The sequence below is a fragment of the Coffea eugenioides genome, chromosome 5, assembly GCF_003713205.1.
Source record: "Coffea eugenioides isolate CCC68of chromosome 5, Ceug_1.0, whole genome shotgun sequence".
In the NCBI taxonomy this organism is placed as follows: Eukaryota; Viridiplantae; Streptophyta; class Magnoliopsida; order Gentianales; family Rubiaceae; genus Coffea; species Coffea eugenioides.
The window spans coordinates 50215154-50283464 of NC_040039.1; the positions used below are offsets into that span (position 1 = coordinate 50215154).

At 36.8% G+C, this 68311-nt stretch overlaps 11 protein-coding genes and 2 non-coding genes across 16 annotated transcripts in view; 9 read left to right on the plus strand and 4 right to left on the minus strand.

Annotated features, from left to right (window-relative positions):
• Window positions 1-303: 303 nt before the first annotated feature.
• LOC113770375 (ethylene-responsive transcription factor 3-like) lies at window positions 304-1921 on the plus strand. The gene has a single exon (XM_027314809.1). It carries the CDS (start codon window positions 637-639, stop codon window positions 1360-1362), a length of 726 nt encoding a protein of 241 aa, XP_027170610.1. The 5' UTR covers window positions 304-636; the 3' UTR covers window positions 1363-1921.
• A 6175-nt stretch (window positions 1922-8096) lies between these two features.
• On the plus strand, window positions 8097-11867 carry LOC113769861. 2 transcript variants are annotated; one of them, XM_027314166.1, is made up of 5 exons: window positions 8097-8732; window positions 8829-8972; window positions 10051-10500; window positions 10593-10902; window positions 11332-11867. In XM_027314166.1, the coding sequence occupies exons 1-5, from the start codon at window positions 8562-8564 to the stop codon at window positions 11466-11468; spliced, it is 1212 nt and encodes a 403-aa protein (XP_027169967.1). In that variant the 5' UTR covers window positions 8097-8561; the 3' UTR covers window positions 11469-11867. The 2 variants fall into 2 exon arrangements, with proteins under 2 accessions (XP_027169967.1, XP_027169966.1); XM_027314165.1 differs by having other exon boundaries at window positions 8097-8972.
• Window positions 11868-13322: 1455 nt separating this feature from the next.
• Window positions 13323-18301, plus strand: LOC113770576 (EH domain-containing protein 1). Its single transcript, XM_027315082.1, is given in 17 exon segments — window positions 13323-13526; window positions 13655-13735; window positions 14090-14116; window positions 14119-14147; window positions 14236-14293; window positions 14456-14511; window positions 14601-14640; window positions 14742-14806; window positions 15309-15422; window positions 15534-15636; window positions 15730-15779; window positions 16022-16150; window positions 16255-16506; window positions 16608-16687; window positions 17366-17492; window positions 17612-17755; window positions 17833-18301. Coding segments are annotated over 17 exon segments (1626 nt in total). The 5' UTR covers window positions 13323-13441; the 3' UTR covers window positions 18019-18301.
• A 3538-nt stretch (window positions 18302-21839) lies between these two features.
• On the minus strand, window positions 21840-21910 carry TRNAG-GCC. Its single transcript has one exon. It is a non-coding gene; the product is annotated as a tRNA-Gly (tRNA).
• Window positions 21911-22863: 953 nt separating this feature from the next.
• On the minus strand, window positions 22864-22934 carry TRNAG-GCC. The gene has a single exon. It is a non-coding gene; the product is annotated as a tRNA-Gly (tRNA).
• Window positions 22935-23500: 566 nt separating this feature from the next.
• On the plus strand, window positions 23501-25032 carry LOC113770578 (upstream activation factor subunit UAF30). Its single transcript, XM_027315084.1, has 3 exons — window positions 23501-23707; window positions 24189-24379; window positions 24599-25032. Exons 2-3 carry the CDS (start codon window positions 24206-24208, stop codon window positions 24725-24727), a joined length of 303 nt encoding a protein of 100 aa, XP_027170885.1. The 5' UTR covers window positions 23501-23707; window positions 24189-24205; the 3' UTR covers window positions 24728-25032.
• A 1030-nt stretch (window positions 25033-26062) lies between these two features.
• On the plus strand, window positions 26063-27413 carry LOC113770577 (EH domain-containing protein 1-like). The gene is made up of 6 exons (XM_027315083.1): window positions 26063-26117; window positions 26207-26246; window positions 26348-26412; window positions 26935-27048; window positions 27157-27260; window positions 27354-27413. The coding sequence occupies exons 1-5, from the start codon at window positions 26091-26093 to the stop codon at window positions 27232-27234; spliced, it is 324 nt and encodes a 107-aa protein (XP_027170884.1). The 5' UTR covers window positions 26063-26090; the 3' UTR covers window positions 27235-27260; window positions 27354-27413.
• Window positions 27414-31421: 4008 nt separating this feature from the next.
• LOC113770366 (grpE protein homolog 2, mitochondrial-like) lies at window positions 31422-34513 on the plus strand. Of its 3 annotated transcripts, none has more exons than XM_027314797.1 (6): window positions 31422-31705; window positions 32356-32596; window positions 32678-32877; window positions 33236-33403; window positions 33568-33696; window positions 34078-34513. In XM_027314797.1, exons 1-6 carry the CDS (start codon window positions 31559-31561, stop codon window positions 34171-34173), a joined length of 981 nt encoding a protein of 326 aa, XP_027170598.1. In that variant the 5' UTR covers window positions 31422-31558; the 3' UTR covers window positions 34174-34513. The 3 variants fall into 3 exon arrangements, with proteins under 3 accessions (XP_027170598.1, XP_027170599.1, XP_027170597.1); XM_027314798.1 differs by having other exon boundaries at window positions 32684-32877; XM_027314796.1 differs by having other exon boundaries at window positions 32356-32877.
• A 401-nt stretch (window positions 34514-34914) lies between these two features.
• LOC113771070 lies at window positions 34915-36853 on the minus strand. The gene is made up of 3 exons (XM_027315694.1): window positions 36408-36853; window positions 35719-35877; window positions 34915-35228 (listed from the first exon to the last, which is right to left on the minus strand). The coding sequence occupies exons 1-3, from the start codon at window positions 36675-36677 to the stop codon at window positions 35178-35180; spliced, it is 480 nt and encodes a 159-aa protein (XP_027171495.1). The 5' UTR covers window positions 36678-36853; the 3' UTR covers window positions 34915-35177.
• Window positions 36854-37935: 1082 nt separating this feature from the next.
• LOC113770218 (trigger factor-like protein TIG, Chloroplastic) lies at window positions 37936-42920 on the plus strand. Its single transcript, XM_027314622.1, has 13 exons — window positions 37936-38263; window positions 38445-38528; window positions 38759-38887; window positions 39036-39124; window positions 39343-39526; window positions 39636-39726; window positions 40184-40338; window positions 40819-40911; window positions 41006-41098; window positions 41568-41648; window positions 41768-41917; window positions 42055-42150; window positions 42487-42920. Exons 1-13 carry the CDS (start codon window positions 37973-37975, stop codon window positions 42562-42564), a joined length of 1614 nt encoding a protein of 537 aa, XP_027170423.1. The 5' UTR covers window positions 37936-37972; the 3' UTR covers window positions 42565-42920.
• Window positions 42921-46903, minus strand: LOC113770219 (phosphatidate cytidylyltransferase 1). Its single transcript, XM_027314623.1, has 11 exons — window positions 46832-46903; window positions 46129-46382; window positions 45879-46030; window positions 45591-45732; window positions 44696-44852; window positions 44489-44536; window positions 44322-44408; window positions 44077-44205; window positions 43931-43987; window positions 43673-43756; window positions 42921-43412 (listed from the first exon to the last, which is right to left on the minus strand). Exons 1-11 carry the CDS (start codon window positions 46901-46903, stop codon window positions 43314-43316), a joined length of 1281 nt encoding a protein of 426 aa, XP_027170424.1. The 3' UTR covers window positions 42921-43313.
• Window positions 46904-51939: 5036 nt separating this feature from the next.
• On the plus strand, window positions 51940-56994 carry LOC113770396 (65-kDa microtubule-associated protein 1-like). Its single transcript, XM_027314835.1, is given in 11 exon segments — window positions 51940-52096; window positions 53028-53110; window positions 53442-53645; window positions 53786-53944; window positions 53947-54033; window positions 54126-54341; window positions 54777-54932; window positions 55022-55333; window positions 55697-55784; window positions 56254-56402; window positions 56517-56994. Coding segments are annotated over 10 exon segments (1746 nt in total). The 5' UTR covers window positions 51940-52096; window positions 53028-53038; the 3' UTR covers window positions 56820-56994.
• A 10192-nt stretch (window positions 56995-67186) lies between these two features.
• The window catches only part of LOC113771956 (indole-3-acetate O-methyltransferase 1), a 2794-nt gene continuing 1669 nt past the window's right edge, over window positions 67187-68311 (plus strand). The window contains exons 1-2 of the mRNA XM_027316500.1: window positions 67187-67297; window positions 67701-68111. Coding sequence (XP_027172301.1) covers window positions 67187-67297; window positions 67701-68111 — 522 coding nt within the window. The remainder of the gene's footprint in view (window positions 67298-67700; window positions 68112-68311) is intronic.

The window sequence follows — 68311 nt, forward strand, 5'->3', positions numbered from 1 at the left end:
TTTTTATTTTTATTTTTATTTTTATTTTTTTGAGGGAATGAAATGGATGAATTAAAGCCAAAGGATGGGAAACGGAAGAGAAGAGAAAACAACTTGGGTTTGTGGGGTTAGGAATGGTAGAGAAAATCGAGAAAGTTATACAGTAGACCCTAAGGCCATAGAAAGAAAAATGTTTAAATTTAACCAAAAAAAAAAAGAATTTAAATAGAGAGAAAAAGGAGGAACATAAAATAAAGGAAATAGTAGAATAAAACCAAGAAAGGTACAGTACATGAACTAATGAAATGGAAACTTCCCAAAAATAAATAAAGGAAAATGAAAAAAAGACCCTCCTCCCTTTCCTTTCTCTCTCTCCCTCAATTCCTCCTCAACCAAACACACCACATACAGTAGAGAGAGAAAGTTGTGTGGAGAGAGAGAGAAGGAGAGAAAAGAGAAAGGAAAGAGAAAATACTGCCAAAGAAACAAAAAAAAAAAAAAGAGATATCTCATCTCCTCTCCTCTCTTCTCCTCTCTTTTCCTGGATCTTCATTTCTCTGTTCTTCTTCTCTTTGTAGATAAAAGAAATTTTCGATCTCTTCTCCTTTTCTTTTCTTTCTTTTGTTTGTAATTTTGTTGTAAATTTGACTTTCGGCCATGCGGAGAGGCAGAGCAGCCGCAGCGGCCAAGCAAGCGGCGGCGGCTGCAGCAGCCGGAGAAACCAATGGATCTGGAGGATCTAAAGAGATCAGATTCCGTGGTGTAAGAAAAAGACCTTGGGGAAGATTTGCCGCCGAGATCAGAGACCCCTGGAAAAAAACTCGAGTTTGGCTCGGTACCTTTGACTCAGCCGAAGATGCGGCTCGAGCCTACGACGCCGCTGCTCGGACTCTCCGGGGTCCGAAAGCTAAAACCAATTTCCCTTTGCCATCAACCTCTTCTTATCATCATCCCCACCAGTTTAGTAATTATCAAAACCCTAATAACCCTAATTTTAATAATAATGACCCTGCCATGTTTATAGATCACCCTCAAAACCGGTTGTATCACCCGGAGCCGCACCAGATTTTGCACCCTCAGCGGCCCACTTCTAGCAGCTTGAGTAGTACTGTGGAATCTTTCAGTGGTCCCAGACCTCAGACGACCGCCGCGGCGGCGACTTCCATGATTCCGTCCAGTTCCAGAAGACATCCTCGGTCGCCGCCGGTGGTGCCTGATGATTGTCATAGCGACTGCGATTCATCCTCCTCCGTTATTGATGACGGCGATTGCGACATCGCTTCGTCTTCCATCCGGAAGCCGCCATTGCCATTTGACCTCAACTTGCCAGCGCCGGTGGATGTTGACGCTGATGACCTTCACTGCACAGCTCTATGCCTTTAATGGATGTTCTGATCTGTCTGATGATAATATGATTTCCGAACAATTCGATATGGATGTTCGGATTTTCCTTTTTCTCTATTTTTTCGTTTTAAGCCGGAAAAATTCCCCAAAAAAAAATTGAAAAAAAGGGTCATAGGCAGGGTAAGACTAAGGTGATGCTGTAAGAGAGATGAGATTGGCGGGTCATATGTTGGTCTGTCTGCTATGAGTCTGTTGTCTGAAGAGAAATTACCTCTTTTTTCCTAAAAATATTCTTAAGATTATGATTTTAATGTTATTATGGTTAGAGGAATGACTGAGATGGATGCTTTGAAACATGGGCTAGAGTGTGATATGATATCATAAATGTATGATGAACTGATTACTCTTATTTTTGTATCTTAACTGTATGGGAGCTTTGGGATGTAGAGCAGTCTCTACTGTTGTTGTTGCTCTTGAAGTGATACGATATTTACTTTAGTATTTACTTGTAAAACTAGACTGGGTCATACAGTTCTGAGGTGCAGCTCATGTTGATTTACGAGGATATGAACATTGCCACCCTTTGTTTTATGTAAAATGAGAGCTTTATCTAATTTGATTGACGGTCAAAAGGAAGTTCTTCTTTAAATGAATCTGTAGATTTGTGTGCTATTTCGTAAATCTTGGTTGTTGATGAGTTTTTGTTTGCTAGGCTTGTGTATTAATGGTGTAGAGGTTCATATGCAAGCCCTGTCATTAGTTTAGTATTTAAGCATGAGTATGTGGTCAGTGTTGAAGTAAAAAGTGCATTGAATGATTGATCAAGTCGGTAGACTTGAAGCCATGCATGAGATTTTCCTGTTGGAAGTTATGAATTGCAAGTTATCGTGTGTGGTATGGAGTATTGTTTGTTTTTTGATTTGTGGATGGCTCTTGTTATGTTTCTTTCTTCGGCATTTGGATGCTTGAAATGAGGAAGCATTGAACCTAGAAATATTCAACTGATTGGATCTAAGTTGAGGATTGAATTTGTTGGCTAATTTGTTTGGTGTACTAGTAATAACAAAGCTATTAGCCTATCGATCTGTTTCTTACCGTCTTAAATACTTACTTTTTTTAGAGCTTGACATCATCTATTGCTTGCAGAAGTTTGTTGAATTCATGTAGTATACCTTTGTAGTGCTCTGACTTGCATCATAATGCCCTTCCTTTTTTCACTGTGGTTGTGCTTTGCTCTGCATAAGCATCTTAGTTGTGTCACAATGGATGAACTTGTGCTTTGAATCTTGTACCAGAATGATATGTAAATACAATTAGCTTGAGATAATTCGGTCTGGCAGTTTTTTTGCCTCTCATATGTTTAGAACTGCGAAGCTTGTTCTTGTTAACCATTCACTTGTGTTTTTTCTTTTCATTTGTTTTGCATCTGGCAAATTACCTCTAGGAGCAAGTTACATGCTAGCACTTTTGCAAGGTAAGAAGTTGATTGGGTGGGAATAGCCAAACACTATGCTCTACTTGGTTGCTAGGACCATGGGATTGTGGCTAGTTATATATTAGTGAATGAGAGGTTTTGTGATCAAATGGTGATGCATTGAATACTCTAGTGAGTGGATGGATAGGTTTATGGAGGCTTCTTTGATTTTTGTTGAGGGTAGTTTATACCTCTCTTGCTTGATGGTCACATTAGATGTGCATACTGTGTTGTAGATGCTAGGTACTTTGACTTTGTACACGTTGGCTCACTGAAAGATGATAGGATCTGTACCTTCCTTCCTCCCTTCCCCATATATTTGGTGTTTCATTCTGTCGAAAACTCCTTTTTTTGCCTGGCAAGGCCGATGCCTACTTTTTGAACATTTTCTGAAAAACTTAAATAAACACCCTGTTCTTATTCTGAGTTGCTTCCTTTAATCCTGCTATTCGGCATCAAATAGAATCTCCTGCTGAGATTAATGCGCTTTGGTACCATGGGGACATAGTTGCAAAGGTCTTCCTTTTGAGTCTTGTTATCAAGTGTTCTGTTGGATTTCAATGCGAATGAACTTATCATAACCATCAGCTATTTTGGCGGGTAATGCACAATTTAAATGATGTATACAGCAGTGCATTTTATGATCTCATGGAAGAACAAACTCGTGTGAGGCGGGCACTTTTGGTCTGGGGGAATGACTAACAGTAGTATTTATTTGTCATGATTTGACCGGTTCTTGCGCCTGTGTAAGTGACCAGAATTGGAATTAGCTCATGTACTGGTGACTGATTTGGCGTAGTTATGTTGAAGTGGCTGAATGTCAAGTACTGTAATTGCCTAAAATAAATAAAAAAGGGTACTGTAATTCTTTGCTTCCTCCAATAAACATGGAAGTGGGAGTGAGACTAGGGAGTAAGGGAGATCTAATTGCAATTCTCGTCGTATCCTACTTTTATTCATTCTTTCCAGTTGAGATGCAGTCAATTTCCCTGAAAACAATTGGTCAAAAGTTAAAGAATTGCCCGCAAGATATTCTGCAATCTTAATCCATTTCTACAGTTTAGTGTGTAGTGGAAAAACCTTTTTTAAAAAAAAAAAAAAAACTTGTCCTGGAGAAATGAACTAGGCTTTTTAATATATTTGGATTTGGAATTGTAGGTGAGTGGGTTCCCCAGCATTCCAGTCCTCAAAGCTACTTATGTACTAATAATAATACGTTGAGCAAGTATATTTCCCTACGTCAAAGTCCACCTTCCTCTCGTAGTTTGCGGCCGTTGAGATTGAAACTCTACATTTAGTCCATGTCCCAGAATCTATCAACCCCTCGGACCATGGAGAGGTGTTAGGGGAAAGTACTTGAGCTCCTTAGACATCAAAATCTTTGGTGGGAACCGGCATTGCAGGTTCTGTTTAGATGGTGGACGATTATATAAGGAGCGGGGCAGGGACGGTCAACCATCCTGAACAATAATATTTGACCCTGAACATATTTACTGTGTTTGGATAGAGAGTATTATTTGAAATATTATTTAGAATAATTACTGTAGTATTTTTTGTGATGTGATATATATGAGATAAAAGGTGATTGAAAATATAAAAAGGTGAATTGAAAAATGTGTTTATGATGCAAGCGAAATATTATTTGAGATAATTTCACTATCCAAACAATATATTTTTTTGAATGTTTTTATAATTCTATGTAAATTTTCTGTACATCCTTTTTACAATAGAAGTGAGATATTTGTTATTGTTTAAGTGGATTCCATATATAATAATTAGTTTTTATTGTTAAGTTTTATAAATAGTTCACGCAAATTATATCTAATTCAAAAAGATTATCATGGATAATCGTTCGTGTCCGTGGTCGAATTATGTATATCAACCCATTTGTCAGAATACAACCAATTGGAATCCTAGCGGCATGCATATTAGATTGGAGCAAGTTTTTGGGATCGAAATAAGTAACGTCCCCATTTTGGCCGCTAACCTGCACAGACATGTTGGAAGAGAAAAACCAAAGGGAAAAGAAACAAAACCTTTTTAGAGCTCCGTTTGAATTGAGAAATTTGATGAAAAATTTGGAATTGATCTAAATCCCTCTAGTTGTTTGGATTACTTGAGATATATTTGGATTTATAATTTATTAATTATTTAAATATATTTTAAACACTAAATTAATTGATGATTTACAAAAATAAATATATATTGAGTGATCAAAACAATTAAAGAGATTTGAAAGGATTTCAAATCTTTCAACAAATCTCTCAATCCAAATGCAATATATGAGAATTGAATTTTGGCTCATCTTGTGCCCCTTTTGGGGTTGTGGTGCTTTCGGTAAAAAAGCACGTTTAGTTGTTAAAAGTATTTTCAAGGCTTTTAGTGAATATTATCCCATAAAATTATGAATAAATTTTTTTGTGTTAAAAGCACTTTTTGCAAAAAAATAAAAAATAAAAAATGGTGCTTTTAGAGTAACTTTTGTTATTTAAAAAATAAAACATTAAATTTAATTATTTTATTCTATATTATAAACTAAATAAAGAGATAAATATATTTAAAAATTTTCGAATCACATATTATCCAATACAATAAGTACTTATTGAAATATGTCTCCAAATAGTATACTTAAAAGCACTTAATAAGTACTTCTATCAGGAGCTCTATTAAAAAAGTATTTTTCCATAAATTACCGTAACCCCGAACGAACCCTTAATCATATTAAACCAAGTCTTCTTAGTTAAATTGGTCATTCGGCAAAGTATAGGTTCCTAGTAGGTGTAGGAGTAGGAATTGACCCAATTCCAAAGGTCTCCTCGTAGTAGAAGTACATCTGATACTGAATATATGTCAAGCGTTTTATTTATAAATATATAATGTAATTTGTATACTAATTAATACAAGAAGTATAATAACCGGACCGAATTGCACGGAATCCCAACCGCATTGAGTTCTTTCCCCAAAAAACAGATGAGCCAATGAACGTTTGACGTCAATTTCCATCCCAACTTTTTTGCTACCTGTAAAAACCAAAAAACCAAAGGCAGGACTCATGAACTGCATCCAATCAACCACTGGGCCAATGGCTCAGTGGCCACCAGGAGGGATTAAGTCCCTCATTAGATTGTTGGTGAGGGTTCAAATCTCATCAGCAGCGAAAAAAATTTAAGGGTTGTATCATAGCATTCCCTTGATCTAGTTGGGTCTGTATACCCACTAACCCTTACAACAGTCTCTTTAGGCTCCTTCTCCCTCCTAGATTAGGATAGAGTAGGTTATACACATGTATCGTTACATCTCGATTAGTTTCTGCAAAGCTATCTTCAGCCGAAGAACTGATAATGTTGTATTATACCACCACTCCATTAAAATACAAGCAATCGAGATGTAATCCCGAAGATTCAATGCCTATTTTTTTTTAAATTTGGAAATAAATATTTTAGCAGCACAAAATTTATGATATGATTTTCTATAAGCGACTGGTTTGACATTATCATGTGGAGAGCTGGCCTTTTTGTGCTTAATTAGAATCTCCAACTTTACACGTTGCAAACCAACGCTCATATGTGCAGTGTCGTTTTTCAGTTAACTACAGCTGTGACTGGATGCACTAATGTAAGAGGCATCTTTTCACCACAAATCCCTTAATATTTTAAGAACTCATCCTGCCTGAACAACCCTACCCAGACGTACAAGTTTCGTTCGAGGATTCAAGTCTTGCTAGCAATTTTTAACATTTCCAGATCAGATCGCATCTGATGTTAAGGGGGAAAAAAAAAAGGAGTAAAAGAGTTGTTACCACACGACTATTGCAGTTGGAGATGCTCATCTCGACTGGTTCTGTTCAAAATGAATTTGGATAAATTCGGTTCCAATCATCATCACTATCTATAAGCAATCAATGGTAGTACCCCCTGACAGGAAGTTTTACACCAATCAATACACTACTTACATCGACATCCATCCGGGGGCACACACGCATCTACTAGTTCTATGGCGTTTACAGGAAGAAGATGAATCGTTATACTCTCATCAGTCAAAAGTGGTGGCACGGGCTGGTCTTTATTAGAAGGAAAACTACCCAAAGCACAAAGGCAAGAAGGAAACAACTATGAGCATGAGATGGATGCCAGCTCTCGCTGTCTCACATGCTGCTTGAGATTTTAGGTGCACCCGACTTCGGCCTCCGTGACATCGACTCGGATCAGATTATTGCTTTTTAACACCGCGCGTTTTACGGACATGGTGGAAACTTGCTAGTATCTATTAGACTCAATCTAAAATCAAATAAGAGTACTTTATTTCTGTTTGGATTGTGAATTATTAGAGATATTTTTACTGTAGCACTTTTTGTGATGTGATGTATGTGAGATAAAAAGGTAATTGGGAAGGTAAAAAGGTGTATTGAAAATTGTAATGATGATGTAAGCAAATAAATTTGAGGAAATAAAAACCAATCCAAACAATCGGTAATTTGTCAGTTTTCTTGACTGTGTATTAGACAATAATGACTCTTAAAAAAATTCAGAAAATACAGTCCATTTAGGTAAACTCTTGATTTTTGCAATGTGGTGAATTTTCGAAAATCCCTTTCTAACTATGCATTCTCTACTTTTCAATCAGAAAAGAAAAAAAAAGAGAGAAAATATGCTTCGTCTGGATTAGTTGTTTTTGAAGGTATTTTTGAAAATTTTTATTGTAGCAGAGTTTTTAGAATATATTTTGAGATATTTTTAGAAAATATTTTGAAATATTTAAGAATATTAGAGTTTTTAAAATATATTTCGAAATATTTTTTAAACATTAAAAAAAATTTAGACTCCTTTTTAGAATATCTTTTAGAGTATATTTTAAAATTTTTTATAATATTTAAAAAATTAATATTAAAAAAAATTGTAGAATCCAAACAGAGTTGCACCTTTCCCAATTGTGCATGTACTCTTGTTTAATTCACAAATTTATTTTCATCATTAACTTTTTTTTTTTTATCAAAATATTTTGATCATTAACTTGGTGCTGCGAAATGTTGATCAAACTCGAAACAAGCTGTCCAATCGAAAGGGAAAATCATTCTTATAGCTCAGTAATCAGTCAATCACTCCCCGTTCAGTTGCATTTGATTTTTTTTGTTTTCTTTATTTGGTGGTTCGATAAACAACAAAATTTGTGGACCAAATAGGACGAGAGTCGTGACAAAATGATCGCAAAAGAGGACGAAAATGATTCGAAAGATTCACCATCTGCCCCTATTGTAGAACATAGCAATGCTCCCTCTCGTTAACTGCAAGTAAATTAACCAACAATTTAAGGTGTCGGGGGAGAATCCTAAAATACTTGCTCCCGCAGCCGGAATCCCCTCCCATTTCTTTTCTTCATCCCCACCCTGGTGGCCAAGCCAACTCTTTTTATTCCACCACCACCATAGCCAATAATTTACCTGCCACATTTCTCCGCCCCATTCGTCCGTCCTTCCTACGCGCCCCATATTTCCCGTTTGACTCACAATCCCAGCCAAGCATCCAAGAATCAAGATTCAAAGCCAACTCATAATCTCAACCAAGCCAAATAGTACTATATTTATTTTCCTAGTATAATAAAAACCTTAAATCAGACCCCATTTCAAACCAAAATCAAGGAGCCTTCCGAATTTCGCACCCTCCTCCCAACTCCTATTTCTCTCTGCCTCTTCAATTCATAATAGTTTAACCCTCGTTCATACGATGAACTGATTGTTTTTCCCTTTCGGGTAAATACTAAATGATCAATGGAAGCCGACAGGGAAGCGTCGTTGAACGAAAACAGCAAGAAGGCATTGTTAGCTAGAAGTGCATCACATGCACAAGATGAATTGAAGAGTTTCAGGACATGGCTGAAATGGATGTGCGTGGATCAATCTGATTGGTGGACTGCGTTTCTTTCGTGGTCTGTTTTTGTGGTATTGGCTATCGTCGTCCCTTGTCTCTCCCATTTCTTTTTGGCTTGTAGTGATTGTGATAGCAGACACAGCAGGCCTTATGATACCATTGTGCAGCTTTCTCTTAGCACCTTGGCGGCCCTATCTTTCATTTGCCTTTCCCAGTTTGTGAGGAAATATGGGCTCCGGAGATTCTTGTTCTTCGATAGGCTTTGTGATGACAGCGAGACCGTCAGAAAAGGATACACCGTTCAGTTCAATGTAAGTTTCTTTCTTTCTTCCTTTGTTACTTTTTGTATTATTTAAAGTTACTGGCTTTGATGTTTAAGCATCCGACTTGTTTTCATGTATGGTTGATGATCAATCACGCGTTAGGGGTCAAGACAATAGAGGTTTCGACTTTGAAATTTCTGTCTTTTCGGCTAAATCAACCTGGTATTCTGATCGTCCACGTTTATGGTAAAGGATCTCATTCTTTGGTTTTTGGAAATAGTCAAATGGGGATCCTAGTATGTGATTAGGATAGGAATAGTGTATATACACCTGCGAGTTCGGAGAACTATGAATTCGTAAACATGTATGATTGTGTAGGGTGGTAAATTTAGTGTGGATCTTCTTGGAACATGCCATTTTGCTTAATTGTTTTGATGAGTGGCCTAAAAGTAGTATTTGTTTCCTGGAAACGAAAGGTCAGTCCTCTAGTAGTCTGGTGAACTGTAACCTGTCAAGTGTCAACTTAGAACAGGTTCTTCTTCTCAAACCATCAACTTTTCTAGATTGAAGAATTCTGAGGGCAGGAAGTAGTGGTGAGGGGGGGGGGGGGGGGGCGCAAAATAGCTGTATATAGGGGGAGGAGAGCTATATACAGCTCAAGACTTAAATTGTTGTTTATCACCCTGTTGTTGAGAACCACATTTATCACCCAATTAAACCTTTCTGTCAGCATTGTGAAGGAAAAAGGTGGTATATTGTGGTTGGATTGTTAAGTGCTTAAATTTCATAGGCAATCCTGGAAATAAAATTCTTGGTTAGTTCCTTTTCAATAACGAAAATAATCAGGTCAGGAGATAATACTAAAGCACTAGTCATAATCTGTGCATTAAGTTTGCTAACGGCGTAAGATTTGATGCCTAGCAAGTGATCATAGCTCTGGCAGTGAAATTGCAGTGATGTTTAAATCAATCAAGTAATTTGCTTTTCTGACAACCAGTCGCTATCTAATAGCCATTATTCTGTTTTGACCAATCAAGTAATTTGCTTTTTTCGACAACCAGACCCTTTCTAATGGCCATTATTCTGCTTTGATCAACATGATTGGCAATATTGTCTTTATATGCAGAGATCCCTGAAGATCGTATTCATCTTTGTGATACCTTGTTTCACAGTGGAGTGCGCTTACAAGATTTGGTGGTATAGCTCGGGTGGCACCCGAATTCCCTTCTTGGGCAACATAATAGTGAGTGACACTGTTGCATGTATTTTAGAGCTTTGCTCATGGCTCTACAGGACTGTGGTCTTCTTCCTGGTGTGCACTCTCTTTCGCCTCATCTGTTATCTTCAGATCCTCCGATTACAAGACTTTGCACAAGTCTTCCAGGTAGAGTCTGACGTCGAATCAGTGTTGAGGGAACACCTCAGGATCAGAAGGCATTTAAGAATTATAAGCCACAGATACCGCTTATTCATTTTATGGGCATTGATCATCATAACAGTTAGCCAGTTTGCATCCCTACTCATGACTACGCGCTCAACTGCTGATCTTAATATATACAAAACCGGTGAACTTGCTGTACGTTTCCTAATTCCATATTCTTTTCCAATATTTCCATGATCTGTTTATGAGAGAAATTTGAAGCTGAATGCCTCATCTTTGGTATGCAGCTATGCTCCGTCAGCCTTCTTGCAGGGCTGATGATCCTGTTAAGAAGTGCAACCAGAATTACACACAAAGCACAAGCTGTTACATGTCTTGCGGCCAAATGGCATGTCTGTGCAACAATAGATTCGTTCGATACAACTGAAGCTGAGACGCCTATTTCTAGGGTGCCTGTCAACCACGTTTTTCCGGTGAGTTCTGATGGATCTGACGCTGATGATGATGTTGGCGATGAAGAGGATGATATAGACCACACCAAGCTCGTTCCATCATACAACTACAACACAATTTCATTCCAAAAGAGACAAGCCTTAGGTGAGTTGGTATAAAACCTCATACAGTCCAAGAAAAAAGCCTTTTACTACCACTACATCAGGAATGTGGATGATAGTGCATCAAATTCGTACTTGTGTTATTGATTTTTTGTCACATGATCATGATGCCGGGCTGTTCTCAACTGTATCTTCTTTCAACTTTTGGCTTTCTTAAAGCTAGGAAAAGCCGAATTCAATCAGAAACTACACAATACATGTTTCTGGAATTCTGATTTCGGCTTTTGAAAAATGCAGCTTTTACGAAAGTCAGAATCAATTGAGAACAACCTGGCTATCTCATCGTATTATCTTTGTCGCCTAAATAACCAATCCTCAGAAACAATTTTTTGTTTTTTGAGTTTGTAAATTAGAGACTTGATGGTGTATGCGAGGCAGCTGATTGTTTTGGATGTTGCTATGCATGTCGCAGTGACATACTTTGAAAACAATAGAGCGGGAGTGACAGTCTATGGATTCATGCTGGATAGGACCTCGCTTCACACGATATTTGGCATAGAGTTGTCCCTTGTGCTTTGGTTGCTTGGAAAGACCATCGGTATTTCATAGAAAAGAAACAAGAGGGTTGCGAAATTTTGTGTGGGATTAGCATTTAGGCCATGTTGGGCAATTGACCCCTGAGAAGAGATTTGAGGCGGTTTGCTTTGTCGCCGCCCATTACCATCCATGAACGATCAGCGACGAGTGACAGCGACGGAGGAAGGTCTGTCTAGCTCTAGCTCTAGCTCTAGCTGGCGACATCTATTCAACATTTTTTTGTCAAAATATCCTTCGTGCGTTCTTCTTCATCTTCTTCTTTTGTGTATTTTTTTTTTTTCAAATAGCTCTTGATTTCTATTTTTTCTTGTGAAGTATCAATGTCGATTAATGTTTCTTTGTTTGTACTTGTGCTGCAGATGATATGTAACGTATTTATATCTGTTGAGCTACTGTCATCATTTTATTTTATTTTTTTTTAAGAAAAGAAATTTGGATAAGTACGGCTCCCGTCACCACTTTTCTTGGTAATGTCCAGCTGGGATTATTTTTATGATGGTAAAGTAATATGAGTCTATTTTTTGGTATTTACACCAAAGAAAAATATCTTCCCCAGTGGGGACATGGGATGGAGGCATTAAGAAATTTGAGACGCTCCTTTGATGAGCACTAATGATGATCTAGGAGTAAACGATTGTACTCTCAAAGAAAAAAAAAACTTCAGTCAACGTCTCCACGGTCGAAATGTGACCTTCAGTCTGACGTGTCCATGCTGGAAATGGAAATGCGTGTGTGCGTGTTCCTTTTTGTGCAGTTTGCCTCGCAAATCTCGGGAGCTTGAAAGCTAAACAAAATTTTTTTTTTCTACAATATTTTTATTTATATTTCTACTCTAATATATTTTAAGGGATAATACAGTTGGATCAACGGAATCGACGAAGAGCTGAACTATCGTTGAATCATACGGAGTGTGCGATACACTCATATGAATTTAAAAAAATCACAATAATAACAAAGTGATCGGAGGCAAAACCACAATATGGATATACACAAATGTTTATTCACAAGTTCTAAAAACCCAAGTCAAGATCGCTGCCTACTTCCATGGCTTTGCTTACAATAAAGAAACAAAGCACTCTTAACGCGAGAATAATATATTAAAATTGGATGTGTACCAAGGGGAAAAAAAAAAAAACTAATGACAGGATAAAGTTAAGAGACGCAAAAAAGATTAATAGTCGAGTGTATTTGGGTAGAAAATTATTTAAATTTTATTTAGTAATCATATTAGCACTTTCTTTCTTTGATGTAATTTGTACTGGATAAAAGTATAATAAAAAAAATTATAAAAAATGTATTTATGATACAACAAAAAATTCTTTCCAAATAATCAAATATGCAAGACACACTCAAAATGAACAATACATTCAATGAGTAACAATTCTCAATGGGATAGTTTAGCGATAATAATTATTTGAGTGAATATTAATAGTTCGATATTAATAGAATTTGTTCTACCACATGCAAAGACTAAATTTAAATACTTATGTCATGGTTGTGAAAACTTATTACTGTGCTTTTCTAATTTGTTATTGCCTTTCATAATGTGGCCTCTGTTAGCATAAACTCTTTGGAAAACATATGCAACTATGCCAATTTTTGTTATTATTATTATTATTTTTAATGTACAAGGAGTTTATAGCTTTTTGTTGTTTCCATATTAAAAGCACAACTTAGTCATTAAGGAGACAAATCATAGGGACATGGAGAAGGGTATTTAATTTCCACAATAGTTTCAATAATAATAAATCAGATGCTAAAAAAAAAAAAATAAAGTAATTAAACACCTAAAACGACGACGTCGAAAGTTAAATTGCCTCGCGTCGGCAAAATGGCTCTCTCCTTTCCGCCTAACGGAAGCGATGGCACTAATCTTTCTTCAAATCCTGTTGCTTAAAAACCAACGAACTCCTAAATTAAAGCCGCGGGGGGCTGGTGCATTCGCTTCAGAGAACGTTTAATCATTTGGAAAGCGGAATCGAGTCATGGAAATTGATTCCGCTCCAATCAGCCGATGCTCCAAAGAAAACCAGAAGATCTATCAGGACTGGTTCGCTTTTGCTGATTCAGGTCTCTTTTTCTTCCCCAAATCTCCCCCCTCTCTTACACATTATCCTTTTTGTTTCAAAATTATTCAATTTTTGAACTCTTTCTATTTGATAAATTTTGATTTTTTGTAAATTTTCTTCAAATTTCAGATGGAGATGGGCGACTTACAGGAGCTGATGCCACCAAATTCTTTGCCCTCTCAAATTTACCTCGCCATGATCTTAAACAGGTTTTGTTCCTAGCTACGTATTCAGCATTGTCTCCTCTCTTGTTTTCCTTTTTGTTCAAGTTTAATCTCACTTATTTGTTTATTTAATTCTTTTGGTTTAATAAAAGATTTTTATGGTAATATGATAGTATTCCGTAATAAATGTCTCTCATCGACACTGCTTCGGCTTTATATGACTGCATATTGTGGTTGCTTGTGTTGTTGAAACCATATTACCAGCATGGATGCTCGTACGTGTATATTTCTCAGCTTACTAGCATTTCTAATTAAGTCATGTAAATATTAGCCTCCTACAAATTATGCCGTTTATGTATCTTTTGGTGATTTTTTTTATTTATTATTTTCCTTGTCTTCCTTTGGGCTATTGCAGATTCTAAACGACAAGGTTTAAAGAGTTTATTACGGCAGTTCAGGTTCTGATATCTTCTCTCCCTCATTTATATTTGGCTTAGCTCCAGTATCGGAAAAGATGCTAATTTTCTCTTGTATCTTAATTTCTAGCTAGTTTCTTTGGCACAAGCGGGGCATGCATTAACTAGTGATATCATATACGCTGAAGGTAAGTAGCAGTATGGTTTCACCTTCGTTCTCTTTGTTTGGGAATAATGTGGTCCAGAGGAGTGGTAAGCATATTGATGCTTTCTGGTCTGTCTGTCTTGGAATCTACTGTATCCTTTTCATATGTTAGCCTTACTATTTTAGCAAATTATAATTGTTACAGTTGACTTTGAAAGTCTGAAACCTCCAGCAATGGATGGGTTGGAGGCGCTACTAGCTGTGAGTATACCAATGTCCTACCTAATTCTTTTTGCAAATTTCTTGGATCGTTCACTGATAATTCTCACTTTGTTATTGCATTTATGCAGAAGAAAAAACATACACCGAAAAGTGAGCTAGAACAAAATGGTGAGACTGTTATTGATCTAGCTACATATTTTGTGTTTCTTTCCTCTTTTCCTTGTTTAGAGACCTGAGTTTGTAAAGTTCATATTTGTTCTGCAATTCAGGCATTCCTCAGTTGCAGTCTTCACCATCTGCTAATTGGTTTTCTTCGTCAAAGTCTGCAAAGAAGGTGCATTGTAACAACTACTTTGTCTCTAAAGGATGAAATATCGCACTTTTTCCTATACTTTTTGCATTGATACATTTTACACAATCCATGTTATTTAATTCTTTGCATTTTCTGTTCCCTTTATAGACTCTTATTTCTAGTGTTGGGTAAACTGTTTTACAATACTCTCTATTATGTATCAAAGTAATGTGATGCAGCAAGATGATAAACAGAACGGATTTGGGGCTGTAGAGAGGTCAGACTGGAAGATTTGATATATCTTCTGTGGACATTATCGAAGCTGCCATAGGACTCTAGTACATGACAAGATGACAAAAAAGTTTGATATGGACCGTAGTACATCAACTAGTATGCTAGTAGGACTTGAACACTATTCCACAAAGAGCACTTCTTAATGTGCAAGAACTTGTCTATTGATGATTAAATTTGCATCATGTAAACACACTTTACTTATTGTTTTGGGTCCTATAATGAGCTTTGCTTTTGCTTTGTGTCCTGTCAGGTGTCTCTAAGCTCTGTTACATCAATTGTTGATGGATTGAAGAAGTTGTACGTCCAAAAACTGAAGCCAATGGAAGCAACATATCGTTTCAATGATTTTGTTTCCCCTTTGTTGGTGAGTCATGTGCATCTGCTTTGTTCTTCACTTGAGGGATTTGGATATGGTTGTGATTCCATTGTCTTAATTAACTGAAATCATAGTTGACTGGATTGTTCCTTTCCCTAGACAAATAGCGATTTTGATGCTAAGCCCATGGTGATGTTGTTGGGTCAATACTCAACTGGGAAAACAACATTCATTAAACATCTGCTCAAAACGAGTTATCCAGGTATTTAGATCTTCATGCGGAGTCTGCGTATCTACTCTAATATCTCCTTAGAAGATAGGACCTTTCTGATCATTTTATGCGTTATTTTCACAGGTGCTCACATTGGACCAGAGCCTACAACAGACAGATTTGTTGTTGTTATGGTATTTTTGCCACTCAATTATTTTTCAATTTTCTTTAATAGTTCATCTGTATCCAAATCATTATTCAGTGGATGAAAAAAAAGTAAATATTTGCCTTACCAGTATAACCCCACAAAGTTTCAAATATTAGATTTCAAGATTTCTTATTCCAGAATTCCAACTCCACATTAGGCATAAGGAAAGTAATTGGAAATTTGTTTACTTTTATTCTTGGGCTTATTGCTTTATTGTGTTTTCTACAGAATGGACCTGATGAAAGAAGTATTCCAGGGAACACCATTGCTGTACAAGCAGATATGCCATTCAGTGGTCTGACTACTTTCGGAACTTCCTTTTTGTCAAAATTTGAGTGCTCTCAAATGCCACACCCAGTAAGTGGCTACTTATTCCCCCTTCCCCCCCCCCTTCCCTGCAAAAAACTAGCAGAATCTCCTGAAATGGTTTTCAAACTCACTGTTCATTTGAACTTTATAAGCTGTTGGAGCATATTACATTTGTGGACACTCCCGGAGTTTTATCAGGAGAAAAGCAACGAACACAGAGAAGTTATGACTTTACTGGCGTCATATCGTGGTTCGCTGCAAAATGTGACCTCATTTTGCTTTTGTTTGATCCTCACAAACTTGATATAAGTGATGAATTCAAACGTGTAATTGCATCTCTACGAGGTCATGATGATAAGATTCGGGTAGTCTTGAATAAGGCTGATCAAGTTGATACTCAACAAGTAAGTAGGTAGAATCAATTTCATCATCCAACACTGTGCCAAATATCAAAATATAGTTCTAGTCTTCTGATATACTTGCCTCCCTTCTCCCTGAATTGTAGCTTATGCGAGTTTACGGAGCTCTAATGTGGTCTCTTGGCAAAGTTCTGAACACTCCTGAGGTTACTCGGGTCTATATTGGGTATGGTCTATACTTGCGTCTTTGTTCATTGTATGTGCTTAGCACGCATCGCATGTTGTGAGACTAGGAAAGATTTTATTCTTCACGGAATATTAGAGTGAGTATGTATTTATATCTTGAGCCCTTCAAATCTGAGTCATGTTCAATATAGGGATTGCTAATAGGATATGATATTCAGCTTTGACCATTTAGTCATTTAAGTGACTATATCTTGTAACTGCTGCTCATCATTAACTCATTTAAGCGACTAATCTAATAACTGCTGCTCATTTTGATGATAAGCACAGTCACCCTATGGCAGTACAAGAACGTTTTGAAGCCCACAAGAATGTCTACCATTTGGCTTCAATAAAGTTTTATTGTCCTTCTCACTCTTCTGTTTGTACATAAGGCCCAAGGCAGATAAATAAATAATTTGGAATAACTTTAGTGCCAAAGCACGTTACTGCATCATCTCCACTTTGTGTTTATGTTAATTAGTAGACATGGAATTCTCTTAGCCTCACCATGCTCGTCATATCTTCAACTATTTTTTGATGAGATTAGTGTTTCCGACCGACATGAGGACTTGGGAATGATTTCTGTGTGTACTGCTGTACGATTATCATAGATTTTCCTTTTCATCCCATCAGTTCTCCATGTTGCACGCAATTTTATGACTGCCTTGCTTTGGCACAGTTCTTTCAATGACAAGCCTATCAATGAGGTCGCCACTGGTCCTATTGGAAAAGAGCTTTTTGAGAAAGAACAAGATGACCTCCTTGCAGATCTGAAGAATATACCCAAAAAGGCTTGTGATCGTAGAGTAAGTTGACCAGTTCTGCTTACGTGAATGCTTTGCTTGCTTTCAGATGAACTAATTTGGCTTGTCGTGGAGTTTAACTTCTTGGGTTGATAAGTTTCCCTGAATTTTTTTTTGTGCAGATAAATGAATTTGTAAAGCGTGCTAGGGCTGCCAAGATTCATGCTTATATCATCAGTCATCTAAAAAAGGAGATGCCTGCCATGATGGGCAAGGCAAAAACGCAGCAGAGACTCGTTGATAACCTGGAAGTGGAATTCGGAAAGGTTGTTCTCTTTCTAAAGTGCATTTAGATGTCTGCAGAGAAATATCACAATTATGTTTATTTCTCGTTTGCTAACAGGTTCAGAGGGAGTTCCATCTGCCAGCGGGGGATTTTCCGAATGTTGAACACTTTCGGGAGGTCCTGAGTGGATATAGCATTGATAAGTTCGAGAAATTGAAGCCTAAAATGATACAATCTGTTGATGATATGCTTGGATACGATATCCCAGAACTTCTCAAGAATTTCCGGAATCCATATGATTGATATGCATACATCTGCTATCAAATTACAGCAGTTTTTTTGGGTAAGAGAAATCAGAAGAATATTGCTGATGATTTGCTAGATTGGCCGCCCATACGTTCAACTTCTTCTGACGCATAAACATGATTTATGCGGAAAACTACGACGCTGTACACTTCGATTAGGCGAGCTAGTGTGAAATTAGCAGTGACATGAATAATTATTCAGATTGTATTGTCTTTTGATTTTCTTGGCATTCTTACAAAAATAATATATAATTCCATTTACAAAACTAATATAGTTCCTACCCAGAGACTGTTACTAAACTCAGCGTTTTCAAGTACATTTCCTTTTTCTCAGATACATGGCGTAAAAGGAAACAAGAGAAATCTTAACAAAGATACAAAATTTACCAAGATTTGCCTTCTCATAATTGATGGTATTCCACTCTTCCACTGCGCGAGCGTAAGAACATACCAAAAAATATTGCTTCTCAATATTTTGTATTGAGAACATACCAAAAGATGGCTGGAGTCCGAATATGTTGTATATGTAAACGATATCATACCAAATTTACGTTATTACCGTTTCCGCCCCATTCAATAGATATTCACCTTCTCTGTGGTCACCAAATATGTCGTTTCTTAGATCGACAAAAACCCTTTTGCATCCAAAGAAGGCCTTGAAGGATCTGATGGCCAACGTTGGAGCCAAAATATACCAATTTATGATGGCTTGCAACTTAGGTAAAATTTTCAAAATCGACAGAACCTCTAATCCTCATCTTTGTGGCGAGCCCACCCCTCGTGTTTCCGTCTCTTCTCCTAGCGAAAGTGATCATGCTGATCATACACCGGCTGCAATTCATTCACCAAAGAGTGTACCACCAGTTTTCTGTCCACTTCCCATTCAATACTCAACAGATTCTAGTGGTGCCGGCGACACCGAAGACGAGGAGCAGGAGGAGGAGGAGGAGAAAGAGAGTCATGTGTTGGACTATATTGTAACGTTTCCTGACTCCGACTCCGACTCTGGTGCTGATGAATTATCGAAGGTGCCTGAAGGGTGCTTGTGTCCTGATCAAGAATATACCGTAACATATCCTGACAGTACCGACTCTGAGTCTGAATCTGATGCGGAGGAAGAGCAAGTGTTTGTCCATAAAGATCATTGCTTGAATTCTGATGATGGTGATGACCAATTTCACTTTGTGACGCCTCATCAAGAGGAGGACATGTATGCTCATCAACACTGTGGGTTCCAATGTCATCATCACGATTATCATGGGGACCGTCATCATCACGATGAAGGTTATTATGGCTGGACAGGCTTTTACTATGTTAGACAACCTCCATTCTGATATACTACAATCTTCTTCCATTACTTACCCCCGATTTGATAACATTTTATATTTTTGTTTCGGGTTTTGCCCTCTGGTTTTTATTGCGTTCTTGTCATCAGGTTCAGGATTGCTTGTTTGATTGAGCTACTTCATTGATTTGAAGCGTGTACTTGTGGTTTATGTCTACACATAAAGTGCTAGAATATTTTTCTCTATTGCTTGCTTCATATGCTCTGCTCTGATCTGTTAATTTGATGTTACTAAGTGATTGTATGGGGTTTGCATGAATGCGATGACAATTTGCGGTCAGCTCAAAAGGTGACAAGTTAATGCTGCGTGTCTCCCCTCCACGGTGTCAAAGCCCAAAAGACGCATTCAATTAATGTCAAATCACTAGTGCTTAATACCCAATTTAATTGGTACGGTTACGCAATCGTAAGAATTTTTAATTTTTTCCTTTTTTCTCTTATTCCTTCTAAGATTTGGAATCTCCCCTTAATCAAAATAAAGAATCACTAGTATTATTTTGTTTGATAACTTCATACTGCAATCACTAGTTTTGTTTGGTACAAAATCTTTGTAATCAGATCTTGTAGTGCAAGAATGCCACCTATAAAATGCAAATTATCTATTTACACATTATCATTTTGCAAATATTAGATGAATATAGGTTCATTGTAGATCATTTTTTTATGATTTAAACTGTTGCGGAAGCTTTACTCCGACAAGGCAAGTTTTTTTTATCTTCAAAAGGATTCGTGTTGTTCCAACAAGGTCCAATTTGAAATAAAGTAATTTCGTAAACGCCTTTCAATACAGGGATAATTTCACAAACCTCCTTTGAGGTTTGTACCAATTTTATTGAGCTCTTATTTGGTTTTACAAAATACACTGACCTCTCTTGTTATAATAAAATGATTATAATGACCTTCACTTAATAGATAGTATAATGAAATGAGATTAAAAAAATGAAAAAGAAATCATACCTCTTCGACTAATCCTATTTACAAGTTACAACCAACAACTATTTCCTTTCACTAATTATCACTCCGTTCTCATTCTATAACTCGCTCTCAAAATCCTACCAACCATTGCTTATAACTTCCTCCAATCATATCACAAGTGATCCCTCTAAACTCTACTATATATCCCCATTCTTCTTGTCTTCCTTTGGATTAGCTAAATTACAAGTTCAGTTGAAGGATCAAATTTAATGGTTAAAGTAAAATTTAATTTTATGGTCAAAATAAAAGGAGATAAAGAGGCTCACAATAATAATGGAACAAATAATGCAGGCGTTGGGCAAAAGAGGGAGGGGAACCAAAGTTGGTAAATTTGGTAATTTGTTTATCATCCGTCCATAATACTTTTTTTTCGATGTTAATAACTGCATTTGGATTTCATTTTATGCTTTGCAATTGTTGGTTATAGTTTTACGATAGAGGTAGAGCTTCTTCTCTATATTTAAGATGTTAACATGTTTAGGGATTTGATGGTAGGTTAGGTAATTTTGTTTTGAGATGGTGTGGGCATTGGATTTGAAGTTTGGGGTATGATTAGTTGTGAATAGTATTTTGATTTTTGGGAAAATGAATTTCTTGAAAATCTCCATAGTCATAATCATGCCTTTCCTTTTCTTAAACTTAATTAATCCCATCCACGCCTAAATCTTCTCTATGGATTTTCTTCAAAACCATAATGTGACTCACGTAGTTGGAGTTGAGCCACTTGTATGGAACCAAGTCATGGCATTCTATGTTGAAAATCATGCAAACATAAGAGTAATTGATTGTGAGTTTGACTATTCCATGATACCATATGGTAAGAATATTTTTGAAAGATGGAACGAACCTTCAAGGTTGGATGCATGCTTATGCTTTGGGAGAAGCAATTTTATGATTGTGACGATGGAATTACTTGGGTTTAGATTTGAAATTAGCTTGTTTGCTAGTACAGTGGATTTGGTGGAAATATAGAAAAAGGCATTTGGCAAAACTCTTTTTGTTTCATTTTTTTAACAAAAAAAGGTAGTTTAGGATTTTTGTGAAAAGCAATAGTCTTTTGGATCTATATTGTTACATGAATAATAAAAGCAAGGGAGGTAAATGCAATTTAATAAACTTGAGAGGAGCTCTCTGCCATTGTTAGAAATTTCAGTGGAGGTTTTCGAAATTATCCCTTCAACAAATCAGAGGTTTCAATAAATTTGAAGGTATGTAGAAATACACACAAAATTTTCTACCAAGCTTTTGGAAGAGTAAATTATAATTGCCTGCCATGTAGGAATTAGGAAAAGAGGGCAAGTACAAAGAAAGAAAAAGCGTGGTAGTTAGTTCAGCAAAAAGGCAAAGAGGAAAAAGTAGGGCAACTGCAAAGAATGAAAAAGCGTGGTTGTCAGCAGCAAAAGGGAGAGCTCAGATGTGCGCTAGTTTCGTCAGAGTGGTCAGACGATCGTGGCGACCCACCACAGAAGGCACTGCTTTCGTCATGGCAACCCCAGGAATGCACCAGCCGGGAATCGAACCCGGGTCTGTACCGTGGCAGGGTACTATTCTACCACTAGACCACTGGTGCCTTGTGGTGTACATCGCCTTTTTAATAGATGTCAAGATGACGGTGGATATCATTTTATTTTAGGGATAATTTTAGAAACCTCCCTTGAGATTTTTAATAATTTCATTTAGCTCTATCAAGGTTTTAAAAATTACACATGCCTCCCATATCATTCAAAATGACAACACTACTCTTAACTATTTTAATGAAATTTTCTTGTTTATATGCTTATACTTAGAATGACTTTTAAAATTATTTTTTTCATTCTTTATCCTTCTTATTCCTTTTTTTAATATTTTGCCAATAAAACTGTATAACTACCAATATTACCTTTAATTTTTATTGTATCCAAATGTCAAATTAGTGATTTTTTTGATGAGTTAATTTATCTGTAATCCAATGTTTTTGTTGATCTTTATTTTCTATTTTTATATTAAAATTAACAATAAATCAAAAGAAAACGACCTAAAATCACTATTAAATTATGATAATCTCACTACTTGAAAATTTCATAAATTCTGAATGAATTATTTTAACATTTTCTTTTTTATCTTATAAATCTAAATCTAGAATAAAATACCATAAAAATGTCCTATCATAATGATAAATTATTATTATATTTGTTTATCAAATAGTAGGTATGGACATGAAAAATTTGGTATCTTTTTCTTATAATTGTATTAGATAATCTTATAATTATAAAGAAAAATAAATTAAAACTCATTACACTATGAATATTCGCTTAAAAATTTAACCATGTCAATATTATTTTAAGGTTTTATTACCAAAACTATCAAATAAAGAGAGGTATTGTAATTTTTTAAATTTTGAGGGAGCTCAGTGAAATTTTTAGAAACCTCAGTGGTCAGCAAAAAGGAGAGCTCAGATGTGCGCTAGCTTCGTCCGAGTGGGCAGACGATCGTGGCGACCCAACACCACAGAAGGCACTGATTTCGTCACGGCAACCCCTGGAATGCACCAGCCGGGAATCGAACCCGGGTCTGTACCGTGGCAGGGTACTATTCTACCACTAGACCACTGGTGCCTTGTGATGTGCTTCGTCAGTTTTTATAAAATTTCAAGTTTAATGGTGGATATCATTTTATCTTATCACGCCATCATGGATGATAGCTAAATAATGAACATTATACACCCAAGTCCGAGCACTTGTTGAGTGTGGACTTAGGTCGTGAGGTGTCTTCTACTACTTTTTTTTTTTTTTTCTTAAGGCAATTAGGTATCTTTTAAAAAAGGTATAAATTATCATAATATATGATAAATGACAATTTGTATTAATGAAAGAGATATAGACTACACTAAAAATTTTGTTGCATTTGAAGGGATTTTGATGCTCTTTTATTGGTACTGGTGTAAGGGCACATTTAATGTGTGTGCAATTTAAAATATTTAAAATGAATTAATTTTGTATGATTTTGCTTTTTTTTTTTTTTACATAAATTATATTCATATTATTTTTCTAAAGAACTTTGATTTATAAGGTTACAATAATTTAATTGTTATGATACTTAAAGCGACTGTGGATAATTATTACAATACTTTAAGTAGGTATGAGTAGTTATGTTGGGAGAATTGGATTAGGTGAATAAGGTAAAAATTAGTACTCTTATCAGTATAAGAGTTTAATTAGGACCCTCGAGAACTAATTAATTATTGATTCGAAACCAAGGCCCGCAGCGGAAACCCCTATTTGGCAGCAGAAGACGCTCAAGCTCAAGCTCAAGCTCAATCTCAGTGGCATTCCTCACGCAACTTCTCGCTGACGACGTCGTACAAAAAAGTTGTACCTCAAATCAGCAGGTAAAAATGCACAGGTCAAGCATCATAAGAATAATTTACATGAATCAGTGATCATTAATCTATTTGGGGTCAAAATTCATAAACAAGACTAATTTGTTTAGCTATTCATGGAGGCGTTGTTACTGGCACTATGCTTGTTATGTTTATGAAGTGCTTGTTGAAATTCCCCTGAGAATGTTGAACCCTGTGTAACTACTGTAAACACCTTGCTTATCAAACACTTGTACCAAAATTCGTACCTGTATTAGCACCTTGTTGGATTTTACGTACAAAGGTTCAAGAAATGGTCAGTGGCTTACCTTTTCTTGAAGTTGTTGAAATGGAGCTTTCTGGTTGGGATATGTAAACGTAATTGCCAGTTTTTTGGTTCAACGTGCCATCAAAGTCGTGGGATTTTGCTGTAATGTACCATGATAATGAAACGGCACGTATTATTATATGATTAAATCAAGAACCTTGACATTATTACCGCATTTTGTAGGTTGCAGTGGAAGGAAAATGCTGCCTCAGAGGATGAAAAAGGTCATTACCGACAACCCAAAACAACTTGCTGACTTGATCGACCTTGTAAACCTGCCCTCAACGCTCAGAGAATTCACGGGTCAGTCGCAGACCTCGCGTTTGGGGTGCTTTACGCGTGTTTGGTCGTACATCAAGGAGAACAAACTCCAGGTTTGAGATTTATTGCTCAATGCCATTCCTTCGGTATTCACATTTATGTCTGGAAAATTTTTGAAACAGCATGGTTAAACAGTTATGATGCAAGGTTGAATTACGAATGGTCAGGAGAAATACTCGAGTGCCAGTAGTTTTGATATTTTGGGTGTATCTTTTCTTTTTCTTTTTTTTTAAATATTAGTTAACCTTTGCTTTTCTGTTGGTTTTCTTTAGGATCCAAATAACAAGAATCTGGTCAATTGTGATGCTAAATTGAAGCAAATTCTGTTGGGTAAAGGCCAAGTCGATCTTGCTGAACTTCCTATGCTGATTAAGCTGCATTTCCCGAAGCAGCAGAAATGATCTTCACGTTTGCAAGTCAAAGATGGCTGACACCAACTCTTGCTTTCGCATTCCTTTCTATAGATCGGATGAAAACACAAAGTTTATGTAATAGTCAGATGGTCAAGGAATTATTTCTGTTAGTGGCGAGTTGGCAGGTTATCCTTTCCATCGCTGCCTTTAGAATTTTTCTCAAATGTTGTAGTTAGTAATATGACATACATGGATATCAGCTCTACATATATTATTGGTTATTGCTGCCGTCATGAGAAAAATCCCATTACAATGATAATGAACTCTCTTTTACTCTGGTTTTTAGTTTTTAACTTTTCATTGTATGGCTATACAGAGAAAGCATTGCGTTCAGGTGTTATTTGTTTTTTCTCTCTCTAGATTCTTTGCATCAGGTGTATCATTAACTGCTTAGAGGGAAAATTTTTCCTTTTTTTTTTCTTGAAAGAAACCTCACGAGAAAAGGTCAGAAAATTTAACTGATTCAATAGTTTGACAAATTAGTCAAATTTTTCAATAATTGAACACATTAAAACATTTTCTGTAGCAAACAGTGCAAGAGAATTCTTTATGGCATGATGTGCTATTATGCCATTCGTTTTCTCTGTGGCATGAAAAGAATCCCAGAATGCATATTTGGTTGCATCTCTGCATCTGAAAGGGTTATACCTGTCACATGAGTAATGCATCTCAAAAGTTCCAGTCCCGCAACATGCTGTTGCTGTGTCTTCAAATCCTGTATTAGGGCAACAAATTCAGAAGGCATTTTGAGATAGCGTTAACAGAAACCTGAATTACATGTCCTACAAATTTCAGGCAATTAGCTGTAATGTAGACGGTCTTCTATATTTGAAACAAATAGAGTAAGGATGATGAAGAGAAGAAACAATATGGAAAACTATAAACTGCAAAATCAAGTGGGGGAGGGGGAGGTGAGTATGCTCCTGCTTAAACTTTGTACATCATTTTATTGAGTGTCTTTTCTAGCTCAAAGATTCATCCAGTGTGAAAGAAGGATTGACCAGGTAAACTTTGGATTATGATTTATGTGATGGTGTAGAAGTCTTTATTTTCTTAATGGCAGACGTTTCTTTGGATAAGCAACATATTTTAAAATGAGAGATATTTTGTTTACATTGTTGTCTTTTGAACATTAAAGATCTCATACTATCTTGGCAAAATCTACACAGGATGAACATCCTAGAGTGAGCATTATACTAATGCTTGATTTGTAATTAATTTCTGAATTTATGCCTGATGCTTTCTGGTCCTGTCTATCTTGGAGTCTACTGTATCTTTTCATATGTTAGCCTTACTATTTTAGCAAATTATAATTGTTGCAGTTGACTTTGAAAGTCTGAAACCTCCAGCAATGGAAGGGTTGGATGCGCTACTAGCTGTGAGTATACCAATGTCCTACCTAATTCTTTTTGCAAATTTCTTGGATCATTCACTGATAATTCTCCCTTTGTTATTGCATTTATGCAGAAGAAAAAGCATACACCGAAAAGTGAACTAGAACAAAATGGTGAGACTGTTATTGATCTAGCTACATATTTTGTGTTTCTTCCCTCTTTTCCTTGTTTAGAGACCTGAGTTCGTAAAGTTCATATCTGTTCTGCAATCCAGGTATTCCTCAGTTGCAGTCTTCACCATCTGCTAATTGGTTTTCTTCGTCAAAGTCTGCAAAGAAGGTGCATTGTAACAATTACTTTGTCTCTAAAGGATGAAATATTGCACTTTTTCCTATACTTTTTGCATCGATACAGTTTACACAATCCATGTTATTTAATTCTTTGCATTTTCTGTTCTCTTTATAGACTTTTATTTCTAGTGTTGGGTAAACTGTTTTACAATACTCTCTATTATGTTTCAAAGTAATGTGATGCAACGAGATGATAAACAGAATGGATTTGGGGCTGTAGAGAGGTCAGACTGGAAGATTTGATATATCTTCTGAGGACATTATCGAAGCTGCCATAGGACTCTAGTGCATGACAAGATGACGAAAAAGTTTGATATGTACCGTAGTACATCAACTAGTATGCTAGTAGGACTTGAACACTATTCCACAAAGAGCACTTCTTAATGTGCAAGAACTTGTCTCTTGATGATTAAATTTGCATCATTAACAAATGACCATTTGTTTGTAAACACACTTTACTTACTGTTTTGGGTCCTATAATGAGCTTTGCTTTTGCTTTGTGTCCTGTCAGGTGTCTCTAAGCTCTGTTACATCAATTATTGATGGATTGAAGAAGTTGTACGTCCAAAAACTGAAGCCATTGGAAGCAACATATCGTTTCAATGATTTTGTTTCCCCTTTGTTGGTGAGTCATGCATCTGCTTTGTTCTTCACTTGAGGGATTGGATATGGTTGTGATTCCATTGTCTTAATTAACTGAAATCATAGTTGACTGGATTGTTCCTTTCCCTAGACAAATAGCGATTTTGATGCTAAGCCCATGGTGATGGTTTTTGGGTCAATACTTAACTGGGAAAACAACATTCATTAAACATCTGCTCAAAACGAGTTATCCAGGTATTTAGACCTTCATGCGGAGTCTGCGTATCTACTCTAACATCTCCTCAGAAGATAGGACCTTTCTGATCATTTTATGCGTTATTTTCACAGGTGCTCTCATTGGACCAGAGAAATATCACAATTGTACAGAGAAATATCACAATTATGTTTATTTCTTGTTTGCTAACAGGTTCAGAGGGAGTTCCATCTGCCAGCGGGGGATTTTCCGAAGGTTGAACACTTTCGGGAGGCCCGAGTGGATATAGCATTGATAAGTTCGAGAAATTGAAGCCTAAAATGATACTCCCTCCGTCCCACTTTGATAGTCCTGATTTTTTTTTCACATAGTTTAAGAAAAAGTAGTTAACTTTGTTGGAACAATCAATTTAGGTAGCTATTTTTCTAAAATACCCTCATATTAATTAGAGTACAACTTTATGGGAACTTGAATTGATGATAAAAAAAGAATCAACTCTCATTAAATGGGGTAGGTTTATAGTAACAACAACCTACATTGAATAAAGATATTTTAGGAAAATTAAAATACAATTACATTCTTCAATTGGAAAGTGGACTACAATTTGGGACATATGAAAAAGAAAAACAGGACTATCAAAGTGGGACGGAGGGAGTACAATCTGTTGATGATATGCTTGGATACGATATCCCAGAACTTCTTAAGAATTTCCGGAATCCATATGATTGATATGCATATATCTGCTATCAAATAACAGCAGCTTTTTTTGGGTAAGAGAAATCAGAAGAATATTGCTGATGATTGGCCGCCCATACGTTCAACTTCTTCTGACGGCATGATTTATGCGGAAAACTAGGACGCTGTACACTTCGAATAGGCGAGCTAGTGTGAAATTTGCAGTGACATGAATAATTATTCAGATCGTATTGTCTTTTGATTTTCTTGGCATTCTTACAAAAATAATATATAATTCCATTTACAAAACTAATATAGTTCCTACCCAGATACTGTTACTAAACTCAGCGTTTTCAAGTACATTTCCTTTTTCTCAGATACATGGCGTAAAAGGAAACAAGAGAAATCTTAACAAAGACACAAAATTTACCAAGATTTGCCTTCTCATAATTGATGGTATTCCACTCTTCCACTGCGTAAGCGTAAGAACATACCAAAAAATATTGCTTCTCAATATTTTGTATTGAGAACATACCAAAAGATGGCTGGAGTCCGAATATGTTGTATATGTAAACGATATCATACCAAATTTACGTTATTACCGTTTCCGCCCCATTCAATAGATATTCACCTTCTCTGTGGTCACCAAATATGTCGTTTCTTAGATCGACAAAAACCCTTTTGCATCCAAAGAAGGCCTTGAAGGATCTGATGGCCAACGTTGGAGCCAAAATATACCAATTTATGATGGCTTGCAACTTAGGTAAAATTTTCAAAATCGACAGAACCTCTAATCCTCATCTTTGTGGCGAGCCCACCCCTCGTGTTTCCGTCTCTTCTCCTAGCGAAAGTGATCATGCTGATCATACACCGGCTGCAATTCATTCACCAAAGAGTGTACCACCAGTTTTCTGTCCACTTCCCATTCAATACTCAACAGATTCTAGTGGTGCCGGCGACACCGAAGACGAGGAGCAGGAGGAGGAGGAGGAGAAAGAGAGTCATGTGTTGGACTATATTGTAACGTTTCCTGACTCCGACTCCGACTCTGGTGCTGATGAATTATCGAAGGTGCCTGAAGGGTGCTTGTGTCCTGATCAAGAATATACCGTAACATATCCTGACAGTACCGACTCTGAGTCTGAGTCTGAGTCTGAATCTGATGCGGAGGAAGAGCAAGTGTTTGTCCATAAAGATCACTGCTTGAATTCTGACGATGGTGATGACCAATTTCACGTTGTGACGCCTCATCAAGAGGAGGACATGTATGCTCATCAACACTGTGGGTTCCAATGTCATCATCACGATGAAGGTTATGGGTACCAATATTATGGCTGGACAGGCTTTTACTATGTTAGACAACCTCCATTCTGATATACTACAATCTTCTTCCATTACTGACCCCCGATTTGATAACATTTTATATTTTTGTTTCGGGATTTTATTGCGTTCTTGTCATCAGGTTCAGGATTGCTTGTTTGATTGAGCTACTTCATTGATTTGAAGCGTGTACTTGTGGTTTATGTCTACACATAAAGTGCTAGAATATTTTTCTCTATTGCTTGCTTCATATGCTCTGCTCTGATCTGTTAATTTGATGTTACTAAGTGATTGTATGGGGTTTGCATGAATGCGATGACAATTTGCGGTCAGCTCTCTTCCTTCCACAGTGTCAAAACCCAAAAGATACATTCAATTTAATGTCAAATCACTTCTAAACATTATACACAGTCAAAGGCCTCACTATAGATGCTGAAGACTCTTGCTGCACCTGAAAATATGGCGAATTTGAACGTGAAAATCTAAAATAACTTGGGTTTTGATAGTGAATGAGCATGTACTGAAACTGCATATACTATAACGTATCACGAAAATCAGAGAACAAAACAAGCCATTGAACTCCTACCAAATTCTTTTGGATTTTGAATGATTTCTGAAAAAATTCCATATGGGTTGGAAAACACCGTATCAATTTGACCCTTTTTTCTTCTAATCTTTTTTTTTTTTCATTAAATAATGAAGAGATCCTAAACCTTACACAGGGAAAGAGGAAGGTGGAGGATTTGTGACTGAAGCCTCATGATTTACCTAATTACTAATATCCTTGGTGATCCTTTAGACCTTGACATCTATTTGTTAACAATGTAGTAACAACAGAAATTTTAAAAATTCACCGAATAATATGTGTTAGCTTTAAAAAGATGGTGTACCAATTTACCTATATCTAAGAGACTGGAGCAAAACTACTACGCAAAATTTTCTCCTGTGCTAAACTACTCCAGAACTTAACTGAGTAAATTTACCATTTTCCTATAAATAGTCGAAAACTAGGCATTTTTGCTCGAGCGTGCCGGCAAATCATCCATCTCTTTTCTAATAATTTCAAGAAGACCTTTGAGATTTGAGATTCTTTGGATTGCATTTTTTAGAATGTTTTTGGTACACTTTAAAATGTGATATTGTGTTATAGTATTTTTTAAAATGTGATGTATGTAAAATAAAAAAATAATTTAAAAAAAAAAAAAGATTTAACAAAAAAATTCCTAAAAAGTAGCAATCTAATCGACGCAACACAATTGAGTTTGTTTGGATAAGAGTTTATTTGGATGATTTATTTGAGATATTTACTGTAGCACTTTTTGTGTTATGATGTATGTGAGATAAAAAGGTGATTGGAAAGATAAGAAGGTGATTGGAATTTGTGAAAACAAATTTTACAAACCAAATTATCTTTGTCTAAACAAACTCAATGGGACGTGCTAAAATTGGCGCCAGCCCACATTTACATCGGTGGTACGCTTATGAACTTTGTAACGCCTTTGGCCCAATCACGTCACCACAAGTTACAAGCTTCTCGATGCTTCTAATCCAACCTCTTGCTAGAACTCCAACAACTGGACGTTTCTACCCCCGTGAATCGTATCAACCATTCGAAAATTCCCCAAGGCAAGATAGGATTTTTTTTCCCTTTTTTTTAAAAAAAATTTTACTCTGTTGATTATTCCTTTTAATTCCCAGTATGCCTACTGAAAGAGTATATATTAACTTTAGTCCAACTAGTTACAACTTGGTACATGGTATCATATTATCACTCACATTTTTTATTAGAGAGGATCGACAATAATTTTTTATTTTCTCATTTAATGATCCAAACCCGTTACCTCTATTCAATAAAGAATTTTATCAATTAGATTGCATTTTATTATTTATATACTCTTAAGAGAGTACGAATATTTCTTACAAAAAAAAGAATATAAATATAACTATTTTAATGAATATTTTTCACGAAATCTCAAGTATACTCTCTTTTTCTTTTTTTCTTCAATTTTAGTGAGGAGAATCTTAAGAATTATTTAACGTGTTTTACTTACAGGAGTATTTGGTTTTGTAAAAGATTTTACCACATAATAATCACACAATATTTCAAAAAAAAAAAAATTCAAGTGCAATAGAAATGAGGTTATTTTTGTCATTCAATAATAACTTCCTTCTCTCCAACCTTCCATCCTAACCTTTTCTTTCTCCCCAAGCACGCCTCTTCTCCTTGCTTTTCTATCCCTGTTTTCTCAAGGCCTTCTCCATCATCTTCCTCCTTACAGCTTTAGCCTTTTATAATCTTAACTATTTCATCCCGAATTTTGCCCGAGAATCCCAACTTTCAGTCATGTTGGTGAGTAGAATTGCAGCTCGTTCATCTCGAACCATGGTGACTCAGTGCCGCAACTCGTTGCTTCCCTTGGCTCGCCAAGAGCAACCATTTATCCCCATTCTCTCCAGTCAATACCACTCCCTTGTCGAACCCCGAAATAAGGTCTTCTTCTGATCCAATTTTGACATTGGTTTACGTTTTTACGGGTTTTAGTGAAAAGGGTTTTGCTAGGGTTTAAGCGGTTATGTTAGTTAATTTGACCATTTGTTATTCTCTTTCCTGATGTTTGACTCTCTCAATTGTTTTGGATGATTTATTTGATCTTTTATATGTCTTGCTGTTGTTTCTTTTGTTAAAGATTAAATTTTTATGATTCGTTTGAATATAGATAGGATTTTTCAGTTCTTTTGTTGTAAATGTTCAATTTTTGAGATTCGTAATGTTCTTGTTTTGTTTAGTTTGGAATTTTTTTAGTGTAATTGTTTGACTTGTTTATTGTTTTTCAACCTTTGCTTAGATTAAACTCTCCCTGAAAATGTAAGCTTTTAAGTTACCAAAGTTTGGCAATCACTTTTGCAGTGACGTTGTCTTGTTCTGGTAAATTCATGCACTAATCAACAGTTGTTCTTAATTATCTATTGGTGTAAAACTGTTACCTGGAGTTTTGTTACTTGATTATACTTTTTTGGTTGAAGTCTAATAATTGGTTTAAATTGGATGAATTCCACTTAGAAGGGTTCTATTTTGTGTTTTTTAAGTAGGGAGTTTATTACGAGAAAAAAGCAATAATGCAGCTTATTTTCTTGCTCCAGGTGGTTTCAGGACAAGTGGCTTTATTACATCGCTCCTTTCTGAATGGATCTCCATTTCAACTGTTTGGTTTTTCATCATCTGCTTCCCCGCAACATAATGAGAAGGATACAGCACAACCCGGAGCAGAAAATGGAAGTGATGCTGCTGCTGCAGGAACAAGTACAGAAACAGAAGTTCATGATAAAACTGAAGCATCAGCTTCTACGGATTCTCAAGTTAAGGACGAAAAAGATGTATCAGGTTCTAATGTGGAGCCTAACTCTATCACATCACAATCTGTCAAAAGAAGGAGAAGAAAAACTAAATGGTTTTCATTTTCTAATTCAGATTCAGATTCAGAGGGTGATCTCTCGCGGGATGACCTCGTGAAACTTGTGGCGGAGAAGGAAGAACAATTGAAGATCAAGCACGAAGAGTTGCAGAAATTGCAAGATAAAGCTCTTCGTACTTATGCTGACATGCAAAATTCCATGGATAGGACAAAACGTGATGCAGAAAACCTGAAAAAATTTGCCGTTCAGGTTTATAACAACGATATTTAGTTTATCTCACATGCATCAGTGTTATCTTATGCACAGCAAACCTGTTTCAAATCCCCCCCCCCCCCCTCCCCAAAAAAAAAAAAACACCCTTTCTTATGTATGCTGAAAAATTATGTCAAAACATCCTGTATGACTAGCCATAGCACATTAATTTTTAGCTCCACTCAGATGGATCGCTTTTCTGCAAAAAAACAAATAATAATGCAAGACTAGGAAGTCCCAAAAAAATTCTTCAAGCTGGGAAACCAGCCAAGCTGTGTAGACATTGTGTAGAATTCTTGAAGTACAGTTTTTGTATGTAGAAGTACTGATTCTGTTTATTTGGGTATTGTCATAGGATTTTGCCAAGAACTTATTGGACGTTGCGGATAATCTTAGTAGGGCTTCTTTGGCTGTGAAAGACAATTTCTTGAAGATTGATGCATCCAAAGATGCTGTTGGAGCTGTGCCACTTCTAAAAACACTTCTGCAAGGTGTTGAAATGACTGAAAAACAGCTGGCTGAGGTCTGATTTTCTTGCCCTAAGCAATGTACATGTAGTTTCCCTCTTACGTCACCATAGTATGTTATGGATTGGAGTAGTGAATGATTACCATATCACATGGTCTATAGAGTGTTAACCTCATTGCCTTATCAGTTAAAAATATATCGATTAATTATCACTTTCAGGTATTCAAAAAATATGGATTGCAAAAATATGATCCGGTAGATGAAGAATTTGATCCACATAGGCATAATGCCGTTTTTCAAGTACCAGATCCTTCCAAGCCTCCCAACACTGTTGCAGTTGTTTTGAAGGTAACTTTTATATATCAATTTTGCCCCTTCCATGAATTTAATATGGTTTCATGAACTGCAGGAGGGGAAGTTTGACAATTTTGGTCTGATTTGAAGAATTCTCAATTTAGATATAGATATGAATGTTCGTTTAGACAGATGAACAAGTTATTGTCATATGGTGCCTGACATCATGAGTGCATTTAACCCTCTACATATTTGTTTCGTTTTGGAAATTTATTTTGGTCAATTAGTATTACAGCAGCTATTATTATTAGACTAGGAAGCAGAAGTATCATTGGAGTGATGTTTACTTCCGTAGGTTCCCGTTTTATCTTAACTACTTATGTCGCACGCTTCCTGAAGGAGTGAAGGATGTTATATCTGTATTTGATCGTGCAGGCCGGATACAAGTTACATGACCGGGTCATTCGGCCAGCAGAAGTTGGTGTGACACGGGCTGTGGAAAACGATGCAGAACAAAGCTCCGAAACCTGATCAAAATGTATAGCTTACTGCATGCATAGTCCTTGAGCTTGTCTGAAGAAGATCAATGCCATGGGGTTCCAGTCCTATAAGCTCAATCTAATCTTTTCCATTTTAGGGGATAGATCGTAATTTCTTTCCTGTTTTCAGCTTTCATTTATTGTGACGTTGCAGAGATGGCGCCACTAGGAGCAGCAGTGTCTAAATCTTAAGCTCTGTGACGGGATTTTTTTTTTTTCGGAAGTTTTGTAACAGGAATTTTGATTAGAGGGATAAACATTTTTGCTCCTAGTTGCTTTTTCCCGTCAACTCGATGGATCGTTGATGGCGGAGCTATTTATCGGCGAGCAAACTTTGCCTGGGCAATGGGTACTGAGGGTTCAAATTCAACACTGGCAAGTATCTTTAATTCAATGATTACTATTAAGGTAACTTCTGATATATCAATAGTCTGAGTCAAACAAATACACGAGGAGGGAACTCACAATGGTAAACGGGACAGCGGGATTAGCATCAGGGTTCGCTCGAAGTCCCTCTGAAATCGTTGTCGCCGACAAAGGTTGTCACGGCTAAAAAGTGGGGGAAAAAAATTAGAAAGACAATATAAATCCGTTGGCCCGTATGCTTAATTAGCCGAGACAGGGCATTGCCCGAGTCAGTCTAGGACTAGGCGGTGATATTGATTTCTGACCCATGAGGACTCCGCCTAGTGGTGCACAAAGCACATCCATGGATGTTTGGAAACAAGGGGTGTAGAAAACTTAGAGATATTTACTGCTGATTTTCCCTGAAACCGACCCAGCAGTACACATGCCAAACATGGAGCTTAATAGCAGAAGGTTTAAGTGGAGCATAATTACAAGAGGGAGGGGCTTCGAGGTGATGCATACTCTCTCTCAGTTCATAGTCCTCAATGCAAGTGAAATTAACTTTCGAAAAAGGCCATCTAAAGTGCTCAGATCTTCTCATACAGTAAACTGCTCTCCCAATTACTCCGTCATAATGGCTTCTTTAAGTCAAAGCTGCAAATCCAAATTCTCAAAATATGCGTGGTCCTCACCAGGTTCCTGCATCAGAGAAGGGGAGATCACGATGAAAGTCATAGCAGCTACCTCTGGAAAGTGATCAATCTCGAAAGGCGCGTTATTAGGGACTGATATCAGTCTTGACATGTTTTTTCTACCATTCAGCAGTGTCAAATGTATACCTTTTACACAAAATGATACTCTCCACTATTATAGAATCAGGTCTAAATTCTACCGTAGAGAATACGCGTTCTTGTACTAAATTTTTACTTCCTTCTTGATCATTTTGCCCCTCATGTGCGAGGATACTTGGGTCTCATAAGGCAGTTATTCAAGTATATGGTAATGCTGATATACAAGTCCTTCATCAAATGCAAATGTAGGAAAATGCAGCTTCTTCTGTCTTCAGTTGACAGAATACAGACAGACAGACAATGATCTAAATGTATGGAGGGTCAACAAAATCTGTAACAGAGACCTGAGGGTTATGAGCTAAGAAACAAAACAGAAAGCAGATTTTAAAATGAGTCACCTTCATTTCTTCCACGAAATTATCATTAAAGTGCGGCTTCTCAAAGGGCATATCAATAGTCATTATCACATCTGCTCTAGATTGGTTCTTTTCAATTCTTGCAGCATCATCGTCCAGCCTTTCGACAGCTTCTTTCTTCTTTTCTTCGAACGCAATAACCTAAAAGGTTAAAGGTCACAGAATATGGATCAATGTAGATAGTAATAGGCCTAAATTCTGCTCTCCTTTCCAAGTTTTTTTTGGTTCACATCAAATTCTTCTTGCACTGCTTTGCCTCGCAATTTTCCTCGCTTATAAGCATCAACATCTTCAATGAGATGTCAATCACAAGCTCAAAACTTTTTCAAAACGATCAGGTGAGGAGACATTAATTTGATGAAGGGGAAAAGAAAAAAAAACTGAAGAAATGATTTCCTGTTTTCGCACGTTGAAAACTTGCACCAAGAGACTTTTCTTTTTCCCATCTCTCCTTCTGGCTGGGCTTTTGGTTTCCCTTGTCCCCTAGGTTAAACTAAGCGATTCCGAAGTAACAGAGAGTTAAGAGACGGTATAATAATCCCATTTCAAAACCATGCCTAACCATCAGAAGGCCAGAACCACTAGAAACATTGATCAACCCAGAGAAAAGAAGGAAATAAGCTTCAAAACATAAAAAATAAGAAGTAAAGAGGGTGAGAAATGGGCCATACCGGGGTGTAGCGGAACTTGCGCTTAGAGGGCTCCGACGACTCACCGGAGCTGTTTAGCGGGGTCCAGCGGCAGAGGAGGAGGCTAGGTGCGTCCTGCTCCTGGTGCTGGTGGCCACGCTTGCCGGAGACGGCATTGTCCTTGTTGGGCTCTGAAGGAACCCACTTCCTCTTCCATTTTCGGACAGGGCCGGTGAAGACTGGAGCAGATGGAGCTGGGCCTAATCCGTATCTGGAATAAAACCGGCTGAGCCGCTGCCCAGTTCCTTCCATTGGAAAAGCTCTATGATTTTTCAGTTTTTGTTTTTTTGTTTGGTTGGGTCTGTTTTCTCTTTCTTTGCGACTGCGATTGATGAACAGAGGAGGATGAGAGATGTTTTTTAGGTTCTCTTTCTATGGGTGGCTGGTGATCGCGGCGGAGTAAGCAAGCAAAGCCTGCAAAGGTTCCATTTCACCAGTTTTCAGACTTCAGTCTTGAAAAGATCTTTAAAAAAATACAAAAACGAAAAACGAAAAGCGACGTCGTATATCAGTACGGAAATAATGATCTGCATTGCAGCTTGCCCCGTTAGCGGGGGCCACCTGGTACCGTTTTGCTATTCCACCCTCCAGTTGTCCTGTCCACTTGTCCTCCCTTCCAATGGCAGTGTTGCAACTTCGCATGCAGGTAGGGACTACTGACTGCTGACTAGGGAGGATGTTTGGTTTCGTACGTTAACGAGGTTGAAGTTACTGGGGCATAGGGCTATTAAATAAAACGAGCAACTTGAAAACTCAGTTTAGTTGGACTTGATAAACCTCGAATCAGGCTCATTAATTTTCGTAAATCAATCAAATTTGAATTAAAAATTTATTCGATTAATTAATGATTCGCGTAAGTTCGAACCATTTAATATTTGAGTAGGTCGCTTGAATTTGATATGAAAGGGTATATATGTCATTTTATAAATTAAAAGAATAAAAATTAAAAATTATATATTTTTATTGTGATTAATTCGTACGAGCTCGACTAATTTGCGATAAATTAGTCGAGCTCGAATTCGAACTTGAATCACATGTCTTATTTGTCAAGTCGAGTTCGAGTATATTTTAAAACTCGTTCACTAAATCGAGCGAGCTCGAGTCTTGACAAGTTAAGCACAAGTCGAGTTCGACAATCAAAATACTCATTTGAACTAACACCAAACTAGGGCTTGACTTGAACTACTGGTTTGAGTTCCTTGCTATTGACCTAAACACCAGTGAAACTCCGCTAATTTAATTTCTTTATGATGTTATCGAGGCAAATTCCATCATCAAATTTCGAACAGTACTGGTGAAATTTACGAGCCTTTACTCAAGCTGGGCAATATTTGCGCTTCGCTCAGCTAGTTTACACTTTACACCGAAGATCTCCAGTTTCCTCAAAAACTAACCCCTTCCTCGTTAAAAAAAAAAAAATTCCTGAAATACAGAACTGTGTCGTTTAGGCCTGACCATGTCAATACCTTACTACTTGGACATCCTATCCATCATTCACTTCAAAAGCCCCGGCAGGTTAACAGTTTCGCTGTTCCACAGAGCCAAAAATGGTGCTCTATGGCACAGCAACAGCATCAACATTACTCGAATTCAAGGCCTCTCTTCTCTCCCCTTGCCCTTCTTTCAGTTCCCGACCTGTGAACCCTCTTATTCAGCCCGTCAAGAACACAATTTTGTTCCCTCCTATTAAACACGTTACTAGTAATTCACCGTCTCAGCAATTCAAGAAAATCTCAAAGACCTTTGAAGCTTCAGCTTCTACTGCTGAAGTTGATACCCTTGTTGAAAAACTTCCAGCTGATCTCAATGTTACTGAAACCGAAGAACCCAATTCTAGAGTGAGTAATCTTGTGCGCCTTTTTTTTCTCCTTACTGTATTTCTAATCTCAGTAAAAGGTGAAAACTTTATTTCTTTGTTTAGAACATCCCATACGCATGTTTTCTTTGTGTTTAATTTTTAAATGACCTCTTGAATGCTGCTAACGAGCTTTTTCTTTATCGTTGAACTCTTGCTTGCAGGTAAGGTTGAGCGTAGAAGTCCCCCCTGTTGTTTGTGAGGATTGCTACAGCAGAGTCATCCGAGAGTTCATGAAGAAGGCAAAGGTGCTTTTTGCCTTGCTTTATCAGTCTGTTAATATCTGCCAATAAATTGTTATAGTCTTTATAAGAATCTTTATCTCTGTCTGTCAAAAGAGAAGGAAGAATGAAAAAAAAGAAGCGATTTTGAGAGAAGCTCTCTGATATGTGAAATGGGAAGTGTCAAATTTGAGCTTTCCTTTGTGAATACGGCAAAACGAATTGCAAATTGATTGGTATATTGCTACTGGGTGCAGGTGCCAGGGTTTCGCCCTGGGAAGAATGTTCCAGAAAGCATTCTTATCAATTACATAGGTAAACAGAATATCCAGAAGGCTATTGTTGAGTCTATCTTGAAGAGAACCCTTCCACATGCTATGTATTCGGTAGGTTGTCTTTTCTATTTGGTTTCATCTGTTAACGACTATTCCTAGATTATTTCTTAGCGAACATGGAATGCATAGCGCGCTTCTCTTTCTGCTGGAACTGCTCATTACTTGGTTTGCTGACTATATTTCGAATGCTATTTCACAGATGACTGGAAAAGCCTTGGAAGATTCAATTCGTATTGTGACAAAATTTTCAGAGATGGAGAATACATACTCTTCTTTGAACTCTCTGAGGTTTGTTAAAGTATTAACTTCAAGTAACTTCACCCTTGCATGTCATGTAATGGAGCTTATGAACTTAGTTGCTATTAGGTAGCTACAGCTCCCTATGGTAGAATGTTGTTATAGTATTACTGCATTCAGAGGCAAGGAAATAGTGATGGAAATTCAATACTTTCTTACTTTCATATGCATTTTTCCGTGTGCTCATGCAATTTTTTAGTGGGGTCTAGATATGACGTCATTGTTGATGTGGCGCCTGAAGTCAAATGGGTTCCTGAATATGGGTACAAGAATTTGAAGATTGTTGTAGAGATAGACAGCGAGATAGATGCCAAGAAAGCTTCTGAAGAAGAATTAAGGCGTCGCCATAAGTCTCTAGGTTCACTTAGAATTGTAACTGACAGAGGAGTAAAGGTAAAAGCATGCTTTATTTCGTAGGAATGATACATATTCCAAGTTCAGTAACTGAAATAGGTCTTCTTGCTTTCTAATGTATTGTGGACTTGAGAGTAAATTTCTACAGCTTGGGGATGTTGCTGTACTTGATATATCTGCAACAACAATAGAGGCAGATGACTCAGATGCTAAAAGCATTCCATCGGCAGAGAGTAGAGGTTTGCCCATCCTCGACCATATTTCTTCTTCAAACAATAGTTGATTATCTTCCGATCAAGATGTTATTTGTCTGTTTTAACTATATATCCTTTTTTTTTCACTTTATTTGGTTTCTGGTGCATGCCTCTACTTTTGCGATAGAAAGAAAGAACTCCCATTCCAAGATCTATCCATATATGTTCTGGTGTGAATGGACTTTATTCTCAAGTATCCCCTTAGAAATTACGTATGAAGATGCAAAGCTGTAACTATGCATCTCAAAGCTGTAACTATGAAGATGTCTGCAGTACTAAACTTTGCAGATTTCATGCTTGATGTTTTATTGCAAATAGGAGCAGTATGATGGATCAGTCTCTAGACTTCATGATTATAAAAGTTTAAGGCATTTTCTTACTGTAGTTATGAATTAAGGTTGACACTATGGTGAAATACTTAAATTTCAATATCTGTTTGTAGGTTTTCAATTTGATACAGAAGATGGAGATAGAATCCTTCCTGGTTTCCTGGAGGCGATTACTGGGATCCAACGTGGTGAAACAAAGAGCTTTCAGTATGTATTTCCTGAATCATGGGCACAAGAAAATCTTCGGGGTATTGAAGCTAAATTTACCGTGAGTCACATTCCTATTTTAAGGGTCTTTCAGATTGATGAAACTGACTAGTAAATTCATTTATTTTCTACATGATAAGCTTTGCTTATTTTCTTCTTTCGTCTTTTCATTTATGCCTTTTAGTACACAAGATGAGTTGTGAAATTCGTAACTGTTCTAGCCTGTGTAAAGCCTGAGCAATTTTGAACATACTGGTATTCATTTTTGCTGATACTAGCTGTTATTAGAACTCGCAGAGTCCCCTGAAACTTTACCAATATTGAGACAGGGTACCTTCGTGTAAAGTTTTCCTTGTTGTCAATGCATCTAACAAGTGTTATTTAATCAGTTTGACAGAATTATCAAATTGTTAGGTTAATGTTCACTTTTGATTCATCTAAACTTTATTCAATAGTTTAATATATTTCTGCATGCAACCTTATACATGATAATGGAACATTTTGAGGAAAATGATGCAGTGTAATGCTTCACTTACTCTAGGTGGAATGTAAGGAACTGTTTCATCGAGATCTACCTAATCTTGATGACTCCATTGCTGATAAGCTACTTCCTGGGTGCACTACACTGGAGGAGGTGAGCTTTTAGAGTCCTGTTGTAATTAAATTCAGGTGATTGATGTAATTGCTCATCCTTTTTTCACACTGTTACTTGCTACATGTGCCTGCAGGTCAAGAAAGCATTACTGGAGAAGTGCCTAGAAGTGGAGCAAACTGCCAAAGAACAAGCAGCAGATAATGCGATTCTTGATCGACTATGCAAGGTATTCTATACTTTGAGGCATGATGAACATTAGATATATCAGAAATATCCACTTTGACATCTTCTGGCTGCAGTTTATCCTATCCAACTTACATGTTACCCTTGCTGTTAAAGTGGACTTTATCTTGTTGATCTGTCTGCTTTTATTTCTTTTCGTTGTCTTTTTATATGTTATTCAAGTCGACATTTGATGTAGTGTGATGATGGTGTTATTTATGGCATTATAATAGCTATAAGAGAATAATCTCTCCTCCCCCTCCCTGTTCTCCTGGACTGAGGGCCATGTCACCAACTCTATGTGGTATCTAAAAGTGGGCACTTTTATTTTTTATTTTTTTACAAGTGGGCACTTAAGAGAATTTTCTTTTCAATTGAACTTTAACCATCATGACCTCAGCAGTTTGGTTATTCTCGTACCCATGTAAATTCTTCTAACTACAAGTCTAGCTATTCTCTTTGGCATTCTAAAGATGGTTGAAGTGGACATCCCTCGGTCTTTGTTTGAGGAACAAGGAAGGGAACTTTATGGAGCCCAACTTTTGCAAATGCAGGTGATTACTTCCAATCCTATTTTCTTGTAGGCCACTCTTGACTTTCTTAGAATGCTAGAAGTTGACATCATTATGCATCTAATAAACACGTATTCATTTAAGCACTGTAATTGGAGTAGGCAAATAGGCAGCTGAATGATCAACAGTTGGCATATTTATCAAGTGCCAAGGCAGTCAATGAGTTCTTGGAGAACAACAAGGAAAACATAAATCATTTGATAAAGCAGAATCTAGCTGTTGGTGACATATTTAAACGTGAAAATTTGCAGGTGCACCCTTTTATCCCCCTCTGATTCTTTCTCCGTGATATTCAAACTACTCATCCTTTGCTTATCTCGTATATTTTCATTAACCATTTAGTTTGGAAAACCTAGTGTTCATCTATGACTTCCTTCCCATGCTGCAGTTTTCAACAGAAGAGCTGGTGAAAGAAGTAAAAAACTCAATTGCCGAATTCAAAAGACATAATCAGGAATACGATGAGGAGCGTGTGAAGGAACAGGTTAGTACACTACGCAAGATGTAATCCTCATAGCCACTTTAAAAAAATTGATCTCTCTTTTAGACTAAATAGTTTGGGGTCCACAGACAAACTATGTTTTGAACTAATTGGGAAACCTTGAGAAATTTTGGTAGATAAAGGGATTCAGAGCTGAGCAATTTTCCTTTATTAGAAATTGTATAGAAAAGAAGTAAAAGGAATGTTGACGTGGTTTAATGGGCTGCTTTGCTCTGAATTCAATCTCCGGCCTGTTGAGGAACATCCTAAATCTGTGCATAAGGTGTACCAAGTGGCAAAGCTTTTACTTGCTCTTTTTCCCTTTGAAAATTCGTACAGGTGCAAGAGGTGCTGGAGGGGGCAAAAGTGCTAGAATGGCTAAGAGAAAATGCAGAAATACAATACACAACTCGGTAGATAAAAGCAATTAGAAAATAATGCATGGTTTTGGATAGCAAGGAAAGGAGATATATGTCTGTTGTGGCTTTCACTTTTAAGAACGGTCCACCTTCTGGTCGCGAACTATGAGAAGAGATGACATCTCCAATGTTTTCGGCCGGACATGCGAAGTTATTGCAAGATTCGTCTTGGACTTGCCGGTCTCAGGTCCACTGTTTTGGGGTTGTCTTTACGGAATCAGAGAAATTATAGCATTTAATGATCCGTATTGTTTAGCATTCGGGTCGTTGGACATGCGAAGCTTAATGATCCATATTGAACAAATCCCCAAGAACAGATTTTTTTTTTTAAAAAACCTGCTGCTTTCCTTTTTCCTCCTTGAGATTGCTACTCTGTTGTGAGTTCTGACCAAGCATTCAAAACCTCGGTCTCCACAAAGCAGAACCAAAAAACGTTATGACAAAGATCGAGATAGAAAATTGCAACTCGTGCAAGGTAGCACACAGTTATTCGTTTGTTTCATGTTCTTGGGGTGGTTCGGGATTGCCCCATGTCCTTAGTTTACAATAAAACGTCAGCAATCCCACCATTCTAATCTCTATTCTATTTCCTCCAAACCATGGTTGCAACCTGTAAATGGGATCCTGCCTATCTTCAAAATTGAATCCTATAACCTTGGGCAATTGGAGACGAAACAATTGAATCCTATAACCTTGAAGTTGCTTCATAGCCATTGCCAACAATTGTTATCCAAGCGAAACTGAGAATTATCTGCTCAAGGAAGTGATAAACTGCCGCTCCTCGAATATCTGACTGAGCTTCAAATAGAGTGCGTTTTGCTCCTCGAAGCTGAGATGCCGTACAATCTGCAACGCCAAAACTTCAGCATATTAGGAGTATGGACTGGGAAATCAAGTAATACTCGTGGCTGGACTAGTTTCTAATGTTTTTCCCGATTAATAATTGAATGCAATATTTTTGTAGCATGTTCGTGTTTTTTAAGATTAATGCCACAGGCAAATCTTTGGCATTGTTAACTTCCACACCGTTGTCACGAGATTGAAAACTGAAAATGAAGTATCTTCAAATCTATATGAAGTAGCTGTTCCAACAATGAGCAGTTCACCTGATCCAAGATCATCTCGACAGGATTGTCTTGGGAAGCAACGAAAGACTGGTAATAGATGTAAGCAAATATGGCCATCACCATCTGCATTGAAGGTTGGCATTGGTCATCAGTGTCCTCCGCTTGAGATCAGACGCAAGACTCCATATCGATGATGAGAAAATGCAAGGATGAAAAGAAATATAGGTATGTTTTGCACCCTTTCGTGAAAGAGGGAATTTCGAGAGAAGTGTTCAAAGACAGATTCTGGTAGCTCACCTGGCAGTCCATTCTATCAGTAAAACCTCCATGTCCAGGAATGCTGGCACCAAAATCCTGAATAACAAATGGAGGAAAAGACGGGTATGATTTCCACAATTTTTTTTTTTTTTAATATCCAGAGACAATAATATAGGAATGATTACCTTGATCTTAAAAGCTCTCTTGAATCCACTCGCAAAGAAACCTCCAAAAGGTGCTATCATTGATGCAAACAAGCCCAGGCATAAAGCATGCCACTGCACGGGCAAAATGGATATCTCCTTCCATGGGAACTGCACCCATTAATTTGTTAAAACAGATTTACACTACCGTGTCTTTCAGCAAGATATTTGAGCAAGAAAGTAGTATTAAAAATTTCAATGGAAGCATTTGACAGTCTGTAAATTACCCATTCAGGAAGCAACCCAGATAATGAGTAGTAATCCGGCTTAAACAATGGACCAGGTTCACACTCGAGCCAACCGGTTGATAGATCCTGCACTTGGTTATTTTAGAATGTCATGTCATAAACCTAGTTTCCAACCATTGGGAAATGGTTTGTATGGAGAATTTCACCTTTCTTGGACAAGTAAACCACTGAAAACGGCCCATGATGTTTGCAAGCTGCATGTGAAATTTATTAGGATATATATATATAGTCACTAAGGACAAGATTTGTCTGAGAAATCCTGGAAGTCGAGAGGTAGTAAAGGCATTTAGCAGGGCAGAACATAATATTTTCTGTTTACTTTTCGTCATCATAAAGCACCAGAAGATGCTTACCAGAAATGCTGATGCCATGGTTGCAACAGATGCTCCGATAAAACCCTCCCAGGTCTTTTTTGGAGAAAGTTTGATCAGTGGTGTTCTTCCAAAGAAGAAACCAAAAAGATAAGCAGCTATATCGTTGATAGCTATAAGTGATGCAGGCAAAAGGAACCTGCATCAATCACGATGATCAACTTGTTTTTTCACTCGCATAAAGACGAACTGAAGAATTGATAGCATTGCAAATTGGCCACATAATTCTTCAGTTGAAAAGCATAAAGAGATTGAAATCTCCACAACTTTTGAAGAAATCAATATTCATCTGGATTTTATTTCCTTTTTTTTTTTTTAAAAGAGAGGTACTTTGTTTACATCCATAGGAACCCCAAATCCTATCAGCACATTTCTGGAACATCATATATAAATTTCTATAACAAAAAATGAGAAAGACCAAAAGATCAGATTTCTGTGTAACTCGGGCTTCTACTGCAGGTTCATTCATTAGGTTAGCCAAAGTCGAGCAGAAAAATAGGCATATAATGTAACTGTCTCCAGGGAATTCGTAGCTTTGCTAATCTTTGTTGTTCGACGACAATAGAGCACCTAACCAAGCACACGGGATCCTCAGTGCCACTTTTTCAGTGACAACTCAGTGTCATTTCTATATTTATGCCAAGTGTCATATTTATTTAATTTATCATGTGCTATTTATTTAAATTTCTTCTATCATCACATGATAAATGGAATTGGCACTGAATTTGGCATCGAGTAGTGGCATAGAAGATTTCAACTGCTAACCAAGTGTGTTAAAAGTGATGATTCCCTCTTAAAAACTGCTGCTTCAGAAGTTCATTATGAAAGAAAAAAAAAAATGCAGCGAAAAAATGAACAATTGGGGGCCCAACATTACCAGAATATTCCTTCAAAAATGTTGGCTACAGTGAACGATGACTGCATGAATACCGTAATGAGGATCATGTGTGTCCACGCATACTGACCAAACTGATATTTGTACATCTTCTTCTTCAGGGTGAGAATGAAGCACACGACTCCTGTAACATTGAGCTAAACGTTCATTTTCATAAAGAAATGTGCAAATAAAACATGAAGCCAGATGCATGCAACAATATTTAGTAACCAATCAAAGAGGAGAGAAATATAAGACCTAAGGTAAGGACTCATAACAGCATGGTCCAACCTGCAATATATAAGAAATAGCAAATGACCATCTGGTATTTTACAAGCTTGTTCACCAGCTTATAGAAGGCCCTTTCAGACGTTACAGTTTTTACAAGATGTTGACTGAGGATACGGCCGTATACATGCAGCATTGCTGTGAAGAAGAAATGCCTGGAGCAACACATCATCTTAGTTTTAGACCTTAATCTTCTGCCGCGAGGAATTAACAAGCCTTCAAAACGAGAAGGAACGCTGATTTGAATCATTACCAGTTTAGCAGCCTAAATCCTGGAAGCTGCCTTTCCTCGTTGACTCTTCTCGATAAACTGAATAGCTCTCCAGTCATGAATATTTGGATGACAACCACCATGGCACAGATATAAAGATGACCCATGTAAAGAATGAATAGTATACTTATAAGCATCCAAAACGTAGAAGCTGTGCGGATCCGCATTGATCTGTACTTGTTCTCGTCATCAACGAGTAAGTAGCTTCCGCTCAATTTGCGTACATCCGGAAAAGACTGAAGAGAGGATGAAATGTTTAGTTTTCTAAATATACCATGAAAGTTGATGAGGAATAAATGTTTTACATGGCCGAGAAAATTTTAGATCAAACGCACTCTTTGGATTAACTGCAAGCCGGGGCAATTTGATCCCCAACCTGAAGCCATAACTTAAACTTACTGTGGTGGCAAGACAAGACATGCAAAATCGTGGCTTCTCCGAAAACCAATAACAGAAGCAGAAATCCCTGTGCCTTCAACCTCATTCAATTATGACATATTGGTAGTATTGAAATGGACTAAATGACGGGATAAATGCATGAAAAGCGTAAGTTAGGAATTAAGGTATATATAGGATGGGCCTCCATTTCTTGGACGATCCTAGTACGCACAATCAAAACGTTCTCATCTCAAAGGACCTTAGAAGTTAGAAGAAACTAATAGGTTGCTATCGTTTGATCGCTCACCTCAGTTGAACGCCTACGATGACGAAATCTAGGAGTAGATGGAGAAGCAGGACCATGATCCCTCTGTGTCATCCTTCTGTATTATTTTGTTGGAAGACTTTTTTCTTTTTTTTTGCAGAGTGAATAAGCCTGACCAATAGAAGAACATCATATCATATAATGCAACAGAATCTATAAAAAGAAATGATCCAATCTGAACGACCATCTACTGAATTTGTGTGAAAACAGATTAAATTTTGAAAAGAAATTCAGCAAACGAAATATGATATTATTTTCTGTCCCTCATTGAGATCAATTCAGAGGCATCAAAGTTTTCACTACCATGTATGACCAAGTTTCCACAGACTGAGCCCGTTTCGGACCCCGTCAATTAGCAAAGTTCTTCCTGCTTAGTTTCATAAATTTACATGATTTAAGTGATTTGTGCTTTAAAAAGGACTATCCCTCTCCGCATATTTATGTTACTTGGTGAAGAAAAGGCTAATGCTGTTCAATTAAGAGTCATAACGAAAATCGTAACCCTGTATAAGACCCACCAAACAGAGCAACAGGTACCCCATACAATGAGGCAATCCGGACAAAAGAAGTCATCGTCGTATTTTGTAGTACTATTAAAACTAATCCCAAAATCTTTCTGCTGGGGGCAGGCTGCAATGATGTTATCACCTAAATATCTTGGTTGAATTTTCCTGTTTTAATGATTCCCAGCAGCGAGCAATAGATGCCTTCTGTCTCATTATGCATGGCATCATACGAGTAAAATGATTAACCAAAAAAAAAAAAGGAAGGCCTGCCAGCTTAACCAACGGAGAAGTGGGAAAAGAAGCTATTCAAGAATTGCAAAAACATTAACCAAGTGACAAAAGAGAACTTACAAAAACAATGGATTTGGATTTGAGCTTCCAATACTTGCTTCTACATCACCGGATTCTCAATCAAAGAGATAGGAAGGAAAAAAAAAAAAACCCCAATCTGCTGGAATAAAAGCTCAAGAAAAGTTGCAGGAAAAAGCGGAAAGGTTAGTTTGAAGAGTTAAAGTTTCCAACCAAACGGAAAAAGTCCCACTAATGACACGTGGGTTTTGGACACCGTATTGAATCCCATGAAAAAGAGCTTTCTAAAAAAAGTGTTCATGCCCAAAGCCAAGAGAAGCTAAAACCAGGTAATCATGGATCTTCATGGCAAAGTATTTTCATCGATCGGGTAGAGCAGAAAGATTGTTCAATCATTTAAGGGTCCTTCTCAATAAAGAAATAAATAAAAATTAGAAGGGTTGATTACGGTAAGTACCTTTTTGCATTGAATTGAAGCTAGTATAATTTTACTCCGCTGCCAAACTCTTCTTCCCTAATAATGTCTAATAACCCCTTTCTCTTGGAAAAGCTATTAAGACTTGAAAGGATACCATTGCCATCATACAAGTGCAACAGAACACAAACGAATTGTTCCCCGGAATTACACTCTAAATAATACATAAGCATAATTATGAAATATGTTGTATAATTTGCCACTTCATACCTCAGCAGGTGTATGGCATTGAAGGAATTGTCCTCCTTGGAAACTTTGAAATGCTGCTTGACTACATAGGTCGTGCATGTTCGAATTTTGCTGTTAATGTAAGAGTTATATTAGTGGGCGATCTCTGAAACATGTTCGTAGTAGCAGCGATCAAAGCTGAATGCTACGCCAACATATATTTATCCAAAAAACATTTATTTATCCAAAAAAAAAAAAACAATGGCTTATGCTACGCCAACATATAAATGGTAATTTCTGCATCGAGAAAGTTTTGAATCCCCGTATATTTTCTTGGTACGACGGGAGCCTCTGTAAATGAGATAAAATATTATCCGGATTTATGAAGGCTTATCCAGGCATAGCCGGCCCCCAAAGTGCTTTACTAAGATTGTGAAGGTTTCTGTAGTAGCCCGTAGACTTTTTTTTTTTTGGCAGTCAGGAAAAGCCTAACCTTCAATTTCATTAAAGTCCCCCACAATTCCCGGTGGGCAAAGAAAGTGCACTAAGAAATCAGAAATTGCACTTAGCATTTGGTATTTTGGATTGGTCGAGACCTACCTGATAGTAGCTAGTACTGGGTAAGAAATGTACTGCTAATAATGAGGAAATGCATGTGACGGTCCTTTCCCTTGTTTGCTGGCGGGCGGCGGCGGTGGGTTCAATGCAAGCAAACAAGTCTCCCATACATACGCACATTCATTCATTCATTCCCTGCTTAGCCATAGCATTGAGCATTCAGGGTCACATGAAAGTTGAAACACAGCTCTGCAGTCTGCACAGCACCTCCTAATTTTTTCTGCCTCAGGTTTTCCAGCTTACCCTATTACCGAGCAGTCTTGGAGCATTAGAAAATTAATGGCTAAACCCGGTACATTAATTATACTTTAACCAAGTAACATTCTTCTTGATGACAACGTGAAACTCTCGTAAAATGTGACACGATGAGATAGAATGGCGAAAGTTGGTAGCTGAAAGCATCACTGGCTTGCACTTTGGCTTTACTTTCAGCTTTGTGGATCTAGTTTATATTTGCTTGAATCTCAATATTATTTTTTGTTAGAGGCTGTGAAGATTAATAGATTCAACTTTGACCCACTCATGGGATGATTAGGTGAACTCCTACCTACTGATAATAGTTTGCATAGCCAAGAAACGAGGGAAGCGGAAAGTAGTAGTGTTATATTCCCCCACAAATTCAAACCGACTCAAGTTGATGATGCGAAAAATGAAATTACGACTACATGACATAAATCGCAAGTGCAAAATCTCTTGTAGATATATATATATATATATATATATATATATATATATATAACTTGAAAGAAAGAAATAAAAAATTAATTAATCATCATTTGCCAGTCACGAGAAAAGGGAAACTAATTAATTAGAAGTGTGATTTGTACTTTTTAATTATTTATGTGGTATGCCCTTATTGTTGGCCATAACAACTTCGAATTCTGTTTGTTTCAAAGGAATTTTTTTAAAAAAATTGTAACATTTTCTATGAACACATATTTCAATCACTTTTTTATCTCATGCATATCAAATAGTTACATTAATTTTTTTTACAAAAAAAAAAAAGTTAAAAAAATACAATCCAAACAAAACCAAATTTCTCCTCATTTTACAAGCCAAGCAGAATTCGAAGTGCCTGCTAAGCTAAGTGCAGTTGATTAGCTAGGCGTCCAAGATAAGGAAAATGACAAAGAGATCACTTGATTAATAGTAGTACAGCAATTAATTGTGCGTCGATCGGCTATCTAAGCTTCAATTTTCTTATTTAATGTTTTCCTTCGCTCTTTATGCATCATCACGGCCTCACAGGGATTATGATACAAATTGTTGTCTTTAACTGTCTCTCTCTATATATATTTTTTTTTTTTTGGGTCCAAAATTTAAGTTGAAAATTATCAACAGGGTGATCTGCAATTGACAGCAATATGACTTTTGCGATGGAGTGTATCCGGATAATAAAGACGTGCACAATGGTTCGTGATGACACCCGGTAATGATCGCGACTTTTGAGTTTTGCCCCCAAAATCTTATTTATTCCTCCATGCACCGTTGCTCGCACCGTGTCCATCCTTAAATTACGATATAGGCCATCGGGTTGGAAGATAATAACGTAATTGCCCTGTTCTCAGTGGCCGCATAAATGACAAATGGGATAATTCCAAAAACCTTCCCTTAACTTTTTGCCAATATCATTGGCCTTCCATGAAGTTTAAAAATATCACATACCCCCGCCCCCCTCCTTTTCATATTTTCTCAAGTACCATAGCCAATGTTTGAGGTGTTGCTTGAATAGTCTCAATTCAAATGTTCTCCGTCCTATTATTTAATTTCCAAACAAGTTGTTTATTTATGTCATTAGATGTATAGTTGTGACCACAAGGCAATATAATTCGTTCTATGGATTTTTTATATACATGAATTGTTCCGCACATCACATGAAAAAGTAGTAATGCTCTTGGTTCAAAATAGGAAAATGTTTGAATTGCCTAGTTTTTATAATTGTAATGATTTATATTATTTATTGATTGGTTATTGTTAATGTTTTTCCATTAAAACTATCCTAGTATTATATTATTTCAACAAAAAATTGAAGGCATATAAAAGTGGTTTCAAAACAAGTGAGCACATATGAATTAAGAAGGGTTCCTATGCTTATAATATAATTTAGCTTCCCAACACAATAATGTAGAACTACAAAGAAACAGTATTTTTTTTTTCAGAGCTCACAAAAGAGAGTCTACCTATAAAAAAAGACTGAAAATCACGATATTTCTATCACCAACATGCAATTCCTCAAAACAAGGGAATAAGCTATCTTTTAATTTATTTCTATCACTCAAATCGTGTTATCGTTTACTATAAAATTTTTTGGAAAAAAATTATATGGGTATAATGTGATGTGTTCAAATTTTCAAACCAATTATATTTTAGTAGATATTGAATACGAATCCGATTAAAGAAATTTATGACAACTCAATACATAATGAAATATCCTCTCTAGTAATGCATAAATGCAAAAGAAGTACTAGTAGAATATTCATCAAATAATACAGCAAATATTCAGTTCAAATGTAAAAATTGAAAGCAGTTGCACTTATATTTGCTTCCATAATTTTTTTCCAAAAGGAAAACTTTCAAACAATCAATTATATGCATTTTCCGCGGAACTTAAGTAAGGAAATAAATGTGTGAAATTTCAATTCAAATTTCATAACGGGTCAAAAGGAATTTTGGGAAATAAGTCTTTTAGTAGGAGAGAGAGAGAGAAAGAGAGGCGGAAAGGGCCCGGCCCGTTCGAGCAATGGGACGAGTCAAAGATAAACAACGGCGGTCAAAGGGTGAAGGGCAAAATGAGTACCTCACATCCTCCGACAGTGTCAAATATCGTAAATAGTCCCTAAAACCACGGGCCAGAATATAACCAAAAAACTTCGCGACAATCATAGGAGTAATTTTCTAACGCCTTTGGACGACGACGTTAGAAAACCGGGGCCCCACTCACAATCAGTCTCCTCTTCCTCATCTAAAATCTATGCACAAATAAATAAATAATATATATCAGTCTCAGTCCCAGTCTGTCCTTTTGCCCTTTTTCTTCACTCCTCTGCTTCACTCTCACTGTCCTTGCCAAAAACACGCACAACACACACACACACACCAAAAAATCGAACAAAGGTCCTCAGATCTGAGCCCTAAATCCATCCAAAATTCCATCCTAGCAGTACGATCGCTGTAAGTATTATCTACATTTTCAGCCTTTTTATTCTCTCTTTACGTGAAAATTATTTCACATAGTGCACGCACAAACTCGCAGTTGTAATTCTACTTTGATCGCTTGTCGAGAAAATGTAGTAAAGTTGATGAATTTAGTGCTTCTTTTGAGATCTGAGTATTTGTAACTCCATGTGATATCGTCTCAGCATTTACTTTGTTTTTGTGGTTTGGTCTTGGATGAATGCTGGTTGCGGGGTTCAATTGTGTGATGAAATTTCGGGTTTATTGTTAACAGTGGAACTCTTCTTTTTGCTTTTTCTTTTATTTTTGTGGGACCTGATTTTGTCTGTGCAAGTGAAAATGAAGTTCTTTAACTAGGATTCGCTGAGTTTTTGTGAAAGATTTGGCTGCTGGAATTCATCCCCTAGGCGGAAATTTACATTCTAACCTGGCATTTTTTGTTATTTGATGTTCATAATGAGTTGGTGGTCTGGGTAACCATTAAAATTGCGGGTGTTATGCCATAATGTTGGTGGTGTTCAACTTGTATTCTACAGTCTCGAGATGGCAATTACCTGTTTGTTTCTTCTTTTCAGCGTGGTTTTTGGTTGCCAGAGATGATGAAGCTTAGAATGATTTCACATCGTTAATAGCTTGTGCATCTTACATTTCAATTGATTTAAAAAAAAAAATCACTGGCGAATATCTGGCATTTCATTGTTCATTTTAGGTCAATATAAGCATTTGCTACGTGATTTTGACTTTAGTTGAGGTTTACATTTTCGTTCTGCATTTATTTTTTTCATTTGAGATGCTATTTCTTTTCATTTCTTTTTCTTTGAAAAAAATAGAAAATAGACACACTGTTTTGTGCTTGACATTACTTTACCTTAAGTGTGACGTGTCGTGATTGTTGGACTAATTTCGAATCTCACATGATTTTGATTAGGTTGTTAAAGGATGGCAGCAGTGGACGCCCAATGTCCTCTTCTAGGAGAGACTACCTGTGGTTCTTTACTGCAGCAATTGCAGGCAATTCCCCTTCATTTGACTCACACTACATATTTTTCAACTTATTATTTTCTTATGTTCATGACATGAACAATAGTTAAGCGCATAATTAGCCATGGGAAGTCTTGACAACTGGTGAAACTCAGAAAACCCACTTGATGACATGTTATATTCTATTGAAACACACTAGGCAAGTAAAGTGGTGCATGCAATACTGGCCTTTTGTGTCTCTTATAAAATAATGGCACATCATTCTGTCAGTTTAGCACTTAGAGTTGTTTGCCACTTGAGCATTACTCAATGATTTCGTGCATTTACCATTTCAATGATTGAAATCCTTGTCTTAGTGCAGCTAATCTGGGATGAGGTTGGTGAAACTGATGAGGAGCGGGATAAGATGCTTCTTCAGTTGGAGCAAGAGTGCTTGGATGTGTACAAGAGAAAGGTTGACCAGGCTGCAAAGTCCAGGGCACACCTTCTTCAGGCATTAGCTGATGCCAAAGTTGAACTCTCAAGTCTTTTATCTGCACTAGGCGAGAAGAGTTTTGTTGGAATTGTAAGTAGCCGCCTATTGATGCTATTCTTTCATAAATGTTAGGTAATTAGGAAATTAGGATGTTTGGATCAGTGTCAACTTAACATCCAATTCAACCTTGAGCTGAAGTTCATTATCTTCTTTTGGCTCTGATTGTGCAGCCTGAGAAGACTACTGGAACAATCAAGGAACAACTTGCTGCTATAGCACCGGCATTGGAGAAATTGATGAAACTGAAAGAAGAGAGGATAAAAGAGTTTTCTGACGTGCAGTCACAAATACAAAAAATATGTGGAGAGATTGCTGGGACAACTGAGCAGTTGAAAGACCGTCCGTGGATGAGTCTGATTTATCGCTCAAGAAGTTAGATGAATTCCATGCTCATCTACAAGAACTTCAGAAAGAAAAGGTCACGTCACTCTGTTGTTAAGGTCGAATTTTTGTATTTAAAGAGGTTTGCCCGTCTTGAGTTTTTAACAGGCCCATACTTTTAAAATGCAGAGTGAGAGATTGCACAAGGTACTTGAATTTGTCAGCACCGTGCACGATCTTTGTGCTGTGCTTGGGATGGATTTCTTCAGTACTGTGACAGAAGTGCATCCTAGCTTGAATGATTCTACTGGTGTCCAATCTAAAAGCATAAGCAATGACACACTGTCAAGATTGGCCAAGACTGTCCTAGCACTAAAGGAGGATAAAAGACAGAGGCTGCATAAGGTAATTGTTTCAGTGTGTGAAACATTGTATTTTTGTTGCATTGATAGATATTTGTTTTGTGGAAGGTAAACTATCATTTGAAAGTTGCCATGAATGGTGCTTGTACAGTCACACTAGCCATCCAATCACAACTACTAATCAATTGCATGTAGGGGGTATCTGGATTTTTTTATGTTGTACTTCTGCTTATTTCAACAATATGCATCTAAATAAGAAAAAGGATATCTCTAGCACTGCAGGATTAGTTCGTTTAGAAATTTTACTTTGTGATCAGTAACTTTAGCATGTTATCTGAGTCTGGCATTTATGGGAAATAATAACACTCTGTGGCTTATTTCCATTATGGTACTCTGGTGTCTGCTTGCAAATTTTGTATTACCTTTCATCTTATCTGTATGCCATGTACTCACCTTCTAAGACATGCCTTTTTTGCAGCTTCAAGAATTAGCAACCCAGCTAACTGATCTTTGGAATTTGATGGATACCCCTGAAGAAGAACGGAGTTTATTTGATCATGTTACTTGTAATATATCAGCTTCAGTTGATGAAGTTACCATTCCTGGGGCCCTTGCGCTGGATCTGATTGAACAGGTATAGGCCTTTATTTTTTTTTCTTGTGCTTTAAGTTCTAACATGGAAGCTGAAAACACAAGTATTCATCTTGTTTACTTCTTGTTAAGGCTGAGGTGGAGGTTGAAAGGCTTGATCAGCTAAAAGCTAGTAGAATGAAGGAAATTGCTTTCAAGAGGCAGGCTGAGCTTGAAGAGATATTTGCTCGTGCTCACATAGAGATTGATTCGGAGGCTGCTCGAGACAAAATTATGGCTCTCATTGATTCTGGGAATGTTGAGCCTGCAGATTTACTGGCAGACATGGATAATCAGATTGCAAAGGCGAAAGACGAGGCTTTGAGCAGGAAAGAGATATTGGATAAGGTTGAGAAGTGGATGTCAGCTTGTGAAGAAGAGAGCTGGCTTGAGGACTATAATAGGGTAACGTTCTTCTCTGGCGTGCCATTTTTTATGTGTATTTTCATCACATGCATTTGAATGGATAAAAAGTCAATGGTCTAGAAGTCCAGTTTCTTCCTTGTAGTTGCTTTCTATGGTATCCAAGAAAAGATCAGCCTATCTGTTTAGTATTTTAATGCAAGTTAGTTAAAGCTTGTTTCAGGCCCCCAAGATATTTCTTTGTTGTTTGCAATTTTATTCTTGAATGGCCAAGGCTGGGGTTTCTTCCAGGGAAAAATAGGATACGTGAAGTTAAAGAATCCTGCGATTACATGTACTTTCTGTGTTCTCTCTTTTACTCTTCTCAGTACCAAATATGTGATGACTTGCATCTTTTTTGAACAGGATGATAACAGGTACAATGCAAGTCGTGGTGCACATTTGAATCTCAAGCGTGCTGAGAAGGCTCGGGTATTAGTAAACAAAATACCAGGTACATTTCAGATCTATTGGTATGTTTGGGCTACTTGCTGGATTATTATATTTCTTTTCATTTATAAATGAATTTTTTCATATTGAGCTCAGTCAAGGATGAAAGACACTCAATTACAAAGTGATGTGAGTGATACCCATCAAGCAGCATATATTTTTTTGCATGTCTGAATGGTTGCATTAAGTGAATTTTGGCTCTTTAATGCTGTTGTACAGTTCAGTGAGCCAGTGGACAATAGATCTACTGATTACCGGTGCAATGATAAAATAATTTGTTTTGAGTTGAAGTTTATGTGGCATATAATGTACTGGAATACTGTAGCTTCTTTTATGACTTGTATGACTACTCCGCTACCTAACAAGAAAGCTTTAAAACAATCTTCAAATATGATCTCTTCTGGATGGCAACGCTTATGTGGTTATATGGAGCATTTTATGGATAACTGTATAATCTGGTTGTCGGCATGTAGCTCTTGTTGACACCTTGGTTACCAAGACTCGAGCATGGGAAGAAGATCGTGGCATATCATTCACGTATGATGGTGTTCCACTACTGGCGATGCTAGATGAATATGCAATGCTCAGACATGACAGAGAAGAAGAGAAAAGAAGGTTGAGGGTAAGTCAAACATCTTTGGCAGGACAAACTACATTAGTAACGTTCAAATGATTTAGAGCCCATCTATGCCTGGCATAGTAACAGTATATAACATCTATATGTTGCCCTCCACAGGATCAAAAGAAATTCCATGAGCAGCTGAGCAAGGAACAAGAAGCAATGTTTGGTACAACACCTAGCCCTGCTCGACAGGTTGGTGTGAAGAAGGTGGTGGGTCCACGGGCAAATGGAGGTGCTAATGGAACTGCAGGGAGACGACTGTCTCTTCCTGCCCATCAAAATGGTTCTAGGTCAATTAACAAGGACGGGAAGAGAGATAGCTCGAGGCCAATTGCTCCTGTGAATTATGTTGCCATATCGAAAGAAGATGCTGCATCACATATTTCGGGCACCGAACCACTTCCAAGTACACCATAGTAAACTGCCTCGAGAGATCTGATATTTGTGGCATTGTGTATTTGTTGTTACTGGCTTTAGTTGCTGTAGTATACATCTTGGGACAAAAAGTGATTTTGATACTGTAGGGACTGAGATAACTGTACCGTGTCATACTCGTTGTATCAAATAGGGCTGTTCGATTAATGTTGCTCAACCTCTGGTCTTTGGTCCGGTGATCAGAGAGAGCCTCTTAGAGCAGTGTGGTACACCAAGTTGGGGATTTAATTCCCGCTTGGTGCATTTAGGGGTTGGGTTCTCCCTCTCCCATAGCATAGGAATAAAGTAGATGATTGGCGATAGACCCAAAAAAAAATGAAAAAGAAGTGCAATGCTGCTCCGTTTGCAATGACTAGTAATTACAACCCCGACAAAACCGCGTTACCCATTCATTGTCTTGGAAAAATAATTAACGAAAAATTGGACGTACCTCCGATGTAGTGCATTTTAGAGGTGGAGCGACCGTGTAAAAGCTCATTATCCTACTAACTGGCAGGCCTTGTAGGCAGCCCGATAGGCCAGCTCTCTACGACTATCAGACAACGGACATCTTCAATTGGGCCAATCCCATCCTGGGGCCTGCCTTTTGTCCTCTAAAATCTTTGTGATGACGACCCAACGACGGAAGTGGGTCGAGATGGAAATGTCCCCTAGACACTCCTATGTCTCATTCAGTCATTCCGAGAGATGCACAAGAGTCCAAGTTCCTCTTCTGTAGCACTCGGCCTGCACTTACAGATTATATAGTTTGCAAGAGACTAATCCTTCCCTTGATGATGCACTGTGAAGTGCTAATCCTTTCATATGAGTGCCTGCGGTATCAAATTCTTGAGTTTAAATGCTAAAGATATCCGAATGCTGCTGCATCTTTGCTCCACTGAAAACATTCCCTTTTTTTTTCGTATCAAAAGTCTAAAAGGTAGGAAAGGCTTATGTATCACCTCCTTGGGAAAATTATATATATGCTTCTACCTCCAGATCGAGAGATCCCATCACAGCTTAAAATTCCCTCTGCGATGGCCCTGGACATTTGTGGAGATTTAGATAATTTATTGGTAATTAATTTCAGGCAGGAATAAGTTGAATTTTCAACTTTACAAGATGTCATGAGGTCCTCAATTGACATGCCAGTCTGAAGTTCTAATCATATGAGAGAACACAACAGGCACATGCAAATAATGATAGGAGATATATTACATCCATTTCCTCATTTCTCCATGATGTTGTCCTCTGACAATTGAACCACATTTCCCCAATTTTACATGCATGTCTACAGTTTCCCATGTCTTCTGGCCTCAAGTTCATTGGTAGGCTATAACATCAGAAAAGGTTTGGTCGTTGACATTATCCATTCCCAAAAGATGTTTGATATTTAGTGCTTGCTCTCATGGAATTCAAAGCCACATCCACAAGGCCGCACCAGCATGCACGACTGCTTGCTTGCTCTTATCATGACATTTATCCACTGAATAATTCCTTGTCGGGAGAGACCCAGGGTGGGGAATGAGACACTATTATTCTAACTTCACAAGCAACTGGCTACTTTGGATCTGAACGTTACCTGACCTGAGGTCATTAATTCTTGAATGCTTCCCGACTTTACTCATAACAATCATAGCAATTTATCATCTAGACACAGCAGGTTTTGCCACACCCGCTGCTCGCCAGAAGATGCAATTATATGTTACGCTTAAGAGAGCAGAATTATCTACCATATGAGTTAATCAGTTGGAATATTCTTATGGCTGAATTGCGGAAGTAGGGGATTGGTTCTGGGATAAATAGGACAAATATTGAAGTCGCATTGAATAGTTTGGAGGGTAAGAGCTAGCAATCAACTGCCTCGAGATCTAGAGAAGCCGAAAATTAGTACACAATCAACGCTTACATAATTCAATTTTTCTTCAGTTGTAAGTAAACAATATCGAGTACACCACTTCATGTACAAGTAACCATGCATGCAGGAGGACGTTGAGAAGAGAACGTGCAGCCTATCAACCTAGCTAGTAATTTTAAGATCTTCTCTCCCTAGTCCCTATATATCCAGCATTGACCAAATCAAACCTATCTACTCTGCTAAGTGCCCGCGTGCCCTTGGATCAAGACCACGAAGTTTTTGGCTCGTTCTTGGTTTCGCCTGATAGATCCAAAACGAAAGCATTAATTCGTTTCAACTTTCAACCCATAGGAAAAGCGCCTTTCTTGTCTGAGATGTAGAGAACATTAATATGTTGTTAACTTTCTTTTCTTTTTTCTTGTTCAAGCAGCAGAGAAGATATGTGCATTCGGTATTCAAAAAGACATGCATGCTGGTTTTCAGCATCAATTGCTTTTGCCAAATTCCTCTTTTAGATTTTACAGGCTGCGCTTAATTTGTTGAGCTAAACTTGCAAGTTATAGTCCGCATCATAAAAAAAGTAATAAGAAACCAAGGCCTTCTATTGATTTTATGTCCGCCCTGGATCATTCTGTTCCTCTTTTTTCTTGATAAACTTTTCTTGCCCCCCAACAATAAAGAGGGGACATGACAGTATAATGATCAAGTATCTTCAAAAATGTGAATGACTTCAAAACCAAGAGCACCAGATAAGTCTAGCTATCTTTAGTTGTGCAAGTACCCATGAAATTAATTAACAAGCCATCATGCAGTTTTGGCACTTACTAATTAACAAGGCCACTTTTTTTTTTTTTTCTTCCTCTCTGTCAGATTCAAGGTTCAAATCCTGACAGTTAAGGGGATAGGAAGGATGTGGAGAGGGATGAGAGGATAAAATTTAAAACAAAAGTTTTTTGTTTTTAGAGTCCACGCCATTGATTTTAACTATCCCACTTCTGTAGCATTTAAATAGTTAATCCCACAAAAAAAATGAAGCAACTGCAAGGCCTAAGGCCATAAAGTGATCGAGTAGTAGAAAAGTCTTAATTGTAGCTACTTAACGGTAACATTTTTCTTTTATTTTTTCTAGTGTGGCACCTGAAGTTTGCATTGCTGGCCAATTGAACATCATGATGGATCTTATGAAAGCTGTTTCTGTAGGCTTCTAGCAGCCGATCATCGAAACCTTTCCTAGCTCGTATTTGTAGGTGGGGGTCAATATAGCAAGGTCTTTTTTTTGACCATCAGACAGCGAGACCAAAAAAAAAAGAGCACATATTGTGACTTTGCAGCAATAGTGCTGGTTGTTGTTGCATGCACTTTTGTCTTTCTTTCCACAAGATAGAACAGTAGAATTTGAGTGTTGGGTCCAAATTGCGAACTCTTTCCGTCTGCAGACAAGCAGGAGCAACCGCCCAATTTGCCAATTCAAATTCCAAATCTTTTAGTAATAACTTTGTGATTCATCTTGACAAAGAAAAAGAATAGTAAGGAAACTATTCGATCCATCATCACCTACAAAAATCAAAGTGGGGTTCACAAAGATGATGTTACACAAAAACTGGCAAAAGGAAACATAACTACTCGCCATTTGCTGCGATCCCTTTTGACCCCCCCCTCAGCGCAAAGTTTCATTCTTCTCAAGAAAGGGGAACACCCGCAAAAGCAAAACACTGTATGGTCAATTCGAAACACATTACTTATTGTACTCATTCTCACACTGTATGGTTTGTGAAACTTGAGGGCAAGAAAATTTAATCACTGCAAATGTCCAAAATGGCTTTTGCGCTATATATAGTGTATACCAACGATGACATCTGACATATAGTGAAGATAGAAATCGAATCCATTCAAATTTCTTTCTTATATAAAAAAAAAAATGGTATAATTTTGGTGTAGTATGCCGTCGACACCGGACCACAATCATAGAAGAGGCCTTAACATCTTAATTCTTTAATTACCTACAGTTTTTTTCCCTAATCAAGAATGTAGTATATTGACGAATGAGAAAATGAAGCATACGCTATTGATCCGCGCTGTAATTTATAAAAAAAAATCAACCGACATTCAGCACTGTCCATGGAAAAAGGGGTCTAGACTCTAGAAAAGAAATGCTCTGTTACTACTTACTAAAGCGGGGCTCTTAATCCAACTCTCTCAAATCTTTGATTATCTTAAATTCCGTTAACAGTTAAAAGGAAGAAAGTGAAAATATTTCCTTTGCATGCATGGTCGGGCTGCACAGTAATAACTACCACATGCAAGTCAAAAGCTTTTGTCTTTAAAAACCAAAAACCCAAAAAAAAAAAAAAGGAGTTGATAGTTAATAGGGTAGTTGAAAATTCAGGTCGATCGTTAAAAGATAAAAAAGTTGCTCCCTGAGAGATCCATCCGGTAGAAGAAGAAAATAGTCCGGCCTAGTATCACGTGAATCGGCGACTATCACGGCCGTTTGGACTTTTTGGTGCTGAAAAGAAAAGGAAGGGAGAGAGACGATGATGTTGGACAAAGAGTCCTGGAACAAGATTCCGGGTATTCAGTTCAGACTACCACTACTTCAATTGCCCATCCATACATATATATATATTGCTTGCTTCACAAGATTCTTGTATGTATTTATGGTTCTTTGAAAATTCCAAAGCAGCTAATGGGGCCACGAATGCGAAGTGAAATTATAAAATTTGCCTTAATTCTGAAATTGGAAGAATCAAATCTTTTAACACCACTGCCTTCAAGTGTGAATTATAAGACAACGGACAATCTAGCCTCAGATTAAAAAAAGTTAACCTCATTTATGCATCCTTTGTAGCTTTCAGCTCATTTCTTTAAGGTCTTGGGCATCAACAAAAAAGGTTTTGCGACTCATCTTTTCCTTAATGCTTGGGAATTTTCATAGAGTAATCATTACTGGTTCCAAGTGGAGAAAGAGAGTTGATGCGATAGCTTGTACAAAGAACTTATTAGAGGAATGTCCTGAATTTTCCAGCCAACCAGCCTAGCTATTAGAGGAACCACTTTAAATCCTGTTTGTTTTTGTACGAGTTTGAGCGATCGATCATATTCATCACTAGTGTTTTGGGTCCTCTCCCAATCTCCGCAAAGATCTGCGTTAGATTCTGCCGCAGATTCCAACAGTTCTATGGTATCATCAGTGATGTTAGCTATAGTGTTAATGGTAGTTAACAAGCATCATTAGGCGCACGATGGAGATTGAGATTAGCCTTAATTTCTGGTGTGAATGTTTATCATGAGAATAATCAAAGGAAAATGTGTTGTCCATTGTCAAATTCATTCATTTCTCAATTGATTTCACCAATCTTCACTATTTTAGTCGTCTCATCCATAACTGACGATGGTACCCCATAAATGACATGATTTTTAATGAATGTTCAAAAGTGTTAATTTGACACGCTCAAATTTATCATTTATGCGTGGAATAATCTTGTAAACACTCACATTGTTGTATACGGAACACCCTTGGATTCAGGTTACTTAATTTCAATTTGAATTTGATCTTTACTTTTTTTTTTCTTTTACACATGTGGCGTGCATCTATAATTTTCAATATTCGGTGTCAGTATATATACAATATTAGCCCTATATATTTAGGGACTTACTTTTATTTTTTATCCTCATATTTATTTAGACACTTCTAACTTTTCTTTTAAACGGAAATTGCACAACAGCTACCGGTCCATATGACAAACGGTAACCCCGCTAAAATAATAAGATTTTCAATGAATGTTCAAAGGTACTAATTAGTACACTCAATTTATTTGTTATTGGGAATATTGCAACGAACCGGCAAATATTGTGACAAGAATTTGCTTCAAATCGTGATAGAATATCAATTTCCTTTAGGCTTTATTTGTCCTGTATAGCGTGCAATAACCTTGGACAAATATCATTTAGGATAAGATGAAATTTGTTTGTCTTAAACTCTTACACAAATAAGACAAACCCTTGTGAACTAAGGAGTGCTTTTGAGAGAATATACAGTAATAGGAAAGTGATTTTCTGCAGCAAATCACTCTCTACTTGGCTTCTTTATATAGGAAAGATTGTTTAAGAAACAAAAGAATTCATTAAATACTTGTATGAATAGATTCAAAGTATTGTGTACAAATTCATGCACTTTAATTCATGCATCTCATGATCCTAAGATCAAAACATGAATCTATCTTTTCATTTAGGAATTCCCACATACATGAATATATTCATGAATGAATGTACATTTTAGAAACATTCACAATACTATACATGTATCAAAACATGAATGAATATACATTAATTACGTGCATGTACATCATACAAATTTTGAAAAATTTCCAACATTTGTATATATACAGTCTTATTTTTTTGGATTATCTTTATTTGTCAAAATTTATTTGCTTGAATCATTATCATATTTTCTAATATGCACTCTCTACTTGGTTTCTTTATATAGGAAAGATTGTTTAAGAAACAAAAGAATTCATTAAATACTTTTATGAATAGATTCAAAGTATTGTGTACAAATTCATGCACTTTAATCCATGCATCTCATGATCCTAAGATCAAAACATGAATCTATCTTTTCATTTAGGAACTCCCACATACATGAATATATTCATGAATGAATGTACATTTTAGAAACATTCACAATACTATACATGTATCAAAACATGAATGAATATACATTAATTACGTGCATGTACATCATACAAATTTTGAAAAATTTCCAACATTTGTATATATACAGTCTTATTTTTTTGGATTATCTTTATTTGTCAAAATTTATTTGCTTGAATCATTATCATATTTTCTAATATGCACTCTCTACTTGGCTTCTTTATATAGGAAAGATTGTTTAAGAAACAAAAGAATTCATTAAATACTTTTATGAATAGATTCAAAGTATTGTGTACAAATTCATGCACTTTAATCCATGCATCTCATGATCCTAAGATCAAAACATGAATCTATCTTTTCATTTAGGAATTCCCACATACATGAATATATTCATGAATGAATGTACATTTTAGAAACATTCACAATACTATACATGTATCAAAACATGAATGAATATACATTAATTACATGCATGTACATCATACAAATTTTGAAAAATTTCCAACATTTGTATATATACAGTTTATTTTTTTGGATTATCTTTATTTGTCAAAATTTATTTGCTTGAATCATTATCATATTTTCTAATATGCACTCTCTACTTGATCTCTTTATATAGGAAAGATTGTTTAAGAAACAAAAGAATTCATTAAATACTTGTATGAATAGATTCAAAGTATTGTGTACAAATTCATGCATCTCATGATCCTAAGATCAAAACATGAATCTATCCTTTCATTCAAGAATTCCCACATACATGAATATATTCATGAATGAATGTACATTTTAGAAACATTCACAATACTATACATGTATCAAAACATGAATGAATATACATTAATTACATGTATGTACATCATACAAATTTTGAAAAATTTCCAACATTTTTATATATATAGGTTTTTTTTTGGATTATCTTTATTTATCAAAATTTATTTGCTTGAATCATTATCATATTTTTTAATAACTTTTTTATTTCACGTACATCACATTTAAAAAGAAGTGATACAATATTAATTTTTTTTGAAAAATTATTTCAAATATTCTACTATCCAAAGACATTTAGTACTGTCTTTTTAATTTAACTTTACTTTTGAACAGAGATTGTACAACAATTAGATCATCAAATATACCTTTTGGATGGAAAGTGTGATTTAGAGATCTTATTCGTTGATGAAAAAAAAACATTCTATGTCATCGACTGTGTATCCATTATTTCCCCCACCCTATTGCCTATTAATTCTCCCCCCCCCCCCCCCCCCCGGGTTTCCACCTGCGGGGTTAAAAAAAATTTATTATATAATTTTATTATAATTAATTTTGAACAAATAATCAAGTACTAAAATATCAACATATCATCAAATTATTATTCATTGCAACTTCACAATTGAAACTCATAAAAATAATTAAACAAAATTTATTTGAATACAATCTAATATGATAAAACAAATATAACTAAAATAATCAAGTTTTTACTTTTGATACAAATACAATCACTAAATTATTATTGTGTTTTTTCAGAAAAACGTGTTATTGTATTAAATGTAGTTAAGAATTTAATATAAATGTATTAATAAATTTAGTATAAATAATTAATAATTTTCATTAATAGACATGTATAATTAGTAGTATAATTGATAATATCATTATATATATAATTATGCACATATATATCTTTTTTATTTTCTAAACGGGTGGCAGGGCGGGTAGTGGGGCGGGGGAGTATACCCCCACCCCGTTTCTAAACTGGGGGAAAAAATTGCCCCCCACCTCGCCCCAATAGACCCCGGGCACCCGCACCCGTTTCCATCCCTAATCTTACAAGATATAAAAGTACCAAGCTCAAGTTACTGTAGCAATTGGGATTGGTTGTGGTCCAGTTATTGCAGTAATTTTCATCAATTTGAGAGGCCTTTGGTTACGGTGGTGCCAATAACCATTGTTAGTGGGTGCTCTTAGTGGGTTTTTTTTTTTTTTTTTTTTTTTGTCGACACAGGAGTGTCCGGGTCAATCCTTACGGGGCCCGACTAATCCCCTGCAACTCGGAAGAGGAGGCCTTAGTGGGGTTTATTGAATCGGGTGAATGTGAAGGCATCTGCAATGGAGTGCCATGAGAGGTATAATAAATCCCATGACACAGGTCCATTACATGCATCATTCTGATGATGCATGTAATGGTGGGTCAGACAAATTTTTTTAAGTTGCAATAGACTAATTTTCATCGGTAGTATTCATTTTGTTATTATTTGTATTTTATTTGATTTAAATTATGTAATATTATGTTATGGAGTTCAATTAATTACATAAAGAATTATTAATTAAGTATGGATTATTATGATATATTCGCATTTCAGGTATCACATATTTGTTTAATAATTGCATAATTATTTTTAAAAAAATAACAATATATTATTTTTGAGAGATAGAAAAAGATATATTGTCCAAACTTAGAAATTAATAATATTATTTTGTAGAAAAAAAATTCAAAATGTAAAAAATTTAATGAAAGTTAATAACTTATTTTTTAAAATAACGAAATTATTTTTAAAAAAATTACTTTATTTATTTATAAAATATGAGTTATGCATTATTAAAATAAATATTTGATTTAATTATGGACTCATGCTATTACACCTTGTGGAGTGTAACCCATTATGAGTAAGAGTATAATAAAAAAGGAGAAAGTGAAATACTGACGTAACATGTGAATTACACTCTAAAGAGTGTAAACCATTGTAAATGCTCTTAGTGGATGCTGTTGTTGGTGATTGCGTGGCGCTATATTTTATATGGTGCGTTACGTCATTGTTGAGCTGGCTGCTGGAGATGTGTTCATTCTCATAGTGGACATTGCCTTGTATCCATTTAAAATTTTAGTTGCTTTTGTTGTTTCCTTTTGCTCAGCTTCGTTCCTGCTCAGACTTTGGGTCATTTGTATTCACATGTAAACATACTACAACTGTCACCTATATACATACAAGTGTCATACAAACTAAAAATATTTGGCACTCATGCAAGAATTACAACCAATTTCAATTGATACGTCATGTATCTCAAATCTCCACATATCCAGACAAGCGGCTGGCACTCCATTCAATTCTTTCAATAAACGTTACAATAAAGATTAATAAATAACAAATTTTCCATAATAACTAAGCCCTGCCACACCATTGCATAACACTAAAATTATACATACTAAACACAAACCTGGGCATTGGCGTGGCACCCCAAAACTAGTAAGGTATAAGTAAAAGCACTTATGCCACAAGTATTCCCAGGATTAATAGCACATTTGTGTATCAGTATACGTGGAATGCATAACACTTGTCAAGAGTTGAATGAATCGATTCAGTTGCTTAGACTAGTTCTCTTCTCCGGTCTCCTGCCTCTTTCTATGGTGTCCATACTAAACTAACTACACGAATTCTTGTCTGAAAATTTGAAGTCGGATATTCACCGGAGATGGGATATTCACCGGGATTCCGGCATCAATCTCGGACATGCTTTTATTTACCATTTTTTTTTCATTTTCCAATTTTTTCTCAAATAAAAAAGAAAAAGAACATGCACGTGAGACCCATACTCAACAGTTTACCACCCCATAATTTACTTTCTTAAATTGTATATGATGTTTCGTACTACATTACCAAATTTCAATTTTTTTTTTTTTGGCTGGTTGGGTGGGTGGGGGTGGGGCGACGAGGGGGTTGTACTACAATACCGTAACTTATAGGGCTTGTAGTAGAATAAGAACTTTCTCAACCACCTATATATTCTACTCTTGGAAGCCATTTTCACTCCACATAATTAACTACCAAAGCAATTCTCCTGATTAGATTAGATATCGACGAAAAATTTCTAAATGGCTCCTGCGGAAGACAACGTTGTTGTTCCACACAAGAAGCTTGAGAAGTTGCTGAGCATGAAAGGAGGCAAGGGAGAGGCTAGCTATGTCAATAACTCTCAAGCCCAGGTTCTTCGTTCTCCCAACCTTTTTTTTTTATTAGTACTTTGTTGGTATCCTGACATGGTAGTTTGCGGACAACCTGGACTAGTAAAACTCCAAATTTGCACGTTGGATTTAGTACTACTTGAGAGCAAACTTTTGGTCCCTGTCCAAATGCCTTCATTTCATCTTCAGATGTTGATCGATCATCAATCTAACATATGCATTACTATATTGGCAAACATAACTACCACTGAATACATCGTTATTTTGATCCATAACAAAAATTACATGACCGCATAAAATCAGAGAGGGTTTTTTGTTTTTTTCTTTTCTTTCTACCTTTTTATACATGGCTCTTCTTTAACTTTCAGGGTTTCTTTTTTCTGCCTTTTATATATGGTTCTTCTCCATAAATATACCTTTGCAGGCTCAACATGCTCGGTCCATGCTCCATCTTCTGAAAGACACCCTGGACGTAGTCCAACTAAACAGCCCGGAAACCCCTTTCGCGGTGGCTGATTTGGGATGCTCTTGCGGCAGCAACACTCTCTTCATCGTTGACGTGATCATCAAGCACATGATCAAGCGTTACGAGGCCTTAGGCTACGATGAGCCACCGGAGTTTTCAGCATTTTTCTCTGATCTCCCCTCTAACGACTTCAACACTCTTTTTCAGCTCCTCCCACCCTACGGCGGTAGCATGGAGGAGTGCCTCGCTTCCGACAGCCACCGCTCGTATTTTGCTGCGGGAGTTCCTGGTTCATTTTACCGCCGCCTCTTCCCTGCTAGATCAGTTGATTTCTTTTACTCTGCGTTTTCCCTGCACTGGCTTTCTCAGGTAGTTATTTCTCATATGACCCTTTTTTTTTTTTTTTTTCAAAGTTACAAGAAGAAGAAGAAGCACCTTTTGATGACCTTTACTGTACGTAGACTTTCATGAGTAGGACAACATGATTCATTGTTGATTAAACAGCAAATGAAATATTTTAGGAAAAAGGTTCATATATAATACTGCTGCCTAATTAGACTAACTAATAA

Coding starts and splice junctions, on each gene's coding strand:
- LOC113770375 (XM_027314809.1), top strand. CDS start 637: ATGCGGAGAGGCAGAGCAGCCGCAGCGGCCAAGCAAGCGGCGGCGGCT.
- LOC113769861 (XM_027314165.1), top strand. CDS start 8,562: ATGGAAGCCGACAGGGAAGCGTCGTTGAACGAAAACAGCAAGAAGGCA. Junction 10,501..10,592: donor ACAAAACCGGTGAACTTGCT/GTACGTTTCCTA, acceptor TTTGGTATGCAG/CTATGCTCCGTCAGCCTTCT. Junction 10,903..11,331: donor CCAAAAGAGACAAGCCTTAG/GTGAGTTGGTAT, acceptor TGCATGTCGCAG/TGACATACTTTGAAAACAAT.
- LOC113770578 (XM_027315084.1), top strand. CDS start 24,206: ATGCTGCCTCAGAGGATGAAAAAGGTCATTACCGACAACCCAAAACAA. Junction 24,380..24,598: donor TCAAGGAGAACAAACTCCAG/GTTTGAGATTTA, acceptor GGTTTTCTTTAG/GATCCAAATAACAAGAATCT.
- LOC113770577 (XM_027315083.1), top strand. CDS start 26,091: ATGGAAGGGTTGGATGCGCTACTAGCT. Junction 26,413..26,934: donor CGTCAAAGTCTGCAAAGAAG/GTGCATTGTAAC, acceptor GTGTCCTGTCAG/GTGTCTCTAAGCTCTGTTAC. Junction 27,049..27,156: donor ATTTTGTTTCCCCTTTGTTG/GTGAGTCATGCA, acceptor TCCTTTCCCTAG/ACAAATAGCGATTTTGATGC.
- LOC113770366 (XM_027314796.1), top strand. CDS start 31,559: ATGTTGGTGAGTAGAATTGCAGCTCGTTCATCTCGAACCATGGTGACT. Junction 31,706..32,355: donor TTGTCGAACCCCGAAATAAG/GTCTTCTTCTGA, acceptor TTCTTGCTCCAG/GTGGTTTCAGGACAAGTGGC. Junction 33,697..34,077: donor CTGTTGCAGTTGTTTTGAAG/GTAACTTTTATA, acceptor TTGATCGTGCAG/GCCGGATACAAGTTACATGA.
- LOC113771070 (XM_027315694.1), bottom strand. CDS start 36,677: ATGGAAGGAACTGGGCAGCGGCTCAGCCGGTTTTATTCCAGATACGGA. Junction 35,878..36,407: donor GCAAGTTCCGCTACACCCCG/GTATGGCCCATT, acceptor TTAACCTTTTAG/GTTATTGCGTTCGAAGAAAA. Junction 35,229..35,718: donor ATTTCGTGGAAGAAATGAAG/GTGACTCATTTT, acceptor TCTCTGATGCAG/GAACCTGGTGAGGACCACGC.
- LOC113770218 (XM_027314622.1), top strand. CDS start 37,973: ATGGTGCTCTATGGCACAGCAACAGCATCAACATTACTCGAATTCAAG. Junction 39,527..39,635: donor TAACTGACAGAGGAGTAAAG/GTAAAAGCATGC, acceptor AAATTTCTACAG/CTTGGGGATGTTGCTGTACT. Junction 41,918..42,054: donor TTAAACGTGAAAATTTGCAG/GTGCACCCTTTT, acceptor CCCATGCTGCAG/TTTTCAACAGAAGAGCTGGT.
- LOC113770219 (XM_027314623.1), bottom strand. CDS start 46,903: ATGACACAGAGGGATCATGGTCCTGCTTCTCCATCTACTCCTAGATTT. Junction 46,383..46,831: donor ATCGTAGGCGTTCAACTGAG/GTGAGCGATCAA, acceptor TCCTCTCTTCAG/TCTTTTCCGGATGTACGCAA. Junction 46,031..46,128: donor GGATTTAGGCTGCTAAACTG/GTAATGATTCAA, acceptor GTGTTGCTCCAG/GCATTTCTTCTTCACAGCAA.